At 39.7% G+C, this 72,089-nt stretch overlaps 1 protein-coding gene and 2 long non-coding RNA genes across 3 annotated transcripts; all 3 read left to right on the top strand.

Moving 5' to 3' along the window:
- The first annotated feature begins 20,400 nt into the window (after positions 1 to 20,400).
- On the top strand, positions 20,401 to 29,857 carry LOC149918125 (uncharacterized). Its single transcript, XR_016466399.1, has 3 exons — positions 20,401 to 20,441; positions 24,439 to 24,548; positions 29,541 to 29,857. It is a non-coding gene; the product is annotated as an uncharacterized LOC149918125 (long non-coding RNA).
- Positions 29,858 to 38,080: 8,223 nt separating this feature from the next.
- LOC149918124 (uncharacterized) lies at positions 38,081 to 47,456 on the top strand. The gene is made up of 3 exons (XR_016466398.1): positions 38,081 to 38,105; positions 42,671 to 42,785; positions 46,731 to 47,456. It is a non-coding gene; the product is annotated as an uncharacterized LOC149918124 (long non-coding RNA).
- A 21,832-nt stretch (positions 47,457 to 69,288) lies between these two features.
- Positions 69,289 to 71,495, top strand: HAND2 (heart and neural crest derivatives expressed 2). The gene is made up of 2 exons (XM_031607514.2): positions 69,289 to 70,198; positions 70,698 to 71,495. The coding sequence occupies exons 1-2, from the start codon at positions 69,647 to 69,649 to the stop codon at positions 70,794 to 70,796; spliced, it is 651 nt and encodes a 216-aa protein (XP_031463374.1). The 5' UTR covers positions 69,289 to 69,646; the 3' UTR covers positions 70,797 to 71,495.
- The last annotated feature ends 594 nt before the right edge of the window (positions 71,496 to 72,089 follow it).

The following is a 72,089-nucleotide window of genomic DNA, read 5'->3' as shown; positions in this document are numbered from 1 at the left end:
ATTATGCTGTTTTTGAAAAGAACTACATGTGAGTATCTTCTTCTCAGTATTTATTTTAGAACAGAGGGACTTCTTCTGTCCTGGATGGGAAGTCTGTTTTTAGCTTTGGCATCACATACAACACAAGTTTCACAGAAACTGGTCAGCTAGTGCTTGCAGCTCTCTGCATATCATGTGACTAGTCTTGGCATTGTCTTAATGGCATTAGTAATGTTTTGATATATGATATGTGGCAATATACTTCCTATATAGTAGAAATAATAATGATGATATAATAAAGTGGAGAAAGATCTGTTTGGCAAGTAAAGCTAACTAAAATAATCTTACAGGCACTAAGAAGTCTCTGCAGGGTTACAGTGGAAACATGAATAAAATTAAGACACAATGATATTTTCCTGGATGAGTCACCAAGAATGTGTGTGAATAGTAAGGGACTACGATTATTAGGGAATATCCAACTATTCATTCTGCCATGTCCTAAGACAGTTCACTCAGTGTAAATGAAAGGCATGTTTGCCTCTATGATGGCTAGTTTCTGGGTTGATTGCAGAAGGAGCTATAAATTATGTTGAATAATGCCAAATGTGTAGTTTCCTAATTGTTAATAGTGCATGAGGGGAAAGAAGGGGAATGCAAGTCATTTAATTGCAAAAAAAAAAAAAAAAAAAACCTTTTGTCTGATTTTCAGTTAGGTAAATCTAACAGTTAGGTAAATACATATAGATGTACTATACTCTTGAATTCTGCTTGAAAATGCAAATGGTTTTATACGACTGCCAAAGAAAGTTCCCATTACCTAGTCAGATTGAAAAAATGTCACACTGCCTATTGCGCAATTATTGCTTGCATTTATCCAAAGCCACCTCAGCTGTGCTTGCTGGGTAGTAAAGAAACTTGTCTGTAATTACAAAGGTGTTAATTTCAGCATTGCGTGTACTTTTTCTTTTTACTAGACTGGCATGAACATTTCACACTCTAGTGTGTGCTGTAATTGGAACAAACTGCAACACCTACTACTAAAAACTCAGTTCTTTGTAGCTATTACTTGTCCCTTCCATTTAAAATTCCCTAGCCACACTTCTGCCTCCCAAGCTGCCTTTGAAGGCAGATTTATGTGTTTTAAGTACAATTCAAGCATATTGCAGACACAGCAGGAGATTGTAAACAATCAGAAACTGACCTGGAAGAGTCTTCAACATCACTGTGGTAGGACTTGAAAAATATCTGCAACTTAACAGGTTATGTGTACGTTATAGAAGATACAGCATCACTAGCAAATGCCATTAAGGAACATCAAGTAAAATGCCTAATGATGTAACTATCTTGTATGGATGCTCCCTGGGTACATGAATCTGAAGACTGGGTTTAAATGGCTTCTAGAAGTCTCACTCACTTCAGTATCATCATCTTTATTTTCATGAAGCTTCACAAGAGATTATCTCAAGACTATGTAGGAAATCAAAACAGTTATACTTTACTTTGATCTCAGATGGAGCAATTGCACGCCTATCTTTAATTTCCACTTGTTATTTCTGTATTTTTGCCCATTAGAAAAAATATTGAACTAATATAAGGCTCATTTGCCTTAGTTTCGAAATTAAATGTCAATTAACTAAAGATGGGGAAAAAATGCTATATTATCCTCAACTTTTCTGTGCAAAAAGACTTTTTTCCTTTTGCATATGTCTAGGACTATGAGAATTGGCTCCTACAGGAAGAAAAATCTTGTCCTTACCATGAAGTGTTGAGTAGACTGCACACAGTGGTGTTTGAAAAGCAACAGTTTTAACAGAATACAGAAATAGTGTAATTTCAAAAAATGTCTCAAGTATACTGAGAACATAAAACACTGTCAACAGCCTGCTCCTTCTTCAATAATAAGCAGTGATATTCAGTAATAAGTAAAAGGAGAGTACTTTGGTTTTCTTTCTCACTTACTGGCTATTTGGCACAAATTTTGCAGCAAAACTGTGCAATTTTTTTAACACTACAAGCATGACTTTCTCTTTCTACTGAGGGAAGGAAGTCTAGACACCTTTGTATGGGTAAAGGAGCTGAAATCAAGTCTGTCACTTCCTAGGAAAGTGCTTTAATCACTACTAAGCACTAATCATGCAAACGATTTTTCTAAATTATTCTACTCAGTGAAAGTGGCTCTGCTTTGTACTAAATTTGTTGCTGCCAAGTGTTTTAAGATTACACTGCCAATATTTAAGAAACCAGACACCTGAAGGGACTTCCAGATGTCCTAAACTGCATTAGAAAGAGGCTCAGTTCAATTAAGGATATGATATATGTACAGCAAAATGTAGGATGTGTAACAACATTCTTTTGGATATGGGTACCAAATCTCTGCTTAAAATGCATGTTAATTCTGAAGTTTTCTCATGACTTGTAATGTCAGTGTTTGGCAAACATCTATGACCACTATTTTTTTAATAGGGAAATGCTGTTAAAGAAAGTCTGCTTTTCACTGAAACACCAGAGAGACCTTTGTTCTGGACTTCAGGCAGCTGTTAAAGCCAAGATTAAAGATTTTTAATAAGAAAATTTCATCCAAGGTAGTACCTATCTAAACTCTGACTTTCTTCAGTTGTACCTCTGTCTGATCAACAAGTTCCTCGTACCCATTGTAATTTCATTCCATAGAAGATGACCTTGATGTTGTTTGCACTCTCAAATATGTAAGCAGATGAAATTTTCCCATCTAAAGACTCTGGGCTAAGGAACAGTATCACTGTAACATTAATGCTGCTACAGTTGGATAAATCTAAAGAGATGAGCCCTTAATCTCATACAGCCTGACAAAATAAAGGGTGTTAAGCTCAACCTGATTTATTTTTTCCCTAAGAGTCATACAAGAAATAGATGTGTGAAACTTCTGCTGGAGATTTCTAAAATGAAACAGTGAAATACAATATTGAACTTTTTAAACAGGAATTTGCATAACTCGACTTGTTCTAGTTATCCTTTCAAATGCTTAGTTAATTCCTCTGAATCCTTTTGGAAAGACTATAGAGAAGATCAAGAAATGTTGGCTCTACATGAAACCTTTCCAAAATGTTGTACCATTCCACTAAACAGGACATGTTTATCTGAGGCTGTGAACTTCAGGAAGGATATTGTAAATGGTTAAGAATTTATAGTTTCCATAAAAGAGGAAAAACATCATTTTTCATTCTAGTTATATCTGAGAGCTGAAACTTGCAGAAGATAAGTGGCAGCCTGGTCATTTGCTTAAAAAAAAAAAAAAGAAAGAAAGAAAAAATAGGTTTAAAAAAAAATTAAAAAAAAATTGAATAGAAAAAATTGTCTCACTTAAAAATATTTTTCTATGTCAAGGATGCTAGCAAAAATATATAATTCTTTCCTAATGGAAAAAAATTGCTTTGCTGCTTACAAGTGACCTATATGATGATTCACATGATAAATATGGTAATACGCAGTAACTGGCAGCATTTTGGCTTTGATATATTTGTTCATATCTTAAATTGGTTTTAATTTTTCCTCCTGATTAAAATTTGATTATGTCAAGTTCACAAAGAAGATAAGAAACAAGAAAACGGCTTTGTTTTTCTTCTGTAAACCTATTTAAACCTCATAGGTTAAGTCATGGAAACCTATAAAGCCTCTTTAGAGAAAACACACATACATTGCATGTTGCTGGATTTGCTGAGGTTGTTGGATGTGATCTGTGTTCTGAAATGTGTGAATAAACTTCATACAGAGCATTGAAGCAGTGGGATGAAAAGATTTTTAAAAACCGTTTAGGCATCAGAAGCATGTATCTGCAGAAGCATTTACTATTCTAGATGATGCAAAGAATGGATATTTGAGAAAAAGTTTATTTAAATACTCCATTCAGTAAACTGCCTATGTATTCCGCCTTTATTTTTACCATTGCGCAGAACTTTGTGATAAAATTACAGACAAGCTCCAGTTTGCGATATATGTGAACTAATTAAAAATAAATAATAGACAAAATCAGGAGAAATATTTAGTTACATGAAACTAAAGAAATAGGGTGAATGTGAATGCCTTTTGGTATTAAATTACCCTCCTTCATCGTTTAAAAAACACCTGGATGGGTTCAAGAAGTAGAGCTGAGCAAAATATGAATTAATGAATAACACATTTCCATGATAGAATGTTTTTGACTACTATATAGACCTATAAATAAAACATGCTATGTGCATAGTTGGCACCCACCAATTGACTAATGTTAATGTAAGTAGACACAGATTTTGAGTCTTTATATAAAATGTGACTAGTTTCTGCTTTCTATGCTATGTTAATGAATGCCAGGGTGGCTATAGGCTGTATTTTAACATTTTGTTTACTTCATCAGACTCATGCTGAGAGAGCAGTAAGTGTCATTCCCATAGCATAGGGCTTACCACACGTACTTAAAAGGTCCATACTTACACAATTAATCACATTTTAAAAATGATTTGTGTTCCCACATTGAACACAATAGGCCTTTGTTATATTTAAGAGCTCATGCACAAAAGAAATGCACTAGCTGTTAAAATACTATAATCGCATAGCATTGGCTACAATAACTTGCTGAGTTTTAATATGTCTGGGCTGCAGCAGGCTCTTGATTATTTAAGATGGTGGAAGATAATTGTCCAGTGAAAAGAGAATAGGAAATTAAGCAGCTCTTTCAGTGGGTAAGTAAATAGAATGGGAAGCTTAGCTGAGAGATTATTGAGAAGAAAATTAACTGTTGTCATTGGAGGAACTGGAACTATCCCAAATGATTTGGTATCAGTAGCAAAAACAAAATTCCACCTACAATACTATTACGGAACAATGTTAAAAAGCAAGACTGAATTAAGTTGCACAGTAGGTTATGTATGCCTATAAAAAATGCATAGTAAAAGTCCCTATGCTTATTTTGGGTAGCAGTTTAGGAGTGGATCTGGGAAAGAGAATCTGAAGGGATTTCTGGTTTTGCTAATATTTTACTGAAGATATCGAGCTGGAAAAAAGCAGGCTAAACTCTTCTCGTGCTGGGGAGAAAAAGGATCTTCACTACCTCCCTTTTTGAAAAGGTGGAAAAGCAGAAAGAAGCAATAGGGATTTTTCAAATGCAGTGAAAGAGACATAAAGGAGATAACTAGCAGCATAATACAAATAGCGACTGGTAATGCAGTATTCTGCACCTGGCTGCCTTTGCTTAGAGTAGCAATAAGCAAAAAAAAAATTTCCAGCAAAACATCAACTCTCTTAGTGGGCAAGCCTGGGTAAAGTTTGTGTTAGAATAAATCAGTAAAAAAGACTGGTGAGGTGGAGAGAAATTCTTAAGTAAAATCCTGCCACTCATTATAGGAAATAACTTCTTGAAGACTCAACAAATAGTTCAACTATAGATGACAACAAGAAAATAGTCCTGTTTGCATATGAATGGAAAGGAGTATTTTCACTTCCAAGCTACCATGCAAATTCTATCCATAAGTGAAATCTTATGTTAATTCAGTATATGAAAAGCTAAACAGATGACAATGAAGCAAAGCAATTTATTATGTTTACATAATGCCTAGGGAAAAAAAATGAATGGCAATGATCCCAGGTTGATGAGGCTTTTCAACAGCAGTTAGTTTTTCTTGCAGATAAAAAATACTTCAGTGTTTCCTGAAACCTGTTCTAATAGCATTAGGCAAACTTAGATATTAGGTGAGAACAGGGGGAAAATTGTGTTTAGCTTATGGGAAAAGATGAAATAAGCTAAAAGTCAGGAAACTAAATGAAATATTACAAAGATACACAACATGAAGTAGTGTTTTGGTTTGGTTTTTTGTTGTTATTGTTTTTGAGATATTAAGAACCACATCCAATAATATCTTAAGGTGCCTGGCCTCTGAAGTGGAATTCTGAACTCAGCTTGAGCTATGTGATATGCTTGGAGAATAAGCCTCTTCTGAGAACAGGGATGAGTCCTACCTTTCACTTTAGGTTAAGTGGTTAAGTCTGTGTTGGACTTTCACTGCCCAGTATTTTTTGCAAAGATAGAGGCTTTAACTCTAACCTGTTTTATCCAATTGCTAGTTAATGTTATGCAAGAGAGCAGATATTGGAAGTGATCTTCAGTGCAGGTAATTCAGTGGACACTTCCTCATAAGCCCATTATTGCTTCATCTCAGTTCTATTAACTTTACATCATTTTGCTAATAATCAAATAATGTGAGGACATTAATTCCAGTGGTGGAGAATGGATTTGCCTACTTTGCATTAAGTCTCATAGTGAGAAAAGTCTCAATACGTTGTAAGAAGTGTCCGTGTCTTTTCAAACTTGTAAACCTGGGTCGTCCTTATTTTGAGAACCTATTTTTTATACTGAATATTCAATATTATGAATCTCCTGTGGTTCCAACCATCCTCTGTGGGGAGCCATCCACTCCATTCATGGCTGGCATGTGTTCCCAAAATGCCTGCTCAACCAAAACCCCTTAGGAAGCTTTGATCTGGATGCTTCTTCCCTTTGTCAGACCAGCACAACTCGCAGCATGCTGTATTTGCTGCTAAAGACTTGTTACAACCAGGCAGGGTGGTAGTGGGTAACTTGGCACTGTCAGGGTAGGGTGGTACTTGTGCTGGTACTGCAAGGCATTGCTGGGAATGGGACTCTGAAGTACAGCAAATGCACTGCTAAACCCGAGAAATACTGGGGCAGTCAGAATGCATGTTCCTAAGCTGTCCCCTTCATGAAGTGGCAAGCAAGCAGATGCATGTATTTGGAATCCAGTAGAAAAAGACATAGACAGAATTTAGTTTTGGCAGGTTTTCTCTCTTTGTGCTAGCGAGAGGTAATTCTGTGCTGCAAAGCAATATTCTTTGAAAGGTTCCAGTGAATTTACTACAAGAGCACACTCTGAATGGTTATGAGAACTTTGGGATCCATTGCAATACTGTTCACAGTGACCCCTTCCATTATTTTATGGAACATATGGGCCTGGCTGTCAATTTTAATAGGGAAGACAACTTTGTTTAACACAGAAGTGTATCTTTAATAGCCAAACCTGTAGCTGTGAGCGTTCTGTAAAAGTCTCCATCAGAGACATTTGTGCAAATGCATTTGAATTAATTTAAAATCCTGGAAAGGATTGAATGTCAAGCAAAATTTTAGATTTATAAACTATCCATGTGTCCATGGATTATAAGAATTTCTGACATAATACTGCAAATGGATTTTGCCTGTACCTATGAAGAGGGATATTTTTACTTTATTGTACTTTATTGTAGAGTGGGATTAGGAGGTAGGTTTTAGAGAATTCAATTCTCAGCTCTGCTGCTCATTTATTATGCGTCCATACAAGCCTCAACCACATTAGAAAGTTTTGGCTCCCTCCAAACACATGCAGCATAGTCCCCTAGTAGCACACTGAAAAGCCTGAGCTCCATTGTACAGCCCAGCAGGCAAACATGCTGCTCTCTGCAGCTGAGCTGGGAACCGCTCATTCTCCATCCAGCATTCTGTAGTCACCAGGGCATATACTGCTCTTGGAGTCACAAGGAGCTTCACTAGAGTCAGGTCCCAAGAGGTTTTGGTTGGGTTTTTTTGTTTGTTTTTTCATTTAGTGTGGGCTGAGTCAAGCCCTCGGTGATGCAGGGAATAATACTGGACTGATAAAGACCATCATCCAGAATTAACACTCAGTTTATTGATGGTGGTGAACCCCTCACAGAGCAGTAAACACAAAAGCTAGTCTGCTGTTTAGGTTCCCCACCAGCTGCATCAAATAGGCCATCAAATTAGTTTGATTTTTTTCCCCATAATTTTATGATGATTGCTTCCTGGAAGGCATTATCTTCAATGGGATCTACATCAACTATTTTAGATGAGTTTCAATATTTGTTACTTACTGTTCACAAAACTATTTCACTTAACAGTGGGCCATCAGTATGATTTATTAACAGTCCAATAATGTAGGATCAGTATTCTAGCTTGCTTTGTTTGTTGTATGTTTGGTTTCTTTATTACACTTTGGAAATGCTGCAATAAAGAAAGCATCCTGGTGCTTTTTCTATTTGTTTTATTAAACCCCTTTGCTGCAGGGTATTTGACTGTTGTCATGTAGGTTCCCTTTTAATATACCAGCTGTACTTCATGCTTATTCATTTCCTCTGTCCTTAAATGTTCCTCAATAAACTAAGCAATCTATTTATTAGAAGTAACTTAGAATGCAAAATCTGTATGCTTCCTTCAGTGCACCAGAAGCTGGTACATCTTTACTTTCTGATGACAAAATTACAAGTTTTTATAAACATTGAAAATGTGGTTTTCAAAATATTGACATATACTCTGTTATATATGTAAATATTGCAGCTAAATTGTCATTATGGAGCAGAGAGAGTAAGTATTTTGGGATCTTTCCATGGACTGTTCTTTCTGTATTTTCAGACTTGCATGCATTAATTATCAAATATAGCTGCTAGAAGAATAGACATCTGCAAAATAACTTTCAGCAAGCATTAATAAAGTAATCTTTTACTCAAATTTGTTTTCTAGCTGATAGTAGCATCAACTGTATGCAACAATTTGGATCAATATCTATTGCAATAAAACCCCCTATCCTGAAAGGGAGTGCAAAATTCCTGTGATGTGAATTAGTCTGGTTTTCTATTCTTAGGAAGTATATACATATTTCATATGGTATTTCACACAAATGCTACAATTATGAGTAAAAATACACACAAAATTAAGGGAATAATTGTCATTATACTGTTTTGTTAATATCTGACACTCATTCTATGAAAAGTTTGAGCTATAGGCCACAGTAATGTTCACCTGAGCTCACATTTCTCCCGCTGAAGTGCCCTTATGTCTCACTTTGCAGGCCTATGTGGCACCTTTTGACCTTCTCCAAACACACCCACATCAGTGCCATATAAGACTCTATTTATTCTAAAAGTACTTGAAACCCCTTTAAAGGCAGGCCAAACACAAGCCACAGTCAGCTTCTCTGAGGCATGGCTTGTCTTGAGCTATTATTTGCCAGTACCTGTTAACAACAGGATGAGTGTTTCCAAATTTTTTTCTACCATCTGCCAAAGTCACCCTAAGCACTGAACAAGGTAGACCTCAAAGCCAGCTTCTGCATTGCAGTTGCATCCAGAACTGAAGGTCTTCAACCAAGCCAGGACTGTATTTTTTTCTGAAGCTGCCAGCCCTTATGTAATGCAGGGTGAGAAGATCAGAAAATATATTTTTCTCATAATTATGTCAGGAATAAATACATGAAGAAATCCCAGTTAAGCCAATTTCCAATAGAAGACAGACATCTACTGGAGCTGTCTGCAGCCAGGATACCATTTCTGAGTTACACCCTTAGAAGAATCCAATGGAAAAGGCAGGTGAATTAAACATGAGTGAGCATCTGTCTCCAGCTATCTTTCTCTTCTTCTCCAGGGTGACATCCTGAAAGATATTTGGAGCCAAAACAGAAGTTTGTCAAAAGACAGTAGAAATGCCATTTCAGTTGGCACTCTGTTTCCAAGCAGCTTCTGACGAAAACAGCTGCCAGACTTTTCAGTAGCCCAGCTTCTAGATTCACTCTCAAGTGAGTTCCCAAGCGAATGTGGCCGTTCATAAATGCTTAGAGGGAAGATGCCATGAGACAGCATAGGCACAGCACAAGGGAATAAGTCTGCTCATGTTCATATCATTTGTGAGAATGACTGTGATGAAGGTAACTGATTAAGAATAGACAGTTCTAGGAACTCTCCATTAAATGTGGAGTCTAAGTCTGGTCTTTGAAGTGCAGACATAATCTCATTATCTTTTCAAATGGATAGATTTTATATATCACACCCCAATGCCCAAACTTGGTGACACCTTCACCTATTTGGGTCTCAGCTTGGTCAGAAAATATTCTCTTACAATGTTGCTGTGGATGTCTAAATTTGAAATGTAAACTTCAGCTAGAGTCATCTGCATTACTAGATAGCATAATAAATAAAAACAAATTGAAGTTCTATTCTCATACTATATCCATTCTGGTATATTATGAATGGAAAATAATACTCAAATATGTAAACTGATAGCATATGTGTTTTGTGCTTTCTTCCACAGTAACAATTCTTTAAAAAAAAAAAAAAATAGATTGGAAGTAGTCATGTCCATGTTTCACAGCATTATCAGAAGTATCTCATCACGTCTAAGGAAAGTTTTTCCAAGTGGTTCTTGGGCAAGTCTTCCTTTTTCCATACTGAATCCATTACATTTGCTTCTATTGCTGGTGGAATTTGCTTCTGTTGCTGGTGGAATTTTTTTCTTCCCTCTCCAAAATGTTTTCTATATATGAGTACTTTAACTGGACAAAAAAGTTTTCTCAATCATTTTCTGGACATTCTCATGTCCTGTGTTTTGTCCTGCCTCTGCTCTTTAGTTGTTCCTAATTATTTTTATGGTCACTATGCCCCTTCTTCTCAGACATTCTTTGTCTATAAGTCAACAGGACAATAGGGTTTTTGTTTTTTTTTTTCACATCTACACATTTTAGATATGTTCATATACAGCATGAGATCCACTGACTTTCCACACAGAGCTGCTATATTTTTTTCTCTTCATGCAGTTGCATGATTGATTTATTCTCATTCCAGTGTAGTTTGTCATAGTGTACTTTGTGAATTACACACTACCTACTCCAGAACACCTCCGCAGCATGTTGAGATCACCCCAAATACTAACTTATACTCTCCAATTTATTTAATGGCCCATAAGAAATAAGATGTGGACTCCAAAGATTTTCAGCGATGGTAGCCCTCAGTAACTCACTCACAGCTCACTCACCTGGCAAGTTTCAATTCCTCCATATTTTATTCTCTTACTTCTGAGAATGCCATTTTAAGTCACATCAAAAACTTTTCTATAGTCAAACCATAGAATATCTACTGCTCCATCCTATATACGAGGCTATTAGCAGGAGAAATATGATTAATATTTCCTGACATTATTTATTCTTGACAAATCCTTATGAATTATTTCTTATCACCTTGTACTTTTATTTCTGTTCACAGACGTTATTTATTCTGGTATTTTCAGGAAATGGAAGCCGGGTTGAACAGTCTGTAAGTCCATAAAGCCTCCTTTTTTATAATTCTATTTGCCACCAGCCAGTATTCAGAAATGTTACACTTTTCTTTCCATAAGTTCTCAAATACAATAACGAAGTAATATCTGAATTACTACATTATAGATTTTATAATTTATTACAGTTTGATATCTGGAAGGAAGTCAATTTTGTGGTAAAGTGAAGGAAGTGTTTTTACTCACACTTTCTGGAAATGTACAAAACTTTTGTGCTATTTGTAAATATGAAAACAAGAAAAACTGAAGCTAATATGATTTTACCATAAATTCAACTATGCTCCCATTTTCAAAATATTCTTCTTTTGTTCTTTTTAATATGTCTGTTGCCATTGCCTTTCATTACCTCTGTATACAATATTTTAAATATAAAATTATTGTTCATATGCTTTATTGTGCATTTACCATGCACAGCACCTTTCATTTCCTATACACCACTATAGAGGTTAAGGTTGGGATGATTCAGGCTGATAATGGATTATGGACTACTAAGATAGTTTCCCCAAAATAGCTGAAGAGTGAGTACAGTAACCTCTCTTCCCCGATGCTGTTTTTTCTAGTCATGAGAACTGGAACCCACACCCTTGAGAGGTTGTGTGGGAGCTTATCTGTAGCATCTACATTAGCAGTGGAGCGCAGGGATGGTAATTGCAGTGTGAATCTGCCTTGTGTCTTGGTTGCCTTTTGGAGCCTTTTGGTTTGTGCTCAAGTGCTCCGGCACCATGTTCAAATCAGTTTCTGTTCTGGAGGAATCTGAATTAAGTCCTGTTGCTGTGCTTCACTGCTGTGCAGACATAGACAAGGACCCAAGCATGTGTGAACCCAGGTCCAGTTCAAGAAGAGCTGAAGTGGATACACAGTTGTAAAACCATAACTTGTCAGTGAGATCCAACCCTAGCCACCTCTCCTCACATTGCACCAGCCAGCTGTGTAGATATTCCCTTGCATGCCTGCTCCCTTCTCTTTAGGTGTTCTGCCCTGCTCAGGAATTACCCAATATTTTTTGGGGAGAACTCACATGTAAGGTAACCAACTTGATATGAAGTCTCCATCTTCCTTAGAGGAATTGTTTATACTTTCTCTTTATTTCAACAGCTTTTTAAGCTCCTCTTTATTATCCTTTTTTTTTTTTCTTTTTTCTTTTTTCAGGAATATTTTTTCTTCATGGAAAGCCAGAATCAAAGAAAGCACTTTCTATGTCTGACTGTGGGATCTGAAAATAATGTATCCTCATGATGTTTTTCCTTCCTGGAGAAAGGAATTTCATCATCCCAGGCAGGCTGCCAGGAAAGACTAAGCTCCATTCTACTGAAGAAAACAGCAAGGACAGAGGAAGTTCAGTTGCTGGGAAACTGAGAGGGAAACTGCAGCTTTGAGAGGGAAACTGCAGTTTTGAGAGGTAAGATGACATTTCTAGCATTTTGGATCCAGTTCTTCAGGAGTCTTAAATACGAGAAGACTTTAAATGTTCGGTTTTGTGCCAATGGGGATAACTGAAAATGAGGATGGTATCTGTACTACAATCAGTTTTGGTCAGTGGGAAAAGCAAAGATGGAAGCATAAAGTTTCACTACTGTTGGATCACTCACTTCTCATTCTATAGCCTTGTTTGGATCTTTTTTTTATTGTAAAGTATTTTTTATAAAATCTTATGATAAAGAAGTTACATAACAACAGTGAATATTCTTGTGTGCTCACGTTATAATGATCTATGAAGGATGCCCCAAAATGAATGCTTCCTATTTTACGATGTTAGCCCATGACATCAGAGGCAGATGTTGGTGGGATGGCAGTAGAGTTGAATCTTCCCAGCAATATTCTGTAACAGTTTGTCACCATGTGACGTATGGCAGCAGAGGGGAAGTATGACAAAATGGCATCTGACATAGAAGTACATATGAATCAAAACTATGGAATTAATATCCTCCATGCAGAAAAAGATTTCACCTGTTGACATCCATTGATGCTTGCTGAACATTTATGGAAATCAAACAGTGGACAACAGCCCAGTGAGGCAGTAAGTGATGTATTTCAACAGTAGCAACAGCAACAGTGAGTCACCTCCGGCGGCGCAGATTTTTACAATTGCAACATGGAGGCTCTTGGTCATCACTGGTGAAAGTGCACAGGTAATGGTGGTGACTGCGATGAAAAATAGCATTTTGTAGCTGAGAATTTGCTCTATGAAATAATGTTTTTGTGCTCTTTGTATCTGCTGCAGTTCCTGTGGAAATAAACAGGAGATATTACTTTTGGAGCAACCAATGTAGTATAGTTCTTATTTAAAATAACTGCTCTTCAATTGTTTCTAGCTAGAAACATGCAGTGATGATCAATGTGTTACTTCGCTAATCATTTAATAAACATTCTCAACGTAATCTTAAATGAATAAATGACTACTGAAATGGCTAGAGCAAATGTCATCAATCAATCTCATATACCCAATATGTAAGCTGTTTCATTGGAGTAAAACATATGGTTGTAGTTTAAAAAGAAAATCCTTTGTAAAACTTCTTACAGTGTTGCTTAAATAGAAGCTAATCTTTGACATAATCCAATATGAAGAGAGTGAGACAGATTTGTTTCCTTCCTATTCAGTTATAGAGTCTAGCTTTGAAAGTCTTTCCCAAATGTCTTGTAAGTCACAGTGAAGTCCTTTTGTTTAAAACAAAACAAAACAAAACAAAAGGAAGAAAATGAAAAATTAACATTTAACAGTTGGGTAGCATAGATGGTGTGGTTAAAGAATTATTGCCTAGGAAGACTCTCCATGTTATCCTCTATCTGCAGTATTGGGGATCTAAGGAAATCAGTTATCGCTCAGTGTAAGGAGTGACATAAATTTCTTTAACCTTAGCTGCTGTAACTGCAGGAAGACTGGCATCAAGACTTTCCACACACTTGCTGCTGGAGTAGGCATGAGAATGTATAAGAGTGTGTGAGAGTCTTTGTTCTCTTTCCAAAAGTTCTTGTCACTAGAGCAGGTTGGGTGAGCTACAGCGTACAGGTCATGACACCTATTGCTAGAGGCAAGAAAACCAGGTCAAACCCACATTGCCTTGTGAGGCAAAATTGTGGTTGACTTTTCCAGGAACACCACTATTCACTGTTCTCATGCAAGAGTTCTTCATGTTAAGTGGAAGTGTAATCTTTTTTTTCACAGTTATGGGCCAACAGAAAATAACTGAACTCACTTCTACTCTCAAACTTCATAGCACAGTGGAATGAAATACAATAAGTAATTTTAGATGAAAGCATTTTCTTTGTTTAAGAGTGAAAGGAGAGCAAAATTAGACCCAAAACACATTTTAAAAAGCATGAAAACTGCAGTCATGTGATATATGATGTGCTCCAAAAATGATCCGCATTTATATATACTCCACTGAAAGATATGCAGCAAAGTTGATACAGAAATTGTCTTTACTATCAAGGGGAATGCCTTTTATTATACAATCTCATAAACTGCTCCATGCTTTCTTTTTAGACTACTATTCTTATTTTTAAGAAGATAGCATAATATACACCTGGGTATTCCATCTATATATATCCTATAATGATAATCTAAGCAGCTGACAGACTGAAGTAGTTTAGAAAAAACTGCAGTTATAAGAACAAAACATAATAATGAATATATAATTTCAGCATGTTTCTGAAAAGTTTAAGGTAAAATAGTTTCACTAAGAATTCTTCTGGGGTCCTCCTACTCCAAGTTCTGATCTTGCTGTGGATATTTTGAATTACATTGTGAATTACTAGCAAATAGAAAGGTGTCACCAGTTTTAATTCTGCAAGACTTTCTGCTGTAGTGAAACAAATAGCAAAGCTGATTAGACTAAAGCAATCCTAAGTAATAAATAAGGTTATTTTAAAATGTTTAGGATTTAAATCTTAAACATCATCACAGATCAAAATGCATTAATTTCTCTTTGAAAGTATTTTGGTTCCTAAATCAATTGACGTAGGATAGACAAATCTCTAGATAATTCAAGCAACACTGAACAAAATCAGTCAACATTACTTTTAAATGCCTTTAATTTTTTAATCTGGCAGTAACTGTCATTCTATTCTCCCCACCAGCAAACACAAAGAAAAAAAGTAACACTTTTATTTGAAATAAATTAGATATCATTTGGATATTTGGATAGTGGTATACTCATGTCAGCCTGCCCTAGTTCAATATGGACACATGCAAATGTCCTGAGCACCTGAGCTTCTTTGGTGAACTTTAGAAAGCCCTGGAAATGGTGATTAATGTCCAGTCAGAGTTGTGGCAAAGGGAAAAACAAAAACGCACACTCTGTATTCAGATTCTTCTGGCATCCCCCATGTCGAAAATGCCATCGTAATTGTTGCTTTCCTAAGTGAAGAAACTTCTCAGGAGTGTTCAGGAACAGGGCTATCTGCCACAGCTAATAACTCACTCAGTATCTACCCCTCCAGAACCATAATGCTCCGGCCCCAGCCGCGTGCCTGCTCTGCATGACAGAGCAGCTGATGGATGGGAAGAACAAGCAGAAATGGTAATGAGTCCTGGGATTCAGAGGGACACTACCCACCTTATGTGTTGGAAGAATTTATGAAGATAACATGACATACTAATATATTTTTACAGCCCAAACAAGATATTTTATGCCAGCTGTGGGATCCACACGTAGTTCATCAATATAACTTCCAGGACCTTTCCCCTTTTTCCCCTGTGCTTGTACATAGTGTTATTATCAAAGCAGGTAAAGGCAAGTTGCTAAATAGAAAACTCATGAACAAGAAAAGAAACTCCTTTTGCTTCTTTTCTGATTTTCTTAGTGGCATTTTTAATAAAAACAGAGAAGGAACAATAGCTTTTCTACGTAACGCATCTCCCTTGCAGTTAAGAAGCTCTTTAATTTCTCCCCTCGGGCACTGATAGATGTAAAAAATTCTATACAGTGGCATCACTGCATCATCAGAACTGGGTTGTTTTTGCTAACAACTAATGTAACTGACCAAGTTGGAAATGTTATCTGCAAAACTCTAAAGCTGACAAGAACTTTTTGTCAATCATCTTTAACCACAGATGCTATAAAACACAAGCCAATTTTTTTGGAGCTATATTAAATTTAATGTTTTTGATTTATTTAATGTGAATCAATGAGCTTTCTTCAAATAATTGCTGAAATAATAATTTCATTCTACATTAAAGAAGCAAAAATCTCTAGACAATGAAGTACATTATGAGTAACCTGATACTGTTATCAGGATCTTATCTAACACATAAGAAGGGGAAACTATCATTGTATAACAGAAAGGAATTCCAAAATTCAGAATAGTCATCCAGACAGTGCCGTCAAAATCCACTTCACAATGTGGGTTTCCTCCAAAACCACATGAGCGCCAACCTTAGAGCCTTCCTAACTTCTTCTCACCTGATCATTGATCATATCACACCTCTCAAAGTCTAGCATTTCTTTTTGGTGTATTTTTCCTTCTCTCTCTCTCTCTATTTTTTTTTTTTTTTTTTTTTAAGAAAAGAGGTATTAATGGAAAGGGAAAAAAAATTGCTGTGTTGTTTTTCAGGTGAGTGATTGTAAACGTACAGGCTAGTTTTGTTTGAGTTAGATAGAAAGAACCCAAGGTTTTAAATGAAGGAAATGAGTAATTCAGCATGACCAGGAAAATGGATGCTTTGATACATACCTAGTATTGTTTTATGGCGCTTTATAACGCATAATCAAATTCCACAACAGTAAATGTGGATTAAGTCAATGGTGAAAACAGATTGTTAATGAAAATATAATAGGTTTATGCTCATTTCCCAGGAGACTAGTCCTTCACTGTACAACAGCTTATAAATTTATAGTGATCTAAAGTGAAATTACATTTCTTGGAAATTTCAAAGCCAACAATGGTATTCAGCCCCAGATTTAGAGGAAACCATTAGTCTTGGTCTGTCATGTGCATCAAGGTTTAGAAGGCAGTACACTGTTACACCACTGAACCTCTGCCAAATATCCCAAAAGGAAAGCAGAAGAGCCATACATCTGGATTGCAACTTTGCCAGCTACACTGTCATGTCTGTGGCCTCAGCAGATATGGTAAAACGTGCGCACTGAATACCTTCACTAGTACTGCAGAGGTGAGAATGTGATGGCAGAATTATGCCGAGGCCCCTACAAATTTCTTCTGGGAAGAATTTCAATAGTAACTGACCATGACCATGACCCCAATCCCACATCAAGGCTTTACCGGCGCTCAGGAGTGAGGCTACACTTTTCTTAGTGTAGGACTGGAGTCCAAATACAAATTGAAATTTGCTCTGTCTTCCTATGTATCCCGTATGTTTGAACCATATTGTCAGCATCTGTTTAGATGAATCTAGTGAGTCAGGAATTTTCCAATGAAACTGTGTTTTACTAGAAAGATGGCAGTTTATCAAAACTGAATTTTTGTGGCACTGTGCCAAATTTTGTAGAAAAGCTTTCAGGTCCTTTGCAGCTTTCAGTGAAAGAAAGAACCTGCAGCCCTGAATATCTATTTTGAGTCATCACCCCACCTAATACTCATTTGTATGTAAAGATGTATCTACCATAAACTTGCCTGTCATAAATCTTTTATTCTGTGGATACGTTCTGCTTTTCAGTCTTGAAATTTTGTGTGATTGAAGAAGAGTTTGGCTATTTGTTTTTGCTTTCTGGACATCTGGTACCCTGAAAAAAAAAGAAAAAAAAAAAGCTCAACTGGGCTGTTGAACATCTGGATATTGTGAGCGAATGACCATTCTATATAATGAACCCATGTTTTCATCAAGGTTTCCCCATAGAAATTTGGAATCTCCAGTTTCCCAAAGCAACATCTAGTAATCATGCACTAATGAGCTGCCTTGGTATCTCCATGTGTCACCATGTCACCATTTTAAGCTACGTGACTCTTGACAAATAAGAGCTACTCCAGTTGGATGGATTGAGAAACCTATGAGTATATGTACACTCCTGGATGTGAAATGCTTATTTCAAGCTATCTTATCTATTCCACAGTTGTGTGAGCGCTTCCAGAATGCATGACCTGAGGTGCAAATTCCAGGAAACCATATGGGAGATACCTGCTGTGGCCACCACCATGAGACACATCTGTAGATAATCCCAGCCATGCTACAGCTCTCCCCTATTCACACCTTATCAAATATATTAAATTAACCTTGCTATGCTTATGTCAATAAATGCCTTCAAACTTCATGTATTTCCTTGATGTGACAAATGTTTCAAACAGGAAAATATTTTTCAGCTCATTCTGTCTCTGTCCTTGATGTCAACAACACTGTCAACAGCAGCACTCTACAAATTGATTAAAATACACATCATAAGAAAAATAAAGAATATTTCTTTCTATAGTAAACCACTCTGAAATTTAATATAAATCCTTGCAAAAGCTTCTTGTTCCTCACAGGTCTTGATGTGGCTCCTTCTGGATGATGCGTAGTTCAACGTAAGCTTATGGAAAAAAATGTCTCCTGAAAAGGATCATGGGTTTGGTGTAGTCTTTTTATGTCTACTGATCCACAGATACGTGAAGTCCAGTTTGTGCAGGTGCATTATGATCATATTTTTCTGAACTAATTTCCAGAGGGATTTGACTCCATGATCCCATGAGGATATAAGCAGCATCCCTGCATTTACTAGACCAAAAACTGAATTTCTTAGTGCATTAGGCAAGAGAAGATAGATCTGATAGTAATTTGTATTTTCATTCAGTAATCTGTATGATGATGCCACTTCTCAATTGCAGTGAGAGCAGTGTTTTTACATGTGCTTGTGCATGTGTATGCATGCATGTATGTGAAGATATTTTAAGCTTTTTCTACACTAACAGTGACAAAAAGCAAACATTATAAAGAAAATACAGGAGGATAATAAGAGTCAGCCGAAATCAGTTCATAACTGTATGAAAAACCAACAAATCTCTCGCTGTGATGAACAACTTTTAGCAGTAAGGATTGATATGGAGTATTGCCAAAAATGTTTAGATTGATTGACCTTATTTATTAAATAACAGACAGCAATGAAAAACACTGTGTTTCACTGGAGAATGCAGAAGAATAGCAAGGTTTGTGCATGATATGGATTCACAGTCACAATAAACCGTGATGAAGTATAGTCAAATATTTCTTGGAGTGTTTGTTAGAGTCAAACACGGGAGAGAGATTCTGAGAAACACCTAAATTACAAAAAGAATATTTTCAAGATAATATTTTCAACTTCAACTTCCAACTGAAGACGTGAGCTGGTCATGTGGTTGTATTAAAAAGAGCAGATTTTGACTCCTCAAAACCAACTGGGTTTTGTCTTTAACCTTGAGGTGAAAGAGTTATGGGAACCTATATTATCACCTTCAGTGGAAGCATCAATGACTCTGATGATTTTCTCATATTTCTTTCACCCTAACCAATTATTACAATTTTTAGAACCTTTGGGACACCAATGTTCTTCTGTAAAGTTGGATTGTGTGAATCTGTTTTTTTCATGGGCACTTGGTTGCTGCAGTTATGTAACACATTGTCTGTGTGTTGGTGTTTTTTTTTTTTAAGAACAAGGGCTTCTGCAGGATAGTGTTATCACTAGAAATATCACAAAACAGGTGTTTTTCAAAGGGAATGGTCAATTATGTATTTTCAATTTACCAAAAATTAATAACTGTCTATTCAATGAATAAAGAAAACCATTTTTTTTTTTCTAAAGCTATTAAGGTATCCCATTTATACATCTAGGTTTAGCTTATCAAGGGGAAGATGATTAAAAAAATATTTCTATCAAAATTGAATACAAATTCTTTCTCCACATTTCAGTGACAGAAATAAAACAAGTTTCATGAAAAGTCAAATTTGAGACAAAAAATATTTTGATTAGATTATATTTTTTAATTTTAAAAAATGACTGATTTTAGTCACTGTTATCCTTACATCACGCTCAGGCTATTGGATTCATTTAGTTCCAATTGTTGTTTCTGACATATCATGAATTTAGCCTATCATGAACAAAGTCTTAAGATCCCTTCAAGATGATGTATATAAATGATCCCAGCCAATATACTTTTGGTCTTGAGGAATTCATAGCCTTCTCTAGCAACTACAAGTACTTTGATAAAAGTAGTTCTTTAAATTGTGTGAGGATCTGTATGGGAATTGCTAGGTCATGGCCTGAACCAATGATTGAGCACCTGGTGACACAGCCAGTTCTGGGATCACAGGTGAAAGCAATTCATGGAACCTGGATTCACCCCTCCCTAAGCCTCATTTAAGGGCTGACTGCCACAAGAGAAGGTTTTCTGTCTGATTATTTCTCTTTTTGGAGTATTTGGTGAGTCCTGTTCCTTAAAGTGGGTAAGCAATTCTTTCTTTAACTGTGTTGTAACCATTGCCTTTTTTTGGGTAATTTAAAACTGGTTATCTGCTATTGCCTTTCCCAGCAGGATCATAAAACCAATGAAAGCAATTTTTTTTTAATTTTTTTTTTAAATACTGGAGGTACTGTGTTAACACTTTCTGATTGGTGAGGTATCACAGGGTGACTTTAATAAAAGAGCCACTAACATTGAAAATTCAAGAGTAAAGCAATGTTCTGAACTCTTCAGGTCAAGAGTAATGTGGTTGTTGCAGAAGTGCCTACAAAAGGATACAACTCTAAAATCTGTGGGTAAAGGAGTATTGCTTAGCAGAAGTGTAGAGGGCTTCACTGTAAAAGAGTGGCAGATCTGGAAGGGCATCAGGAAACCTGAGGTCCGGCATTAAAAAAATGTGCCGAATTGTATTAAAAATGAAGTTCATAAATAAAACACTTATACAACTTCAAAATGATAGAAAAGCTTCTGGTAAAGATTCAACAGAGATGTTATTTAATTTAGGTTTTTTCTAAAGTCATGAAATTAGAGGCCAATACTGTACCAGCCCTGGTTATTTCTTTTTAACTAATGAATATTAGCATGATGTTACATACCCCATGCAGAAAGAGGTGATTGATCAGACTTGATAATAACAGGATTCTAACAACTTATGTGTACAGCGGGGATAGGCATCAAAAGGAAAACTTGCAAGCATATGTTTACCTACAGTTTTTTGAATTGAAGTACTGTGCACATATATCTGGCAGTTCTTGAAAGATTCTATTTATCAGAAAGTGCTTTGCTCTAGGTAAATAGCAATGAGTCTATTCTATGGTGAAAAAAGTACATTTGTTTAAATGTGAATATCATTGGAAATAAAATTAAAGACACTGACAATGATATAGGAATAAATCACTCTTAATGAGTGATGAGGCTCAGTTTCCTTACTAGCCATATGAGTGAGGCACCTCATGTTTATAAACCCTCCTGTAAGCCCTATCTGCAACCTGAACCCATCAGCTCTCCAACCACTCCCTTCTGCTACCAGGCAGCCTCTTTGTGAGGATGAGAGCAAGAGCTGTGGGTGCAGGATGACACAGCAACAAGAGCAAAAAAAGATGATGCTGGTACTTGTAACAAGTGCTGATTCCTTGTTCATAACTTGTACAAATGAATCCGCACTGAGACATTCAAAGGCCTTGAACTCAGACAAGGTATTTTGGCTTGTAAAGGCATTCTGCCTATACTCGTGCCATCTTATAGTAGTTCTCAATTATTTTCACATGTTAATTTTCAGAAAATAGGTAAAGATTTCCAAAAGATAAAAATAGACATCAGTTATTTAGCATGAAATGTGTGTATTGAAAGTGACGGGCTCCATCCAAATCCTCTGCGAATGAAGAATGCCAAGCTTTATCTGGCACTCAACCGCAATCGCCTGTTTAGAGAAGTGGTCTCAGGGATTCCTAACCACAGTCTGAGGCATGGGTTTTGACACAAATCTCCTTGTACTACATAAATCATAAATTCATTCCTTCAAATACCAAAGTCAATTTTGAAGTCTTATGTTTACAGTGGATCATCAGTATTCATCAGTACTATCATGTTAAAAAAAAAAAAAGGGGGGGGGGGGGGAACTTTTAACAAAATTAGAGTGAGTGCAATTGGGAACAGAAGAGACGAGATTTTTTTTTTAGGTACAAATCTGAAGTGGAAGTGAATGTTAAATGTATGCCTCATACTAAAACTTTATGAAAAATGAAATGTACAAAAAGCTGGATCCTTGCCATGACACCCATTATGGTGAAGTCTGAGACTCTGACCCTTCGTGTTATACTTATTGTGTTTTTGACACATTTAGTCAATTAAAATGGGTGAAGTGTAATTTGTTTTTCTTAAGTTTAATACAGCATGTCAATAGAAGCTAACCAAAATTTATAGTAGGAACACTAAAACTGCCACTTGCACTTAAACAAATGAATACAATTTATCATGGTTGAAATAAAAAGAACATCATGTGCATTTGACTTTATACTTCACATGAGCATGTTGCCAAATATAGGAAAGCATGTTACAGCTGACACTTCCAATGGAAAAGACATTTTACTTCACATTAAATATTGGTGTGAAAAATTTGGACCCTGTCCAATCCTAAGAAGTGTTAACGTTGGCACTTCCACTGTATACTTTTACTGTAAATTGTTGTAACATTTATTTGACATGGAATACCCAAAGGATTGATGAGTAAAGAAAGGAAGACTTTTTATTGTGCCATGTTCCCTTTTTCAGTCATACATACTAAGCCTTTACATCTTCGGAGTTTAAACAAGTCGCCACCTGTACTCAATCGGTGAAAGTTATTTTTCATGCAACTAGAGCTTGCCTTTTTTATAAACCTATAAAAGCACACATTTTCCATTTTATTGGTCAGCAAAGCAATGGCTGATTTAACCATAAAACTCACAAATGTTGTTTCTTTATGGAGATCTATGTTTTTTTAACCCTTTATAATTCCTTGGAATATGAGCCTCCTTCATTTCATTCATTGTCAGAGGCTGAAAACTCAAAACAAGCTGCAGTATTTTTTCTTTCCATTAAAAAAGTTTACCTAACACTACTACCACTTATATTATTACCCATGGACTACTAAAGATTTAGGAGGAACAAAGTACTGGTTCGTAAAAATTTATCCTCTTCAATTAAGTACCTGCACAAGAATTCTGGTTTCGTATTATGTGAACTATAACTACATTTATCTGCAGTAATGAAGCACTGTAAAATTTTGGAAAAGTGCTGAGGGGCACTTCATATGATTTACTGAATTGATCTCTAGGTTAAGAATGCATGCCTATGACAGGAATTTTTAATCCATATTTTTCAAATTAAAAAATTCCACAGCATTTTGAATTATAAAATTAAATTTTAGAGCCATGAACATGAAAATTATTGGGGTATTTTAACACTCTTTTTTGAATACCAGATCCAAGACCTTAGATTTTGATCTGTGTTTTGCACTTTGAGAATTCTGTGTTTGATTATAATTTAAAAGAGTACTATATGCACATAAATACTGGGAAAGAAGTTTTTTTGAAGTAGACAAGCAACACAACTGTTCTATAGCGGGTAGAAATCTCAGCAAATAAGTGACAATCAACTAGGAGAACTTAACCAGCAGCTGAGCTGATGTTTAAGTGTACTTCTGCTTACATCAAGAACACCATGTAGAGATATCTTCAGAACATCTCTGGAAGGAGTGATAGGCATATTTAGAATTTTGAAGGGAAACTTGCTAGAGTGAAAGAAAAAGGAATACTGTCTACTTTGTGTGTGCCTACAACTTACCTAAAACTAACAGTATAAAAACCAGATCTGGGATTCTAAATCTAGGTTCCAGGAGAGGGATTTTGAACAGAGAGTCCACTTATGAGAAAATCACCAAGAACCTCTCTCCATATATTGCAAATATACTTTCTAAGAATAAGACAAAGGACAGAGAGGGCTGTACATTAATATTTTTGGTAGATGTCACAGACCTTAGATGAAGGCTAATGGCAACATCAAAAAAGTAGTGTGGGCAAAAGCAAATTCAACTTAATCATCTCTCAGTCATGCGTGGTCAAGCTTCAACAGCCTCACTACAGGCAGTGCTGTAAAGGGTACTTCTGCATAGTCACATTCTAAGTAAGGATCCCTGCAGTTGTTTTCATGGCTGACCCAAAGTTGTTTCAATGTTATTAGAAATAAGGAGTTCTATATCAGTCTGATTAAAAAAAAAAAAAAAAAAAAGGGAAATGTAGTCTGTTATCAAGATTTCTTCAGCTCTGCATGAAAATTCTATGTCATCATACAGGCCTTCAAAAAATCATCATCCTCAGTATTGTAGAGTCATTAATTCATAGCAACCTGATAGATGGGAAAGGCAAAGAGGATATTCCTATCTTCATGTTTCAAAAATTTAAAAAGCTACTGCCTGTGGGCTATCATTTGCTTTGGAACAGGTTTCCCAAAGAAATACAGCAGGCTCGAGGAATGGACAAAGCTCTCAGAAACCTGATCTGATTTCGTGGTTGACCCTCATCTCAGTAGATCAGACTACAGAACTCATGAGGTAAGCTCTAAAGTGATTTAACCAATGATCATATGATTAAAACCCTTATTTCAGGTTTAATCAGATAAATTCAACCACAATTATTAACCCTCTTGATTGTTAATGATTAATAAACTATAACTACTTCTTTCTCTGTGCTTCTTCCAATGCTTTGGAAGAGCAGGCTCTCCTAGAAAGTAGGTAGATACAGGTGGACATTTTCTTATTTGCAAATGGTGTTGGAGAAAGAAAGCGAGTATTACAAGGCTGCCTGGCTTTTTTCAGAGAAAAAAAAAAAAGCTATCTTTTCCTTTTGTGTGAATGTAATGTCAAAACTGGGCAGAAGAAGGTTGTGTTTGTGTTACTCCAGTTTCAAGCTGGAATTAGTAATGGGTGTGAGGGAGGAACACTCCATTTTAAAGAAGTAGCACTACCTTTCCTCCCATGTCATGCTATCATCTTTAATGGCAACAATAATTCACTTAAGCCAGGAAGACATTTTTTCTGTTTTATTTATAGATCATTAGGAAGGTCTGTCCGCTGCATTAATGCCTGCTAAAACGATATGCCGCTTCCAACTTTATGGCTCTATGTCAAAACTGTCTCTGATAGCTAGTTACTCACTCCACTTTGTCTGTTTTAAACAATCCATTTCTTATTGGATGAACCACACTATCACATGTCAGTTACTTGACTTTTATAATATTCTCTAGCGGCCTCACATCTCTGCAGCACTGTATGTCCTCAATTCCCACTGAAAAGAAAGCTACATAGCACCTTACAGATCAGAAGATACGACTTTCTGAGGAACTGCTTAATATTTTCAGATAAAGCCATACAGCTGTTCAAAATGCGAGCATTATTTTTAGTCATACAATGCATCTCTTCATTTGTGATAATTTATTACTATGCAGAATATGTTGCTATGCTATGGCCCAAGAGATAATAGCAAGGGCAAATCAGTGCAAGTATGAATGTAAAGAGCCAGGGCCAAATACTTGGTGGATACAATCTGGCTTTGTTGCGTTGACTCAGAGATTTGAGAGCTGGATTTTTATATTCTCAAGGTCTTTTCGTCACTGCAGTATAAATAATATTACAAAAAAAAAACATATAAGGTAAGATCAATCTGTTTAGTGAATTGAAGAAATTAGTTTGTACAGTTATAGATGTTGGTCACTCTGAAAGTAATGCGTTTAACTTATTTCCGTGGGAACTACAAGATACAAAGAGCACAAAAACACTATTTAACAGCGAATTCTCAGCTACAAAACTATTTTTCAACAGTCACCACTATTAGCTGTGCATTTTCACCAGTGATGAGCAAGAGCCTGCATGCTATGCTTGTAAAAATCTGCACCAGCAGAGGTGATCTGCTGCGGCCACTGCTGAAACACCACCCACCACCTCCCTCATTCATGGTTTGATCTCCATAAACATTTAGCAGGTATTGATTAATGTCAGTGGGTGCAATTTTTTCTGCACAGATATTTCACATTTTTTGCTCCGCACACACTCCCATGTCAAATGCCATTTTGTTAGACTGCCCCTCTGCTGCCATCTGTCACGTGGCATCAAAATGTAATGGGATATTGGTAGGAAGGTTCAACATCTACTGCTGATGTCATGGGCCAACATCATAAAATAGAAGGTATTACTTTTGGAGCAGCCCTTATGCAAATAGTGTGGGTAGTTTTGCTGCATATATAGAGTTGAAAAACAGTGGAAAATCATTCATCAGTTTGTTTGGAGACTATTTTACTGATTTTGTTAGGGAATATTGTAGCACATAAAGAGAGACCCTATAAGTGACATACATAAATATGTATCTATAAATATTCTTACTGGTCATCTGTGCTCTACATAACTAGTTCATACAATAAGTTGTCTTCACTCTGCATCTAAGACTGAGAAGTCCAGACCATCATAGTTTTCCTTCAATGCAGCCCATCACTGAGGGTGTTTCGAAATTTTTTTAAAACCAACATGATAAATGTTTGTTGTGTTTCTATAATTTTTCTGAGAATCTTAGAGCATGCATGACTTACCTGAGTAGATGACCTGGTTAAAAATTCCAGTTCTTTGTGTGCTAAACACTGCAAACTTAAAACAGAATATGGTCACTACCTTAATTAATATTGTGCGTCAGGACTAATGCATATACTGTTCAGGTTTCCTCTTAGGAAGAGACCTTTCTTGTAGCACTTATTTGATTCTTAAGATAGCAAATCTGGATATAATATATGAAAGATCCTGCATTGCTTTTCCAAAGGTGAAGAAGTTTAGATCCTTTGCAAACCAAAATTTTCTTTTGTTGTTCCTGTGTCAGCATTGTACATCTGTTCATTACCTCCTGCAATCTCCTCAGCCAACAGCTAACATGTTGGTAAGGTATGATATATTATGGATCTTTGAAATTTTGGAGCTAAAGTAAACATAAAGGCCTGAGAAGTACCCCAAAGACTTTCTTCAGAGTTAAAACCACAATGACTCAGGGGCCTCTCATGCCTCATTATTTATTTTTTTCCAGTTAGGTTATAGTCTATTTTATGCCCTACATGAAGAAGGCAGGGTGAAGCTCTGGTGAAAATGCAAAGCTTACATAGACTCGGACTAAGTAGAGTCTGCTTATTAGGCACTTGGAAAAATGGTTTGAGGCTTCTCTTTCCAAGCAAGAGGAAAGACCATTACCTCCCACTTTGGACAGGAATGTCTTGGCTCCATTTTGGTGTTATATCTATTAGGTGCAGAGTGATGAGTCTATCTTACTGCTGATTCACACAGGCTGTTCCAGCAACAACATGTGACTGTGATTCCTCTGTGGCCCAGAGGATATTTTGCATCAGCAGGAACAGATGTTACTAATTCAGAAGGCCAAAAGAAAGTATAAAATTATATGTACATAATATATGTAAACATTTCAGTCGTATTCTTTTGACCATAGGATCAATAAATGTGAGTTAAAACAATGAATGCTGGTGCTCTTGATATTGTTGGAAGTTGTCAGTGGCCAGGGATGATTTCTGCTTATTGAGAGCAAGCAGTAAGTTAAATTACTGATGTAAAATAGAAAATAAATTAGGTGTGATACCAGTTTTCTGAGTGCCACTGTAGGAAAAGATTGAAATCATCAGGAATAATATATGAGGGGTTGTATTATGGTGAGATGGTAACACAGTATATCATCTTAGGTCTCATGTTATACATAGGGATAAAAAAAGAAAAAAATAATTATTTCTGGAACCTGCATTTTAATTGCATTTCTAATAATTTAAGACAAGTCACTTTATTGCAACTAATGCCTGGCCAAGGTTAGAACCAAGATGAGGACAAGCTGGTTGATATTAAACCCAAACAAAATGGTAAACCTAAAGAATTGATAGAAACAAATCTCATCCCATCAGGTACTTTGTCATTTCATGTTTGATCATGCCTTGCCAAAATACGATTTTTTATTAGATGTTTATTACTTAATATTATCTTTCTACAGTAACTATTTTGATTTGTGTCCCATCTGTGTCTACAGTAATTATTTTGATTGGTGCCCACATGATAAAAGAAAAAATATATTTTCATTCAGCTCTAATTCCTAACTCTTCAATAACCAATCACCACTGTGCACCTTTCTTCAGCTGTACTGTGTTGTCTTCTTGATATAATTCTTTTCTGTCTCAGAAGAAAGGAAGGAAGGAAGCAAAGGAAGGAAAGATAGGTTAGTGGGATATGGTTGTTTTTGTTTTGTTATTTTAAAATCTTTCTTTCTGATACAAAGATGAACTCTTTATAAAAATAAACTTTTTTGTAGATTAATCATAGTGAAATAGTAATCCATTTAGGCAGAGGGAACCAATCACTTCCAGTTCATTATATGAGAAGGTCTTTTGTAAATTTTTCAGGACAAGGATCATGTCTTATTCACCGGATAAACTTTGTCATTATGTACACCTATGTTATTTCAAGAAATATGAGTTAAATAAGAAAAAAATGCCATTTGGAACTTGGCCTGAAATTCACTAAAGTCAATGAAAATATTTCCATTAGCTGTGAGCTGGATTACGTTCAAGTGGTCCTGTGAGCAAAACATCCATGATATTATAATAAAGACCATATCATAATTTAATCACTCAAAGGGGGCAAATTAAGATCACACGTGACCTAAACTTTTGTATTTCCTTATGCTTGGGAGCACTTGATTTTGCAACCTTAACATTTTTAACATTGGTGTCTCGTCTGTGGTACTGGCAGTGTCACATTACACTGCAATGCAAATCAGCAGACATCAAGCTTTTAAATTCAGAAAAAAAGAAAAGAAGAGAAACTGTCAGCAGCTTTTTCTGCAAGTTACTATATCTGCAGAGTACTTTTGGGGCAATAAAAGCATTATAGACATGTGAAGCAAAGCTCTTCAAAGTCAGGTCTAATTACACTTACTGTGAGGTACTTCATGGAATATTTATTTCTGTTAATATTGGAATCTAAATGTTTTGTTTATTGACAAAATGAAAGCAATGTCAAATATAGACCTGCACAGGGGAATACAACGGAATTCTGGAAATGTTCTATCTAATTCAACATTTTTGCCATACATGTATTAGGAACAATCCCATGTGCAAAAAACTAATGTCTCTGATGTAAAACTGTCTTCCAAAAGTTTGAAAGTCTGTCATCTTTCTCCATATGCTCACTTCATTAAACAGTTTACAGCTTGCAAGGGCATCACAATGTTGGAGTAACAAAATGACTGTCCTGACAGATTCAGACAATAAAACAACCAGATTGTTATATGAATGTTTTCTCAGAGACTGTTGCTGCAACACGTAATAAATACAAATATTGGAACACCTGCATGATAAACATAATACTTTTAACAGATGTTAATCCCCCCTGAATGCAACCAGTGGATTTAGATCACATAAATGCAACTTGCCCCCCTCAGGTCTCCCTGGAAAATTACCAATCACAATTGCTTTCTGACCAACTGCTGTATGCTATCTGCGTGGTTTTATTTTTCAGCTCTGCTACTATGAGCATCTTAAAAACAATCCACAAACACAGCAACATGTCTGTATGAAGCTGAAGCTTATCAACAAGTTATGTTACTGGCATGAACTTGTAGAGAAGAGATTTCCAAGGAAAAAGCAAGCCTATTTTCTCCAAAGCTTATCCTTCCCTGGGCACAAGTAGAGTGGAATGTTCCTCTCCAACTTATTTGTTCTTCCTCTCTATCCTTCAATCACAAGCAGCTTCTGCCAACTTAGAAAAATAGAATGGATCATCTTTGAAAATTGTCTATTAGTCCTCCACAAACACCACTTGATTTTTCATTGTCATAGGGGAGGAACGCATATAAAATCCATTGACTTAAATTTAACCATCTGCTTATCCACTCTGTTCAAAAAGAGACTGAATCTACATCCATATTTTCATCTTCAGAATGTATTTGAATATCCAGTGTAATTTATGTTGATGCAAATGCTTTCTGCACACATATGGTTGTATCAGTGTTATCAAAGGTGACAGTATACATTTCCATCATAGTAAGTGGCATCATTCGGTGTTTAGCTATCCAATCTGAAAATGAAAAATGGTAAAAGTAGAGAATAACTGGCAAATGACTATTAGAAACAGAATGGCCAAGAAACACCCGTAGACTTGATTTTATACCTTGACTCATAAGTTGCATTAAGTCAGAGAAAGTCTCACAAAGAGAAATAGAGTCAGAACATCATCCAGGTATCAGAACAGAAAAATAGCAATTTCTCATGGAAAGGCAAAACCTTGCTTTTAAAAGTAACTAATGGATTAACATGGGAAACAAGGGTATAAAAATGAACAATATCTTGTTCTAACTGTGATCACAGGGTTGTGAAAGTTGACAGAAATGCAGGATAAGTATAGTATTTCAAAATGTAGAAAGGTTCAACTGGTGAAGAATTGAGTAATTTGTGGATGAAGATCAGGAGAAATAAATGCAGTTGACTAGAATGTAATGAACATATTTGACAAATGGTTCTAGAGAATCTCCAGAGTGTCTCTTGGTGACAAAGGAAGACTAATTTATGTCTTACATGCATATTAGAAAAAAAAATAAACACTATTACTAGAAATTAAGACTCACTTTCTTCAGCTTAAATTATCAAGAAACAACCAAGATGGATTACTTGAGTCATAAAACAGCTGCAGGGAAAGCTGTCTTCAAGCTGAGTGCTTGAAGACAGAGATGCCACAAAAAAAGTTTCCAAGATTTTCCTATTCAGTCATGAACAAATTAATTTACTCAATTAAAGGCAAGGAGGAAGATTTTCTCACTGCATTTAATTAAATCTGCTGTCAATTTCCAAAAGATGAGGGCAGAATGCATTGTAAAAACATTTCTATTTACTATGAAATGAAAAAATTTGCTGATTCTTCCACTTTTTAGAACTAATGGTTATCATAATTAAAACAGGTAAAGGTATAATATTTTGCGTAAAAGTTGTTCCAGCCATGTCAATACAGTCAAAGGAGCAAGTATAGTGTTTGGTTGGATACAAAACAAATTGGAAGGGAAAAAGGAACTTTTCCAAGATAACAGTTACAATTATGGTATTCATGAGTGGATATATCTGTGCAGAAGTGTTCTCACTTTTAAAAGTTATTAGAGAATGAGACCAAATAGTGCTTTTTGAGGAAAACTCTCATATAAAGAGGAACTGGAAAGACTCACTGTGTCATTAAAAGTCTATAGAAAAGTATTGATGAATACACAGGTAGGATTAACTAAATAGATCCTTTCTTCTCATGTTATACAAGATAATAATGGAGAAAGATTGATGAAAGTGAAAAGTAGAAATTCAAATTGAGGGAAGGGATTACTTCTTTATTCAACCCATTTTTAGACTGAAAAGTGATCATAGCTGCAGAAAGAACTATAACAAAATTTCTTCTCTGGTTGGAAAGAGTAGAGAGAATTTTGATGTAGAAAGCCCACTGATTTATTTATTTATTTATAAGGAATGCTACTTTTTTTTTTTTCATTTAAGCATAACTTTTAAAACTGAAGCATGGTGTTTCAAGTAAGAAGGTTAAATCTACTTTGATGCAACTTGTGCTAGGCACTTGAAGAGTTTCTCAGATCCAGTAGCTATTTTCTCAGGATTCAGAAATAAAGTTCTGCCTGCTCTAGCCAAAGCAGGTGTTTTCATCCTTTATCTGTGTCTATCCAAATGATGGTTACACTGAATGACTTCATTGCTCTTGCTGTCAAAATAGAAAGAACGGATAAAAAGCCTGATGTATAGATGTAGATACATCATATTTTTACCAGGATTTTCTCCCTTATTTATTATAATGCCACCAATTTTACCTTTGAAAGTCTGGGTAAACTCCATAAGTGGTTGAATTTTTTTCTATAAATTACAAGAAAAGTTACTGAAGTTACTGATGAAATATTTTCTGGCAACACCTCCCTGACATGGAGCTTTCTCCCCTTGTCAGATTCCAATCAGACATTAGGAGCCTGTCTTTCAGCCCACTCTGATGATGTTCTTGGCAGACCATGCTCAGGGCTGGGTGTATTCCTAACCTGCTTGGGTTCACACAGGCTCAGCCAGGCCTGCCTGCTTCCTCCTCTCCACCTCATAACAGCGTAAACAGTTACCTGAGGAAGATGGGAAGGACAAGCATAACCCAAAACAAACAGGAGCAAGACTCCTCTCCATACTGGTGGAGCCTGCACTGCTTATGCTTTTTTTCCAGTCATTTGTAAGAAGCTCATGTTTACCAGTCCTTCTGGCACTCACTTGCACAAAGCACTGAGATAGCTCAGAGCTCTCACTAACCACAAGTGCTTTAAAAACAATGCCCCAAAGCCTTCTTTGTGCAGCTTCTCACCTCTGGGAGGAGTCACCTGGAAGAGTCTCCAGCTATGGCTGTACTGATGATGACTGAAGCTCTGCCCATCCCAGGATACAGGTGTGCTGGGGTCAAGGTGGGTCCTGTTTGCCAGTGCTGTTTCCCTGCCTCCTCCTGCCTACCCATCTGCAGGTATCTGTTTTCTCTCAGGTCCTGCACAAGTGTTAATGTTCCAGGATTAGCTTTTTGCGCTGTGTTTGCAGAGGTGAATTGTGCAAGGGGATATTGGTATGCAACATTATTATAGTAAACTGTGATTGTGATTAACAACAAACAAATAACCTTCACATGTTAAAAACGACATTCAGGATTTTCATTCTTAAACCCTGTTTTCATGTTACATTTATGTGCAGGGCTTCAGTTGAATTTTTGTTACTTAGGCATTTCTGAAAAGTCTATGCTTTAATGGATTCAAATGACTAAGTTGAAAATGAAACTTCAGTAATTAAAGTGCATGTAAGGGGAGGTGTTTCATTTAGTTTTTTGTTTGTTTGCTTTCATCTAAAGGCCTCCAGTGTTTTTCTATCTAAACAGGATAATATAAAATCATCTAGTTACAGAAGAAATGAAAAGTTGAACTATTGGTTATATTTATATGGCCCTAAAACATGTTGCAGAATTGTATTTATTACTAAAAAAAAAAAAAATCAAAACAATAAAACATTTTATTGAGTAGACGATTATATGGCATTACAAAAATCTGCCTTCCAGTGGAATCCTTTGACCTGCATATGTACAACACTATAAATCTTGCTAAATATTTGTTTCAGAAATTGTCCAGAAGGATGAACAGATTGATTTTCCAGACCTAAATCATTTCAACACCAAATTGTACTCTGGAGAAAACCATGTTTCTCTTCTTGTTTGCAGACACATTAAGATCACACACTGAGCTGCAGCAGTTCAGCTTTCTGGTCCCTTTGCTTCTTTGATAATGACAAGATGGAAAATACACGGGCTGGAGAGACTACCTAAATAAAAGCAGTTGACGAAGGGGGAAGAAAATAACAAAATCAAGGAGCTAATGAGTACACTTCATTAATTCTGAATTTCTACCTTGTGGATTGTTGTGAATTTAAAAACTTGAAGAAGAAAGAAAACAACAAAGAAGAGCTAGGACTTTTTCATAAAATAAAACAGTTTATAAATATCTTTTTATTTTTACAAACTAAAATCATGTTCCCATTTTTTTACAAGAAGTCATCAAATCATATATTTTTCTATTGAACATGTCAAATTTTACAAGGGAAATCTTTTCATCTATAAGAATTCTGATTTGTAAGTTGTTTATAATCCAGAATGATGTTGTGATTGATTTCCCCAAAGCATTTACTGATCTGTTCTGAGATCATGATTTCAGTTTATATCATATAGCTGTGATTTGAAAAGCATTATAATACATATTTCTTCAACTGAAAACAGTATATATTTTTCCAAATGTTCTCAAAGAGTAACCAATGTGATATATCTTCTTATTAAAGACAATACTTACTTACAACCTAGGCACTTAGTACCATGCCTTTAATTCATCAGTGAAAACCCAATGCCATACTTTTCTCATTTGCATTGCTGCTCCCACCCTAACCAACACATTTGCCAAAGACGATATTCACAGACCTCTAAGAGGAACAGAAAGAAAAAGCTACATTACATCAGAGGTCATTAAAAACTGAAAAGTTAGGAGTGGTTTTTCTCACTTCTGTCATTCGTAACATGTATCAAATGCAATTACTTGTGTTCACGCTCAATCAGCAACACTTTACAACAACGAACACTGAAATTTTAAGGTCCAAAAGTACTGGTTCTTTTTAGACTGTTATGAAGGCTGATTAATTTTAACAAATCAACTTCAAAAAGGCCAAGGCCGAATTCTGCTCCATCTTTGGTAAAGATGAGTTATTTCCAGCCTTGTCAAGAATGAATGCATCTCATAGCTGATATGAGATTAGATTTAGAGCCATTATCATTTCTGCAAGATTGAATTCTCCCTGTATGGTTAAATATGTAGAATAAAAGTTCTGTTCATTAATTTGGGGGTTCAATATACATTTTCTAGTGATTTGCATACTTTTAAAACTGATGACCCTCTAGAATTCTATGGAAAGGGACTAATGTCTGTTTATATATATTAATGTTTAGTATAAAGAAAGTTCAGTATGAAAGAAAAAGAAACCTATCCCTTCAGCTGGTAAGTCATTTCTTTGTCTTCCAAGTTATTTTTCTTTTTCTGATAGGCTCAGACTAAGAGAATATCAATAACAAATGCCAGAAGAGAAGTCTTGTTTCTACTATGGAATCTGTAGAAAAGAGAAATTTCCTAACCACAACGTTTGTCATTTGCACTCTAAGCCTCTTTGGATCACAAACAAATAAATAAGCTGCTCCTATTTAGCTCCTACTTCTGAGAGAGAGTATTATATCATTTATAATGGTCCCTAAAGCCCTGAGGAGATGTAAGTTTTATGCATCTTTTAAAAAAAGTTCAACACCTATTTGTCAAAACTCTCATTTCCTATTAAGTAAATGAAATGGAATTGTTGGTGTTACAGTGGTTTAATGGGTTTCTCCTCTTCTAAATGAACACAACCTGCTGGATCCAGCAAATTCATTAAAAATGTGATTTTACAGGGTAGAGAGCTTTAGGAGCTGTACAAACCCATCAGACTTTATGAGTTTTTCAACCAGTTTCATTCGCAGGGTGAGAGTGAATATCTCCCAGTTCCCAGAGAGCCTCCCTTCACAAATAAAAAGAACAGAGATGAGTTGGGAGACATGCAAGGCAAGTATAAAATATAGTTAAAATGTAGTCATATTCTCCGACTATTGTGGCTGTCTTACAGATTGGCTGCTCATCCATTCGTAAATCCTCCCAGAGATCAATTGTGTCTAGTCACAAGGCTTTGTGCCTAATTTCACTCTAGTTTGGAAGCATGTCAGTGAGCAAATATTTAGAAGTGATTTCAAGAAGGCTCAAGACAAGCCTTGTGGTATGAAGTGACAAAAAAAAACCGTGTCTACTTTAAACCTCTGCATAACCCCTGGCGTTAACAGGCTCATTTACATACATGTTGCGTGCATACATTCAGGGGTGGGTGAGCACCAGGACTCTTTTCACATGCAGGAGTTTCAAAAGCAAAGACAAGAAAAGCAGGCAACTAAGCACAGGTTCTCTTCATTTGCTATCTGTAAGATACACTTCATGGCCAGAAAGTGAAAATAAAAACCAGGTAAATTCCACGTTACTGTGCTAATATCAGACACCTGATCATAATTTTCCACTTACATTTCAGTTCACTTAAGTGTTAAGTATCAGTCCTGCTAGCATTTTATGAACTTTACTCATAACGATTACAGATGGTACTAAAATCAAGTCTATTGTTTGGCTGGACTTTGCACTCCTTTCTTGTATGTGGGAGTTGTACATCTGTAAGAAAATCACGCCAAGGTGAAAAACCTAGGGCCAAAAAAAAAAAAAAAAAGGTAGAAAACAGAAATATTCAGATAAAATAGGTTGAACACTCAATACAAGATGCTCCCTAATGCTCGTGTTCCCCTCCCTGCTTTTAGTCCTACATTTCTGTGTTATATGATTCTGTTATCTCACATGAAGTGATCCTATATGCAGCACCTCTCCAGCCAGTGCCAGCAAAATGACTACTGAACGATCAGCCCAGAAGTCTATACCGTGTGCTGGTGGTCTTGATGACTGTTAACGCTTTGCTTCAGGTCCTTTTAAGAACTGTGAATGGAGATGGCAATGAGAGATTTTCCCCTCCAGATCCATAGCTGACATTTCAGGTATTCAATCACCAGTTTCTAAAGCTTCTTACACACTTCATTACACTCCAGAGAAATCACAGTGTACACTCAGAAATATAGGAAGGTTGACTTGCAGTTGCAATTTCATGCTGTTTTGATAATCTGTCTAGGAAAAGTACACCCACGTTGAAGATTTTATGCTGGCTCAGGGTGGTCTCACTGTCCCAGAGCTGTCTTGTCCCACACAATATGCTGCCTGAGGTTGCCACCTTCATGTAGTGATCTTCCAGTCATGTTTCACTCTTGACCAGAAGATAGGCACCTCTCTGGTGGCTCTGCCATGACAGTGACTGGAGCTGAATGCAATCCAGGCACACTCTGACTGATCCCTGTGTGGTTGCAAGAAAGTTCATGCCAAGACTTTTTCACACTGTAAGTATACTTGAGATTTCAGGAATACTTGAGCAGATATTAAAATCCAAACCTTGCAGATAAGGAAATACAGATAGCTGTCAGTGGAGATAGATAAATGCCAAACACACAGAAAAGTTCTCCCAAGCATTTCTGGGTGCGTGGATTTATGCCTTCACACACCTAACAAGGAATGTTTTGCATTCCCAGTTGTGAAAACCATGCCCAGCTATTCGCTTACATATATATAGTAATGGATCTCCTCACAATGTAAACATCTATGTTTACAAGATGGATCTTGGACAGTAAAAAATTTTACAGTTCTGGTCTTCCATGTCCTAAGTTTTAAAAGTTCATTTCTCTTGTTTGTTTTTTTTTTAACTATTATGTGAATGATTTTTACCGCTATAGCAAATGTTTCCAATATTTTTAAACACAAAACCACTAAGCAATCTTTGTATTTACTATGCTTTGCTTTAATACATAAATCAAAAGATAATAACAAGCCTAATGTCAAAGAAAATTTTTGACACTTCATACATTAAATAAAAGCAGCCGATAAAGAGTTTAGATGAAATTATGGTTTGAAAAGTAGTTCCCATGAGGACTGTGGTTCATAAATTGTTTTTATACTGCCTCTGTCATTGTTGATTTGAGATATGCACAAGACACCCATAGTGGTTGCCAGTGCAACCATTATTTAACCTGCCTCTGCTCTGACTGATATTTAGACACATGGAGTCTACCAACCATCTACTTCTGTGAAAAAATGCGTTGTTTGGTTGTCATCACATGTGTAGCATTTTGCCTTCTATTTGAAAGCATGACACTTAATAAAAAAATTGAGGAAAATCTGTCTTTAAATTTTTGCTATGCCTGAATCTCAGAAGCTTCTGTAGCTACTTTGGGTACTCAAGGCAGGGATCTTTCTGATCAATACAAATTCAGTAGTATTTGATTGATAGGAGATAATCTCATTGACTCCCAAAAGTGAATCCACTCAAGCTCATGAGTTCTTGTTGCATCACAGCTTTCAATTCTTTTTGAAATAGGTTTTCTTTTAATTGTATGTTTAATTCCTTTCTATAGCTACAGGTGACAACATAAATCACTGCTTCATGTGTTCTGGTCTGAATAGTAACTTGGAAAGAAGTACACCAATATTCACCTTAAATATTGAAAATGGAACTAATTGTGATATCCAGCAAGGACCAGAGCAAGATCTTTATTTCTCACTCAGTTTTTCTGGTGGAAGAAAGTGCTCTGTAAAAAATATTTGAGATAATGTAATTGTATGGGAACTGCTGAATCACGGCCTGAACCTCTGATTGATCACCTGAGGCAAGCAATGAGTCAGCCATGGGAGCACAGGTGAAGGTAATTCACCTGTGCTACTGGAAGGGGTGGAGCCTGGCTCCACCTCTCCTAGACCCATTTAAGTGCTTAATGCCACTGAGAAAGGGTCTCTTCCTGGAGCTCACTCTTTGTGGGGACTATTGTGAGCCTACAACATTGGTAAGCATTTTCCATTTATTATCATCCTGTTGTAATAATTTTACTTAGCCTAACTTTCCTGGTTGTATTATAACATCTGTATATTCATTGATTATATGTGTAGTATTGCACTATTTACATCAAAGTTCATATCTTGGTTCTTCAAAATTGTACTATGTAAGCACTTCCCTCTCCTAGGAACAGATCAGCTCACCGAGCTGTGCTGTGTTATTTCACCACATCAACATAAAGCTGAGGGAGAGCTACAGCATTCACTGTAAGAATGTTCTAATATCAATGAATTGTAAATAAAGCATCCACAGACAAATCCAGCAAAATGATGAAGTTATTAAGTGTATCGCTTGGGTTTTTCTAAGTCAAGGTAAGTCTCTCTGTAAGCAAAGGTGGTAATCTTCTCAAAGTGCCCTTAATCGCTGCTCTAACTATGTGACAGCACATTTGCTGAAAGCTATACAAAAGGAGCATTGTACCTGAATGCAACTACGTATTTTCACCGCAAACAAAACTAATAGATTCTAAAAGAGTTTTTATGCTTTTCTGAGTAACTGCTCTTTAAAGAGTACACATCCACGGCAGAAATCCTGATGATGAAGTACGTGCACACAGCAATCTTAAAAAGAGTATATGAAAGGAAGTCTCCATGGTACGGCAGATTTCCTATTTGCTGTGCTTTCATTCACCCTTCTAACACCTCTCCACAGAGCTTTTACAGGAATGTGTGCTTATTTGAAGGAACAAGTGGGTCTATCCAAAACAAACTATACGTATATTCCTGCTCCTCTACTCTCAGGGAAGTTGCTGATTTTCTGTAGGCAGACAGCTGATAGGACTATTTTTTTCTATCCTGTAAAAACAATTTATACTAGTAGGTGCCACTGACAGTGCAGGAGAACTGCAGAAGCTGGCTGGCAGCTAGCAAGCTAGATTTGTAAAGTGAGCATTGGGGAAATCCATGTTGTCAAAGTGACATAGGGCCAAACTGTGAAATGCAAAACCTGCACTCATACAAATTAGAATTATTTCAGTGGGGAGATTCACACTAATATACCATTTGTGTACACAAACATAAGAGATGCAACTAAGAAAAAAGGAACTAGAAGTAGAAACCCTGTAACCTGTCCTATTACTTAGTGAATGTTAATTCTTTTTTTAAAAATTTTCTTATTAAGTATAGTGGAAAGGCTACTGCTCTACTTCCAGTAATGTTAAAGCATATAATTCATTCACTAGAAGCCACAGGCTTTCTCTTCGTTCTATTTTATTCTTTATTTTTTTTTTATTTTGGAAGGAATGGTTGTAAAACTAATCATCCAGTGAAGGGTTTATCCTTTTATGATATTAGGAGTTGAGCTCACCTTTGGGCTGTGTCCAAGGAAGAGATCTACAGAGAAGAAATGTATTCCTTGAGAGCCATTATTAAACTTGCACTAGGAGCATATTAACTATAGTATGATAGTATATTCTAGATTCTGTCCTCTCTTTGGCCCTTCTTAAAGTGACTAACAATCTTTCATCAGATCCAGTGGCGTTTTAGCTATTATTTTGTGCTGAAATTCCCATTACCTACAACGTAAGTTCCAAATGCTTCTTAGAACTTTAAATGTTCTTTCCTTCGCGTTTCTCACTCTTAGCCAAGTAACTCTTCTCCTTGATTCCCCTTCTTCTCTTTATTGCTGCAAAAACAAATTCATGTCATTCAGAGTCCTGCTGAACCTTGTTCAGGTTGGGAATGTGAAGGCTAGAGGTGGCCTTGGATGCAGCGTCTATGAGATAATGGACTTCAGGCTCTTACATGGAAGTGAAAATGTAGAAAGTAGGATTACAATCCTGGATTTCAGGAGAACTGACTTTCACCTCTTCAAGGTGAAAGAGCACTGGAGGTAAGGGGGATCAAGAGAGCTGGTTGACATTCAGACAACACTTATCTCCTTTGTGATGGAGTGGCCCCACTGTGCCTCAGAAGAGGTTCAGCTCAGAGCTGAAACCCCCAGCCTGGTTACAGCATCCTTAAAAACTCCGGTGGCAGTGATTGACTTCCCGTGGGAAGGCTGCTCATGAGCATCTCTTACAGGATGGCTTTACTTAAGAGGCTTTATGCTGCCTTGATGGGGAACCTCAGGCCTGCATCCATGTAGCCAAACATCTAGCTGTCCACCTCACTGTTACTGTAGTTCATTATATAAATCAGAGAATCATAGAATTGCTTAGGCTGGAAAAGACCTTCAAGATCAAGTTCAACCGCGACCTAATCATACTTCCTTAACTCTAACAACCCACAGCTAAATCATGTCCCTGAGCACCACATCCAAACAGTTTTTAAAAACATTCAGGCACATTCATCTTCACTTCTTGCTCCAGAAGGAAATTAAATGTGCACACAAATAGACACATTTAATTTCTTCTTTATCCCCCCTCCTTTGTTATTTTTCTATATTATTCTATTTCTTTCCTAGTTATTTACTGTCCCTGTTTTTCTTTGTCCTATGTGTCTTTCTCAAACAAATCCAAACCCAAAGCTCAGATCCAGTTTCTCCATTTTTAATTGTGACTCTCTAAAGTTTTCTCCAAATCTTCTGACTTCATCCCCTCTCACTTATACATGCTATGCTCTGTACCTCACTCAGGAAAAAGATCCAGGTTGTGCTGTAACAAGCTCTTCCAAGTTCTCAGGCCAGGGTCACGTGCATAGTATTTTCTAGATTAGGTTTTCAGCATCAGACACAATATGCAGAGCACACCACTACACTGGAGTGTATCTGAACTCCTGTACCTGACAGCACCCTGCCGAGACTTGCAACACAATTTCTTGTCAACAGGAAAGGGAAAAAAAAAAAAAAAGGCAAAAAAGAGAGCCTGCTGACAGCCCAGTGCAGCTCTTGACTCGAAGTTTAAGGTTCAGTTGTGAAGACTATTTCTCTTTATACTGAAGGACTAATTATTGCCAATGGGTTTAAAAAAAAAAAAAGCCACAGAAGAGGTATACTCTAAATTGTTTTCTTCTTCAGTTAATGATTTAATTCTTTCAAGGGCCTATGAGAAACACACTGCTTGCTCTGGAATGGGTATGTAAAGTGACTTGTCTATCTGTTAAACACATGGACAGAAAAGACACGTTACATAGCTGGCATATAAACATGCCTGACCTGCACTTGGTTCCTCTCTTGCTTGTTATTCCTGTATGAAATGTTAGTGTGACATTACCTACTTCATTTCTAAGGGTTTGTTATTATTATTCAGAAAAACAATTGAGGAATGTGGACACAATCGCAATTAAAGCAACCTCTTTTTATTATTGACTGTTTTAACCCTCTCCTCTTAGAACAGCCCCTTGAGCAAAGGTTTATAGTCAATAGTCACTAAAGAAAAGTGGGGGGTCCATTACCTTCCCCTTTTAATTGTAGGGCAGGGGCCTTTAACTTTCTATGAGGCTTTACCAAGTATTTCTTCTCGGCATAATTTCCTTGAACCTGGTAATCAAGACCACAGGATATGCGTTAATTGTCTTTGACATACAGAATTATCTGCGTTTACCCAAGTTAATAACATCACCCCAGACACACTGTTTTTAAATGCATGATTTCAAATATTTGTAAATTCAATTACTACTTAAATAATATAGAAGTTGACAAATACTATAAAAACCAAGAGAAATGAAGAGAAATATGCTTTGCCTTAATTCACCCTGTTTGAATTATAAGCCCCGAAAGTCTATTGCAGCTTGTGAAATTACTATTGCTTACAGTTCCTGTTGTACTAAGGCATAATTACATTGATTAAAAAGCAAGTCACAGTCTTACTTTGTGAGTGAGCCTACTTCTATAGGCTGAGACAATCACTTTAAGGATATGTACGTTTTCTGTTCTCCAAACATTTATTTCTGAGCATTGAGATGTATAAAATGTTCAAAAGGGAAAAATATGTCTTGTGTAAAAGTAGAAATGGCTGAATATAGTGGTTCTGAACCAAAGCATCTGCAAGTGTTTTTAGAACTTTAGCTTTAAGTGTTTATTTAACTTCTACTTTTAAAGAATATAATAGCTAGTACATGTAACTAGGTTGCAATAAGTAATCCATTACAGAGTTTGACACAACTCAAACTCTTTTTTTCCTTATAATTCATCCACAAGATGAGATTTATTTAAACATTGTTCAAAATGACTTGATTAATGTTTTCTTATAATTCATAATTCATTTGTTTTACCCATTTCCAGGCAGGTTTCCAGCACAGTGCATTTAAAAAAAAAAAAATACAATTGGAAGTTAACTGTGCTTAGCTTACCATGAATTGGTGCCTATATCATTTGGTAAGAATAACTTTATTTGTGTTTCTGAACTGATTCCATTTGCTAAAGACCTCTATTTGTCTTTTCTGCATCTAATTATTAACCAGCTCTCCTGTAACCTTAAACAAAACTTCTGGTGCCCAGACATCAGTATTCCATATTTTATACTACAATGAAGACTTCTTATATGAGTTGTTACTATGTAGTACACATTGTGGTATCTTCTTTTCTACTGTTATTCCATACCTAACCTGCTAAGTTGTATCATTTCCCCATGAATAGGGATAGCTGAAAGCCAACTGAAGAGATATCAAAGACTACTGAAGATGACAGTACAGAGGTGACAGAGCAGTGATCAAGATAATGCTGTGAATTCAAGGAAAAAAAGAAACCAAAGGTAAAATCAGAAAGTACTGTTTATTACCAAAATAAGACATCTCCAAAAGTTGGTCCAGGTCCTGCCTGTGGGAATATCAGCCCCACGGGAGCTGGCTGGAGCCCTGGTGATGATGGGTGTCCTGTCCTCTCCCATGAACTTTCCTTTTGCAACTGAGTTCTGTACTCTGATCCTTCCTATGTTTCATTCCTATCTGAAGAAGTACTGCTCTGATATGCCTGGCAGGGTTTTGGCTGAGCTGGCTGGTAACAGTGATGGCAGCACTGTCCTGAGAACAGGAGGGGTTAGAGAATGGGAATGGAGTCATCCACCTTGCCCCTTTTCCCCTTCTTCCCCCCTTTTTTTTTTTTTTTACTTTCTCATGATGAAGATGCCTGACCTGACAGCTCCTTATATCATTGCCTTCAGATATCTCTGAACTTTCCTTTGAAGCTGTCAAAATCATGCTGTGAATCACAGTGCTGGTGAGACATGGGGGCAGACAGACAGAAGACAGGTTGTCAGTGCCATGTGGCAACAGGCTCACCAGGGTCAGAGAGGCAAGAACACTTTTCAGTGAAGTAAAACTAATGAAGAAAACCTTCAAAAAATAAAAGCAGGGGTAACCCCTAGATGATTGTGCCTAGAGCAGTAATCATCTCTGCCAGTGCTGGCACCACTGCCTTAAAGACTTTAGTCTTTAGTGCACTTTGCATATCAGCAGTGAGTGACTCCAGCAGAAGGTGATGAGCTCTTCACTCCTTGTTAGAAGCCCAGATGTTATTGCTTTTGTTCAACCTACTTTCTATTCAGTCATAATTCTGAGTTTTCATCCTTCCTTAAATCTGATGGATGTGAGTGGGAGGTAATTCTTAAAAGTGATCCCAAATCCATCTCCATCTTGAAGCTTCTGTTACTGCAGCACACATCCTTAAAAGGCACGGAGGGGAACCTATCTGTTTGCCTTTATGTACAGTAGCACTCTGCTTTGCCCCAAGGGCTGTAGTAACTCTACTTATAAATCTAGGACTGAATAGTTTGAAGACAGTGGAAATGTTTTGGAGGCAGGCTGAGTGACATCAGAGAAACAGGCATTTGCAGAAGAGATTTCTATGTGTAAAGAAAGTTGTGCGATCACACTTCAAACTACAACTTTCACTATCAGTTCATTTATATAATCAAAGCTCAAGCACAATGCAATCTAATAAAAGTAAGCAATGTTTAGCTTTTACCAGTGATTTATATCAAATTAAACATCTTTGCTGCTATTTACATAGCTGGATGGCACTACATTTGCACCATTCAATTTTGTATTATTTCTATGTAAATATTTCTTTAAAACCAGATGTAAGTTCAAATTAGCTGTGGAAGAAATGCTAAAATAAAATAAACTTCCATTTGTGGTGATCACAAATTACTCTAAAAGTGAAGAGCAAACTTGTTAAAATTCAGAGTGGAAAGCAAACAATATTAAAGCAAGCTGAAAAAATGAGGGAAAATAATAGACAAGTATGCCTTTAAAAAGGTTTATCTTACTGCAACAGGTTATGAGGATTACAGGTAAACTTAAATTCAATGAGAGCTTTAATCCAAGTAGCAAGAAGCGACATAGTTATTTAAAACAAAAGCTCGTTGCATACATATACAAGGTCTGAAGTTTCTGCAGTGCAACTGAAAGCAGAATTTACTCCTCCTTATAACGCTAGTTGAATTATAAATGGTAATTTCATTCTTCCATCCTGTTTCCTCCTTGAAATCCACTGCCAAAGTACACACTCCCTCAGAAGCCTGCCAAATTCTACATGATTTAAAAGTAAACCTTAGAAGAAAGAATGGAAAAGCATAATCTCAAAACAACTAGTTTATAAGCTTGCTTCACTCTTGTTTGTCTGACATCATGCTTCTCACTCGGATGCAATGCTGCACCTAATTTAGACTGAAAAATCCTGAGTGGAAACCATAGTTTTATTCCTTCACTAAGTGTTTTCCATCTCACAGATGAGGTGATGTATAAATAATATGCTATTTAATGTTGGGCACTTCCACATTCCACACCACCACAGAACTGTAAGGTGTTGAGGAACAAAATCTGAGCATACAAAAAAAATCTTCAAACTGACCTTTAAGGATGTACATTATCAAACCTTGAAGCTTTGTGAATTACATGGTAGTAAATTAGGTGTTCATTTCTGTACATCCCAGATTTTTGGATTTCCAGGGTTTAGGTAATGGCATCAACAGAATAGTAATCAGTGAGAGCGTAAGATGGATCAATTAGGGTTCTGAAGAGATCTGTCCAGGATCTAAACTCTTGTCAGTGTCTGCATGAATGGTCCAAATCATAAAGTATGGAATGCAGGTAAACTTTGTACAAAAAAAACCAATTTGAAGCTAAAAAGAACTGTGAGTATGTGGAAGATCCAGACTGGAATTCCAAATCATCTTGTTAAATTTGAACAGTGATTGGAGAACAAACAGGAAGTTACTCTATTTCTGAGGTAATCAACTGCACAATAATATGGTGAACAGGCAGCTCATAATTTATTTAGAAAAAATTAATGGCTAATAACCATTAAATATGTACTGAACATTAAGCATCAGCATCAAGTTATCATGTAGAAATAAAATTAAGGGGAAAAAAAGCAAGCAGACCATAGGTGATGTTAACAGATGTACAGGTTCTGCTCAATATGGAGGAGGTCTACATGGCCTACTGCATTCAATCTCTGTCACACAACTTCAGGAATAGTACAGCCTATTTAAAGAGCCAGCAAAATGCATTTAAGAATTGTAATACTAAGAAGAATAGTTTAAGATAAATGCTACATGGAGAAAAAAGTGCTAAAGGGAAATACGGTGATCGTTATAAAGAAGAAGCTTCTACCTGCACTGACAGCAGCTAGGAGATGCAATGATCTCCACTAGCTGCATAATAGCATTCAGCTAAGATTCAGAAACAACTTTTGTCAGAAAGACAAGTATATTTAAATAAATCACCTTGGAGACAAAAGGAATCTCTTCCAGACATCTTGGAGAACACTATCCTCTGCCATGTATGCTGTTCTTGACAGACAGTCACACTGTGCAGCAACAGTGAAATATATACCTCCTTATATGCCATCCTATCTTTTGTTTTGTCTGACTTCTTTTAGTCTTTACAGGGAAAGCTGAGATTTCCTTACATGTTAACGCTGATAGCCTTGTAGCCAAGTGTTTCTTTCTGGAAAAAAAAAAAAAGCCACACATTTTGGTTCTGTTTACTTGAAAAATAGAGGAGCTCTTTTGCACTTTCAGAACCTGGCAAGAATATCAATGCTGAAGAAAAATAAATTCATGGTCATTTTCTGAATATGGCACCATGCATCTAACACACGTCTTTAGCTTCTTTTTACTTTCATTATCAGGATGAATTTTTACTGGGCACTCTGCACAGGGTCAGCCCCTGCTCAGATGTATGTTCTCCAACAAAGGAAGTCACTTGATTTCATTTTATTATTAAGGTGCTCACTCCCAAAGGTGAAGGGTTAATGACACGCACCAAATTATACAGAAATTTCTTTAAGGAAAAGATTCATCTTAGGCCCATGGCTACAGAAAAGAATGACAATGATTGATCTTTTCACCACTCAGCAGCGTCGGCAAAGCTACAAACATATATTGTTTTTACTCCTCTGGGAGTTATTTATTGAGCAAAGGGAGGGTGGATAGTACTTCCTTTGAAGTCAAACATCTTGCTTGGATAAGGAGATATGTTGCATGAAATGAAAGTAATAAAAGGACAAAATGCTTTATTAAATCTTCTTTATCACAATATTGTGTTCCAATAACATGATCTAATTAAAGACGTATATGAACCTCTTTTCATCTGAGGACTAGTTCAGAGGCCTTCATTTGTTCTGAAGCAAATACGCTGCTGAAAAGTTTCCAAGATTTCCAGTGATGTATTCTTTCCATTTTCTCTAATAGGTGTTGAAGCTTTAACTACATCTTCAAGATTTGTTGTTCAAGGGGGAAAAGACAGCAGGTTTTGAAAGGAAGAGACAAATTTCTTTATTATCAGAGCAGTCACTTAATATAGCAAAACTTCCTTAGTTGCAAACGTAGTGGATGGTGCTCAGTTTATTTCATTGCTTAGAAGTAGTTCATATCAGCTCTTTCCTTCTTATGTAAGAGATGTAAATCAGATGTTTTAAAGTCAAGTTGGCCCAAAAGTGTTTAGGAAATTTGGGCTCCTATGCAGCCTGACTCCCAGATAATGGATGTGATGGGTGTGGAGGGCATTTATAATTTTCCTTTGATGGTTCCAGAGTGCACATGCACAAAAAAAAAAAAAGTGGGCTGTAGCTATTGCCTTTCTTCTGGAACACCCCGCTGACTTTCTTCCCAGTACTTGCATTTGGTTTAGCTCAGCAATAGTATGTACAATGAAAATATTTTGTTTTGCTCACAAAACATTTTTTCAACAAATTCTGTTTCCATTTCATTTTTCTGTCATGTTCAGTATAGAGCAAACAGATAAATCTGGTATCTCATATTCAATGAAATTAACTGTATAAACACTATAAATTAGTTTTTGTGTACTATATTTCAAATTTCAATAGCAATAACTGAATGACAATTCCACACATTGCTACTTGCATGTTGGTACATTTTGTGAATGAAACTGTAAACTTGTATCTTGAATTTCTCAAATTAAACATCAGGCAAAAGACAATGTGTGTATTTTGTAGTGACAGATTTAAAGCATTTCTTTGAAAATCTTTTGTATTGCTCACAATTTCATTGCCCTAGATAAATGGGAGTCAAATACTTAATAGATCTGCCCCTTTTCTTCTACTAGACCACTCTCTTCCATATTGTGCTCATAGTGCTTTTGTCTTGATATGCACTCACTCTTGTTTTGGTAGCTGTGTAGCTGTGTTCCTCTGCATTCATCAGTCATCCTAGTTTATATATATGAAGTTTCATCATTAAGAAAATCATCTGTGTGCACTTTTTAAAATTATGCTCACAAGTACATTCCCAATTCCCCTTGTAGCCTTTACCAACTACCATCGACCCTTCCATAAGAACTTTGCTCTTTTGTAATTGTGTATAAAATGACTCTAGTTAAAAAAAACCTGCCATACACAAGTACTCCCACTAAGCCCTCTCAGTGGATTCCTCATGACTGTACATTGTACTCCCTATAGTCAAACAGAGCTCAGATTTGAAAAACTTAGGGCCTCATCCAAGACCATCTGTTTTATCAGGCATTTTATCAAACCCTTTTTAAGCCATTATTTTGAAAGAGAGAATGCAGATGCATTATTAACTTCTGCAGTCTGAGGGGAGAGAAAAACATTTTCTTCTTGACGTGATATAATATACCTATGTGCTTACGCAAGTCGAGCTATTACAAACAGCTTTTAAATATTGTAAATTAAAACTTATCTACAGAATGTGTGAAGCTAAATAAGTTTGAAGAAAAAAAGATGAAACAGTCTTTGTAAGTCAAAGGAAGGTAAGTATTTTTGGGACAGGGCATTGTATATATGTATTTAAAAATATTTTTCTTTACTGCTAATAAAAATTCAGGTTATAAGTTAACATTTTGAGAGAAATGATCTTCAAATAATATATATAAAGCCAGGTACAATCAAAGCCCTACTTATATAGTATGTACTACTTTAGATTGTATAAAGCCAGGAATATATACATATATATACACAGATATACACATATAAAGCCAGGTGTGTGTGTGTGTATATATATATATATCACTTCAAAAAACAAAGTTCAGCAATATTTAGATAAATACTGAAATGAAATGGCAAATGTAATTGACTAAAGAGCAGAAAGTCATAGCAATAGCAGTTCCATACTGTTAAAATTTAAGGAGGTGGAATTTCAGTGTGATATGATAAGAACTAGAAGATTGTTGTTCCATTATGTAAGTTCACTTCCACCTTTGACAAACAGCTGGAAACTTCAGTATCTCGGTTTAGACACAGAACTATATCTTATGTCCAAATTTAACTTGAAATTCTATTTTTCCTTTAGTTTATGTCTCAAATGTGTTTCAGCACAACTGGACCTGAAGCAAAGCTTATAGAAAAGTGGGAAAACGCCTTTTAAGGGGGAAGAGGAACAGAAACTGATACAAGCCTAAGTGACAGTATAACAAAAGACACAAAAGTGGTAACAGATGGCCCTGTGTTAAGATTAAAGATCAAGATTAGACCAAGAAGAGGTTCTTTCGAGGACATTAAGGACCTCAACAGAATCTACAAGAAACGAAGGTAAATAAGGCAGTGATTAAAGCTGAGGAAAAGAAAATAACAAATGTTTCTAGTTCTTGGTATGCTGGCATTAGATCTTCATCACTAGGTGTACAGTAGGCGAAGGGGAGAACTTTTGTGTTCATAGCTAGATGAATAGAGAGGTAAACATAGGTATGTGCACATGTCCCTATGTACTTAGTTCTCACTATGTACCTGGAATACTCTATATACATGTGGCAAAAATTGGAAATCAAGGTAGATGTAACTGCATCATATTTCTAAAACCTGAAGGAGGGAAGGCTTTTTCACCAGGCCACCTGAAAAAGACAGCATAGTTTCTAAGATGTTAAAGTATTTTGAAAGAAATATTTCCTCTCAACTATCTAAACAGTGTTCATCTCTCTCTCAAAGAGATTGTCATCTTCCCCAGAAACAGACTAATCCTGTAGTATGCCGTTCTGAATGTCTTTTCTTCCTCCCTTGATGCTGTTTCTGCAGCCAAAAATGCTGGTTATTCTGGCACTACCGAACTTTCAGATTGCCTTCACTCTCATTTGTATGCTCCCCTTACAAGGAACCAGCAGCCACAGCAGTGAAAACACAGGGCAGCTCCCTAGCTTTTAGCAAAGCAAAGGGGAAACGGCTCTGAATTTACAGAGGCCCCATTCAAGTTGCTTGATGCAAGTCATTAGGGTATCCATTGCTCTTGGAGCAAATTCACAGTTCGCTACTAAGAAATTGAGTAGATGGGGTATGCTTTTGTTTTGAACAAGCAGAATCCTACTCTACAAATACAAATACAAGTTTAATTTAGAACATCCTTTACGGAAAAAAAAATATATATATATAAAAGTCTTATTACAAACAACGTCTCTTCCCACTCTAATATCAACCTTCATATTAACAAATGAGTTTTTACTTCACAGAGATTTTCCTTTTTACATTGTTGTTTCCTGTACCATTTATTGCATTCTTTGATCTTGGCTGTACCTTTAAATCTGTGTCATCTTTCCTAGGCTGTTTAGATAAATGTACTCCAATAACTCTGCAGTTTTTATCTTTTGTAACACAGATAACTATCACACATTCAGCTTGCTGTTCAGTTGTGAACAACCACAAGATTCTATTTTTAAAACTTCATAAAGCCCCAGAGAATAGCTGAAATAACTTAAAGGACATTACTAGTGACTGTCACTAATTGGAAAGGAGGCCTATAAACTTATGTGAACCATCTCTTATGTTTTGCTATTTCAAAAAACAGATTTCAAAGAAAATATCTTTATTTCATAAGGTCTCAGCCATTCAATTATTCTGCACTTCTTGTGCATTTGAATCTCAGTTTGTATTAGCCAGAGTTTTAGTGAAAAATTTGATCTGCCCTGTATTTATACATATTAATTTAAGAGCATTTTGAATTGTAATAATCACTTTGTAGACAGTAATAAAATCTGAGAAAGAGAACTGGTGTACAGCAAGGTAATTTTAAAATAATGAATTATCTGTTAATTTTGATACTTAATGTTATAGAAACCAAAAACCACTGAGGGGGTCAGGATTTTACACCAAGACAAAGCATTGTTGGCTTTACTACCTAAGGTTTTCTAATGTTAGTGCATTTACTGAGTTGTTAAGAATTCAGAAGGAAAACTGAAACAAACCCTAGGTGCTAAGTTATAATTTGGATGATTGTTCTGAATGCAGTTTCCACAGATTCAGAACTTTACACTGAAAATTTATATTCAATATACATTTCCATATATTAAAAAGAATTCAGTGGTTCACAGAAAATCAGTTTATTATTTAATCAATTATGAGCTTTTCTTCTGAGCCTTTTCGAAATATCTCCAGTGAAAGAACAAGTTCAGTAAACTCAAATTATACATAGTTAAGCTCATTTTTTTTCCCCAGTATCATTAACCACACTTTCTTTAGCAAGTGAACAAAAACATGGTGTGAATAGATAAGAGATCACCACTTCCAGTAATTGTTTCTTTTAATAGGGCCAAATATATCAATTTTGATGTAGGTTGTCCTAGATGACTTCTTAGTTTGGAGAATATATCTATGGAAAACCATCAGAAGTATGAGACAGTGCAGGAAGGAAGAAATGCCTCTCATTAGATGAGCCCAATCAATATGCTCAAGATACCTCATAAAGCTACTTTAGTCAGAAATGAATGGAAGAAAGCAGTGAACTGGTTCAGAACACAGCTAGTTAAATAGAGTGAGTCCATTGTAAGGCCAACAAGAATATGGAGGGACACAAGACCTATGAAGAGAGGATGAATATCTTGTTTACTAAAGGTGAGCATCCTCCACTTAGGTACTGATGGACTGCTGCTAGGATCCTGACAAAGTCTTCTCTTTTGAAGGTCAATCAGGCTACTCCCAGCCTGTACCACTGCAGTCACAGCAAGAGAGCAAGATGGTCTTAAACTGAAACATGATTTTACAAAACAGGGGAGGGAAAAGGCATAATTAATGTCAGGACAATTCAGCTCTGGGGCATGGTGGGCAAAGAAACTGTGCAATCTTTGTTCTCGGGGATTTTAATGACTCAGCTAGACAAAGCCCTGAGCAGCCTTGTCTGACTCCATAGCTTATCCTGCTTTGAGACAGAGGTTGGGTTAGAGACCTCCAAAAGTCTCTACAAACTTAATTATTCAGTGTTTCCATGGTTGCAAACACTAGCAATTAATGGTATCTCATATTTAGAGTGATTATAATGAAATTTCATGTTGTTTCTGACAATTTTGAAAGTAAAAGTTTGTACTACTCGCTTCCTTGGAAAGCTGTAAGATTGATCAGCTGTTCCACAGATTTTCCACCTCCTGTCAGCAATTCACTTTTCTGTGCAAGAAGCTGGAAAGCTCTGGAAAAAAAATAGCCTTCCAAGTATCTATCTGTCTGTCCATCTGTTTGATGTACTATGACTTGTCGCTCAGCAATCTACTCTTCACACCATAGTAAGACTCTGAAGTTCCCCTTTTTCTGAGAGTTAATGGGGCTTGAGTGTTTGACACTCTCAAGATCTTCTGAGAACTTCACTCTACCCTTGCTTAAATATACAGAAAGACAATTGGACTAGCAGGTAAAATTACCCTCTTGCCTTGCAGTTTTTCAACTCTGAATCTGTATTTAAGCTTTTTTACACATGCATACACACATACAAAAATGAATTAAATAGGAATTATGTATTTGAATAGACATGTTTTCTTCACTCACCTTGAAATGCCACTGTGGTAATTTGACAGCTTTCAAGAAAGTAACTTGTATCTGGTGTCTACATACTAATTAATACATTTGCCTTTCCCTCCCGTGTTACTGTTTGTTCCTTGGGTTTAACCTTAGACAGTGACTTAGTTAAATGCTATATTGAATTTCACCATTTCCATTTGAACTACCTTTTTGGTAGTTCACTGAAGGGTTTATAGTTATCATGAGTGACCAAAGTACTTGGATGTGTGTACTTAGGTCAGCGTATAGGCCGATACATGTGGAATGTGGGTGAAATCTTTTAAAATAAAACAGCTGCACAAGAAATGGTCAAGCCATTCAAGGCAATATGATAGCTGCTATTAAATCCCACTTTGAGAAACTTCCTTTAGCTTTGATGATTTTTTTTCATCTCAAAAGTTGCTATCAATTTTTCACTGACCTCAGCTCAACCTCAAAAAATCAACCTACCCTCTCGTCTGATCACATTTTTTGTATGTAGTGACAAAAGGAATAAAATAAAAATAATGAATTACATTGAAACTGAAAGTGACAGCAAATTGGGATGATTTGTGTTTTTAAAAACTCCATTAATTTTATTTTTGCAAAACCAGTACCCTGAGGTGGCTCAGATCAGGTTCTCTTTTTGTCTAAAGTTGAGGGAGGTTTGGAAACAGTGTTTGAGTCTTTGTCTATAATGGTAACCAAATGCCCTATCTTAACAAGTGACTGAGAATTAGCATAAAGGTGTTCTCAGGGATTCAGGGCCTGTTGCTGTTGGAATAAAAATTATTTATATGGTGCTCACTCAGTATAGCATCTGAATGATTTGTAATCTTTATTTATGTTAATACTATCTTTATAAGGCATCTTTGTTGTTGTAAGCTCGTATGTTCCCATTCAGATGTGAAATGCAATGAGCAACATGATCTCTGCATCACCTAGAGCTGTCTGCCTCATAGTGGAACCCAGCAGCGCAAGCAAGGAGTAAAGCATCCTTTTCTCTGTGTATGAGGCATCTTGCAATGTGCACAGAGTCACTGTGCCAAACAGAAGATTCTTCCTGGCCCTCACACTAAATGCATCTTGAAATATTGCTTCTCCTCAAAACTTAAGCAACTTGGCCAGTAGAGAGTTCCTATATTTCAGCTTGGGAAATCTGTGCAGCGTATGTGCACTCCACCCCACACTTCAGGAAGCAACACTCCCTGCTGCACATGCAACATTTCATTGCTCTGCATATTCACAGTAAATCTGACTTACAGAGCCTTAAATGTGCGTGCTCCCCATGACTGGGCAGCACATGGGCAGTAGGTCCACTAGCCAACCCCCAGAAGTGTCAGCCTTACTGTGCAAGCATGAAGTGACTTTGTCACACAAGCATAATAAATATGATGCTCTATGAAAGTGTCAGGCTGACTATGAGGGTTCATGCAGTCTTGTGGTTACCACCAGGCTGTGTACAACCCACTCATAGAACAGCGTGAGCAAAGCATCTGACCTGCTACAGAAACCAAACAGTTTGAAATCCTAACAAATGTATAAATGATTCAACAGCTGCCCAAGCTATGTTTCTGAGCTGAAAAAGAGAATTTGCTCAGTAAACCCAGCTGTTTGGCAGTCTTAAATTAGTAGTATAAGAAGGTGCCTCTGGAGCTCTTGGTCTTCTCTCAAACACTGGAAACTGCACCTCTGTCTTCACTCTGGAATAAGCAACTCTACCTCCATCTGCATGGCCCAAACCCTACCACTGGCAGTGAAGGAGTCTGTTTCTTTCATAGCCTGGCTGATATTTTAAGAAAATCTGTGCTTTTATAAAGTTAGTGGAAGGATTGGCAACCAGACCTATGAATACTTACAAACCAAGAATGGCTTTCAGTTTAATAAATACATGGAATACCCAGCGAGGATATATAAGTACCTGTGTTTAGACTTGCCCGGAATGAGACACCTTGCTCAAAATGAAAAAGAATATCTGCAGCAGGACTGGGGCATCTCAAGCTACTAATTTTGCTGTCACATCATGGAAGCAGTAAATGACACATAATTTCCTAACCAAGCTTATCAGCACAGGCAGATGCTTAATGTCCTCCATCTCCAAGGCAGCTGTATGAACACTTTTGGGCCCTGGAGGTACCCTTTCCTGTGACAATTTGTACCAAGGATACACAAAGACTCTGAACCAGTCACAATGGTGTGCTTTTGCCTCTCATTTCTGATTAGGCTCATTTCTGATTAGGCTCATACAGTTAACTCTTGGGATCCTTCTGTCACTCTGTGTTTTGCCCCTTTGATAGCATTAGAGTACATTGTGCACCAGTTGCCCACTGGAGCCTCTATGGTTCTGATGTGTCAGACCATCAAATCCACACAGTCCAATAAATGCAATTGTCCCTTTCCTCCACCTGCTGGAAGCAGGACACCCCTAGTTCTGGTTATTGTATTCATTACTCATCTCACATATATGAAAATTAGAAGGCTCATTGTCAACTTCAGAGATAGGATCAGACCATCTTCTCTGTCTGGAGAACTGCCCACTGGTACCTGGAGCAGCTATTTTCCTGGAAGGACTCTCTCTTGTGATTGTTTTCCCTTGCAACTCACGTACTGGTGCCAGTAGGGCCAAGGTGGGTTTTCAATTCCACTTCCTCATAGACTCTCCATGGTCATGTAGGTAAAGCCACAGGATGGAACGTACTGTGTGCCCACTATATCCTCTCTCTCTAGTGGAGTATCTGAGATACTGGTTTGTACAGGTGGGGAGCAAGACATCTTGTCTTTGAATTGCTGGATCTCTTGGGACAGTTTCTCCACAGCTGAGATACAGGCCTGTAGGGAGGAAGAGGTACTCTCTTCATATTGTCAGAACAGCCACTTCATTCACCACTGGTCTTTTGTTACTTTTCCAGTTCATTCCTGCCAGGGTGCTGGCAGATGATACGGTGCATTTTGTACAGCCCTCCGTGTTGCACACATACATATCACATCATCTGGATCTTGGGAGTGGGTATTATCATCCAAATTAATTCCATGTATCATTTCTACCACAGCTAGTTCCCTCACGTACTGGATATCTTTCTCCATGATAGTCCATTTGTCTGAGTTAAACATCAGGTATTCCTTGAAGGGACATCTTTCCCTCACGGCTGACAAGAGTCACTGCCATAGTGTGAAAGGCTGTGTCCCTTTTAGAATTGCTCTGTCAGTGTCCTTTTCCCTAGAAAGAGATCCCAGATGCTTAGTTTCACTGCCCTCTAAGTCCAGACTACCAGCTCCACTGTCCAAGCACCAGAGCAGCTGTGGCAATGTGCTTGCCTGGGCGATGGCCATAATCTTCGCAAAGCTCACAGCTCACTCAGCATTAGGAGTCAGGCAGTTTCTATCTCTTCTTCTACCTCCTGCCTTTGTGATGGCTCCACTCCATCTTCATCTTCTTCTTCTCTGAATTTATAAGCTTTCCTCTTTGCTAAATGTTCTGACTTTTGTAGACATTTCTCCATCTTGCTTTAAGGGACAACAGATACTGGCATTGGTTGGTTCTCTATTTGAAATGTGGGGCTTGTCACAGGGATTGGAGTGACCACAGGGCTGGTTGTGAGAATTGTGTCACCTGCAGAGCCTATAACAAGGGCTAGAGTAACTGCAGGATCTGTCAAAAAGATCCAAGCAATGGCAGGGCTCATCACAGGAGTTAGAGCCCATTGCAGGTGTTGGAGCAACTGCAAAGATAGTTGCAGGAGCAACCGCAGAGCCCATTGCAATGCTCAAAACAAGTGCATGGCCTGTTGCAGGGACTTGAACTGATGCAGGGTCTATCATAAGAACTGGAGGGTACATTGCATTGTCATCAGATCCAGAAGTATTTTCTTTCCCTTGAAGATGCTGAATAGCATTGAACAGAGCTCATTAGGCATAGACCAGGCCCCAGCATTCTGCAGTGATTTGTGCCCCTTTAGGATTGCCTGCATGGCAGTAGAACTTTTCCAAATATTCTACTAGTTTTCCAGGATTCTGTAGTTGTTTAGAGGTGAAATTCCAAACCACTGGGGGAGCTCATTTCTCTAGGCACCTGCTCACACCACCCCATACCCCCTGCCATTCAGAGCCATCCCACCCCGGGGCAGATCTCTGGGTGATACTATTAATGTTTTTATAATCTTAAACATAACGTGAAAACATTCGCAGCACATAGCAATAGCATCCCACGGATATTCAAAATTCTCAAGCTCTCAAGCCCTGTGGAAAGAAGGAAAGAGAAAGGGAAGCTGAGGAGCCAGGTTCACCAAGATAAAGCAACCACAAGAAATGTTAGATGCTGTTACATGGTTACATCTATAGGAAGTGTCAAGGAAAAGACAGTGCTGCTACTAATGTTTTACTACATTGTATTATTTCTACTGTATTGATTTTCATTTCAGTTCTTAAACAAAATTTTCCAGAAGTTTTCCAGAAACGTGTCATCCCTAACTTTATCACAGTGCTGTGAGCTTTCTGTTACAGGCATCCTCTTGACAAACTTTCTTCTAAGTGTGATGTATATCTGCCACCTCTTTATAAAATCTCTACCAGAGACCTGGAGATGTGGGTTAACTGGAGACAGATTCTGTTCTCAGATACATTCTGTCTCTCTCTGATTTTGGTGGCAGAGCAAAACAAAATGCCTAAAAGCTTTCTGATTAGCATTATTAGTTAATGAGGCACTAGCAGGTGTCTGGAGAGCACCACTCTGATTTGTATGACACTTTCTTTTTCTGATGATCTTCAGTAGAAAGACATCTTATTTGAGATTGTTCTTGTAGCCCTGGAATCCCTCTGAGCCACAAGCAGAAAGAGGACTGGACTCAGTGCCATAGGTTTTGTTTCACATGCTGCTGCAGTGAACCCACCAAGCAGACTTCATTCAGGTTGGCAGGGACTTGAACTGGCAACACAGAAATGAAAGGCTCCATTTTCTATTCATGGTCTCATAAACTTCTAACTCCCACTTGAATTGCTCCACTGGATTCTCACTTTAAGTTCTTCAGCCTTTCTTTTGGTCTTTTCCCTTCACTTTATCCCACTGATTTTGCAGGAGAACATTTTAAATTTCAAGGTCTCCTCCACTGGCAACTTAAGTAGATCAGGCAGTATGAAAATGTTTTACAGCATGCACGTGTTGCGTGCTACAAGGGAGTGCAATTTCTGCCTGAGTCCAAGCTATTAATAATGATTTGTATGGAGACTAACTAACGGAAAAAATATTTAGGAAAAGACTTCTTAGTTCCTATAAGATTGATTCTTTGGTAGGCAACTTTCTTAGCTTATGAAGTAATTTAGAAAGTGCTGTGTTGTAAATTACAAAGTATAGTACATAGCACTCAGGCTAAGGGCAGTTTTGTTATTATGACTGCCTGAGATCTGATAAACTATTATATCTGCCTTTATAAACACTTTATTAAATATCACACTATCACAAACCCAAGAATGTTGTATAAAAGCAACTTGAGCTATTCAACATCCACTTTTTGTCATAAAAAAAGAAATATTCTCTTGATTAGTTTCTATGAAGCATAATAACTGTAAAATAAACAAGATAATCCTTGTGTAAACAGCTCAGGGTACGTGGAGAGCAGAAATGGACAGAGGCACAAAGAACATTCTTGGCTTTAAAGCTTGAAAACAAATATCCGCTTCATTTAATCTAGTTTAATAATAATTTTAATTGTGGTATTTTTAAGTCACTGGAATAAATTAATTAATTAATTAAAAGGATTTCTAGGGATGCTTTGTTTGGTAGTTTGCTTTTACAGCATCTATCCTTCTAGGAAGGATCCCCTGGACAGCAATGAATCTTCATGTTCATGCCTCTCAGATCTATCTCTAGATTTCAACAGGGGAGTTCTGTCTGGCATCTATTGTTCTCTTCTTCATATATCAAAGAGAAAAAGTTTGTCTTCCCTGCCCTCAGAGTAAGAGTCTAACCTCGTGTTCACTGACAACATGCCTCACTTCACATTAGAAAAACAACCAATGTTTCACAGCAATAACTATAGGACTCGTCATTAGCTGTTTCGCTTCTTTAAGTGTTTGCTTGATGTCAGACATAATGAGTGAATTTTACTTTATTTTTCTCATCATTTTAATCCCCAATTTTTAAGACTGTAATGCTTAACATTCCCACAGGAACTCAGTGAAATTTCACCTGGCCAACTGAGAAGGAGACACCTGCCTTCACAAATGCCATCATCCATGAGGATCCCAAAGAAAGCAGAATCAGAAATTTTTCAATAGCTGGGTATGTATATGTACATGTATATGTATCAGAAGAAAGGATGTAAACAATATTAAAACTTAAAGCCTTCTTTTGGTTTATTTATAACTTCATAGCATCCATCCTACAGATAGTAGATCTTCTGTTGACAGCTATGCTGGGAATGTGTAGTGGCAATCAGTATTTAAATGGCTGAAGTCCAAACTAAAGAGTGGGGTATCTTGAAAACACCCCAATGTTTTTATGGGAGAGGGTGGGGGAAGAAAGAGCTGTTAGCTTCTGGTGTAAAAACACTGGATATTTTGAAAGAGTCGGGAAAAAAAGATCTTGTTTAAAATTCTTCTTACAAAATAGTGACATAATTCTGGAATAATATTTAAATCATTCTAATTGCTGGATGTCATAGCTTTTCAGAAAAAAAATACTGTGCAGTTTCAAATTATATCACACATTTTATCACTTCTGATGCTAAACAATTACAGTTGCTGTATTCTTGGAGCTATGTAATATATGATTACGGTAGTCATTTGATAGAAGACGCCACTGATATTATGACAAAACTGAAAACTGTGTGGGGGCCTTTCTTTACCATTTGCTTTACGCCATCGTCAGTGGTTCCTATTATGTCCTGGAATGGGAAACGTAAAGGTAGTTGTAGGAAAAATGTCAGAAAGAGGGAAAACAGTCAGAGAAAAGGCCTGCACCAGTCAAGCCTAGAGGTCTTCCAGCCTACTGGAAAATAACCTGACTTGAGGCTCTTACCTGTAGTCCAAGGGAGGGACCAGTTCCTCCTCACATAGAAAAGTATTTGAACATCTTATGCTTTTTTTTTTTTTTTTCCTAAAACGTGCATAGGAATCAAGGTTTTTTACTTAGTTTACACTAATGCTATCTTTCATCTAAGTTTCCATTTAAACACCATTTCTGAAACCCTCAAATTTAGCCAGTGGCAGATTTACGAGGAGTCAGTGTGAGAAAAGAATGTCCATTATTCACTTCTGGGTAGCACCATACGCACTCCTATGAACATTGTGCTTTCTTAGTCATGCACCACATCTGCATGGATTAGGGCAGTGTCCTCCCATGGATTATCTCCTTTTTTTTTTTTTTTTTTTTTCAGTTCCCTTACCAGTAGGATTGATGCAATGTTTGCAACTTTTATTTATTATTATTTTTTAGAGATATCCCAACAGGCAAAGGTAACAAAATGTTTCGTGGACATACCACAGCATTCAGTGCAACTCCACAGTCTGCACTTATTATTAGCCAAGAGTGTAGAGGCATACCTATAGCACAGCAATAAATGTGTTATTGTGGTAGTTAGTAAATTTATCTGCTCATTCTTTAACAGGAATACAGAGTTTATCCTCAGCACAAGGGAAGCTAACAAAAATATTCAAGTTTTTCCAAATGATTTTAACAGGAAAGCAAAAGGGAGGAAATTTCTCTCTGATTTTGCTGAGGAGTTTCTAGCCCAGGGTGCCTCTAATTGGGATGAGATGAGAGCATTTGAAATGCAGACTGCCAGGGCTCTGCTCAGCACTCTCCCCAGTCACAAAGCTGCATTGGAGAGCTGATAACAGACAAAGATCTAAAAGCCTATCCCAAGCACAAGCACATCGCTCTGGGAGCTGTCCTGGAGATACCAGGGTGAAACTTTGCCCAGTATGCATGGCCAAATGGTCACAGAGCAGCAACAAGATAGGAACTCCATTACCTACAAAGGGATTAGGAACGTGCTCCCAGATGAAAGCTTTCATCCTTTGTTGTTGTTGTTGTTGTTTGTTTGAACAACAAAAACGGTAAGGGAAGCATTGTTCCCTTTGCTACTGTGCAAAATCTTGCGATGGCTGCTTAGAATCACACTTTGTTTCATGAGTAGTTGAATTTACCGTGGGAGTAGAGAAGCATTTAGATCCAGAAAATCTGCATTCCTCAAAGCAGATGTTTTTAATTTTAATAACATCAGCCTGTAGAAATGAAGATCTGAAATATTCTGGTTGCTGTGTGCATGTTGCCATTTAGGAGCAACACTTTCTTGTTGGGTTAGCAGAAAGATCCAGGAGTCACCAGGAGAAATAATCTACTGATAACTCAGCTACCAAGAATTGTGCTGTTTTTTTTTTTTTTCCCCCCTTTGAAAGCCACTTAAAAATGCTCTCCTGTGCAGAAGAATGTCATTTTATGCACTGTAGATATGCTGTGCTGTAGACCCATAGATCCCTACTTTGAAAATTGCACATGTAAAATTGTTTGCGGTGTGTGCCTTTACTTTTTCCACACATGCAGCCCAGATGTGAGCATGCACATATCACATGAAATGGGCATGCACAGTTTTTACAAGTTAGGACATATCTTTAGGAACAGTATGCTCATGGAGTCAGCGGGCTCCACTGCACACAGGGCAGAGCCCCTGGCCTCCAGCTCACTGAGCATAACCGTGCATACAGGGCTCAGTCTTCCCTCTATTCTGCCAGTGCTGCCAGTGTTGTGCAGACTAGCACAGAGGTCCTTGAAGTGGCTGTAAAACAGCGCTTGCAGTGCACCGGTGCAATAGAGATCAGCCCAGGACAGCTTCCCAGTAGGAAACGGAGCACAATCGGTCTGTGTTGTGCTCTGCCCTCCTATATGAGTCTGGTGAACATATTGGAGCGAGCTCAAGAACATCCCGACCATTTCCTTTAGCAGTAGGCACGTGCAAAAGTTGAATTCGTGCAAATAGGTTCCCCTCTCCCAAACAATCCTGCAGCCTTAATCAGGACAATTCACTCTGACGAGAAGGACTGTGTCTGTCAGTGTGGGTCATCTTTCTTTTTTCCACCATTACATTTTGTAGGTGTTATTCCACACATGGTTAGGATTGATGTATCAGATCCATAGATTGTTCCACAACATTTCTCAAGAAAACTAAGGTTCTGAAATCGTTTGCCTGATCCACTGAAAAGAAGTTTGTGAAACTGTGAGACAATACGTGAAGATATTTTATTTGAGCCCACACTTCTAAGTCACAACCAGGCAACAAACCACCAGACCTAGCAGCTATTCCTTGCTCTCTGGGTGACCTAAATTGGGGTTTGGGTGACAAGAGTAAGCCTGACAATAGAATTCGATAGTAAGAAAGAACCAAAACAAGCCATGAGGACAGAGAAAAATATTCCTACTGCCTGAGAAGCTGACTTGCTAGCATTTAATAAAACGGCTTTAGGGCATATAAATGCCATTTTACAGTGGAACACGACTCTGAAAAAATATATTCTCTGTAAGGCAGATTTTTAAAGGTACTGAGAGCAGAGAGCTGTGTATTTTGGTTTCCAAACATATCCAGGGTTTAAATCATCAAAGAGGTTTCCGTGCTGAACCTGCACATATTTCAAGGAGCTTTGGACTCCTCGCCACTCTGAAATCCTCCCCCTGATCTAGCCATCCTTATTTTAGCACGTGAATCTCTCTATAAACCTGGCCCTGTGAAACTAGAGCTGTGTTTTAGCTCCACGGGTGGATAAACGATCTCAAACGTTTACCGTTTGGGAGCAACCAGACAGAAAGTAACTGTATGTGTTCAGCAGGAGAGGGACGGCAGAGCGTTCACTTCTGCCTTAAAGTTCTGCATGTCAGTAAAGCAGGGAAGGGCACCGCAGTGGCACCGTAAATGATCAGATTGTGTCCTCGCAGCGCTCACACGGAGCTCTTGTGCCTGTGGAAGTCGAGGGGGGCTGACTCTGGGCTGGGGACACACAGTCGGGTGTCCCCGTTTTGAAGCCGGGTGGCGGAAACGGGGTTCTTCTCTGCGTAAGCATCTGTAGATGTACCTGTAAAACGGCTGAGCGGTAAAACCGTGGAATCCTTGTGGTTTTGCTGCTAGATAGGATCCATAAAAAGAGATTTATTGTCATATTTCCCTTTTGTGTTGTACGGTTCTCCTCCGCCATAAAATATTCTCGTCAGTTTATAGCCAAGCGAATATAGCAGCTTAGTTCCTAAGCGCCAAAGTTCCCCTCTGCTACACGCGGGCTTCAGCCGTAATTGAATTAGCGCCGATTTTTGTTGTCGCTGCGAGCGGGCGGCTGCCCCAGGCTGCGGGAGGGGCTTCTCGGGGCCCGCGGCTTTGCTCAGGGACCGCCACGGACCCGGACTCGCCCATGAGTCTGCAGGAACCCGTCCAAGAGCGGTTTTAACTTTTATTCTTCCTGCAGCAGATTTAAAGCGGCTTTGTACAACAGTCAAACAAGAATAAGCAGCTGTGGAAAATATAACAAATCATAACAGCGGTTTAGCAGAGAGCGGGAGAGAGAAGCCCACAAAGCAAAAGCGACGGCCCTCAGAGCCGGGCGGGGGCAGCCCTCGAGACGGGGCTGCGGGGGGAATCCCGCGGGCTGGGAGCTGCAGATCTCGGGCAGAGCTGGGCGCGGGGCGATGCTGCTCTCTGGTTTTTGTTTATTCCCCTCCAGCCGCCCTCGGGACCGCTCGCTGGGTGGGAGAGGTGTCGGCAGCGGGGGGCAATGGAAGCCGGCCCCAGCGGGCAGGTAGCCACCGGCCCGGCCGTAATTACAAAGCAAACAAGGGTGAAATATTGGAGCGGCCTCTCCCCTGACAAGATCTGCGCTTTTTGCCGCCAATTTGTTTGTGGAGCTCTATTTAAAGGCGCTTGATTGAGGAAATGTTGAAAATAGCAGTTAGGGTTTCCCTAATGAGACCTCTAGAGGAAAGCAGTGGCATTCAGGGGGCTCGAGGAGGAGGAGGAGGGGGCAGCGCTTAACACTTTCCAGCCACCCCCAGGCCTCGGGGCTCCTCCGTGCTGGGGGAGCCGCGAGAAGACGAGGGGACAGCGGTGCCGGTCTCCTGCCCGGCCTCTCGCACCCCCTCGACTATCCTCGGGCAGCGGAGGAGCCGGAGCAGGGCCGGTGCCGGTCTCCAGCGTGCGCCCCGTCGGGGCTCTGCCTCCCTGAGCCCCTCTCGTTACCGAGCCAGGTCCTTGCCGCGGCACCGCGTTTCGTGGCAGCCGATCGCGGGCGGGCAGACGGAGAAACGGAGGTCTTTGGAAATGTTGAAACGGCAGAGAATGTAGTGAGCCAGCAACGAGGTTTGTCACTGATATGCTCCGCGCTGGGGCCTTGTGGCACTCTTTTCCATGTATTCATTGCTTCCTTTTTCCTCTCTGGACGAGCCTGCCCCGGCACTGATACTCGCAGCCTCACGTACACTTACATGCTCAATTAGCGCTGTCTGAACGCCATATTAAATACAAACGAGATCTTTGGTAAAAAGCACGTCGATAGTATTTTGAAAGGTGCTAATGCCCTAAGGGAACGTGGATTTCAGCCCATGTTCAGGCTTCTTCCTCGAGTACTAACATTTGAGCGACATTGAAACCCGCTCTCGCCCCATTTTATAATGGAGCTCCGGTTCCGAAACCGGGGGATCGTTACAGACCCTCCCCTCCCGTAGCCCCCAGCCGTTGCCCGGGCCCGCCCGGCTCCGTCCAACGCTCCGCGCTCTATGCGCACCGCAGCGCGGTGTTCCCCGCAGAGAGACGGACCTGGAGCGAGATCAAAATAACCTCCTAAGGAGCACCTAATAAAAAGGGGGCATTGTCTTTTCCGAAAGGGGAAAAAAAAAAAAAAAAGGCAGAAAAACAAAGTGTTGACTTCGTAAAATATGTTCTGCGCGGTGATGTCAAATATTTATTTTTGTTGTCGCATTTACACCCAAGGCTTTGGCCGCGGCTCGGTTTCCCTGCAGGTCTCGGGAGGTAAATGACACGCGGCTCTTTCCGTTACTTTCCCGAAGAGAAAAGGCTTTTTTTTTTTTTATTTTTCCCTTTTTTTTTTTTTTTTTTTTGCCGGCTAACGCGAAGCAAAGGGGCGTTTTACACACCCGCGGATCGGCCGTAGTGTCGTCAGAGCGCGTTACAGCGCGGTCGCGCGTTTCCAGTAAAGCCTCCTGCCCTCTGTTTATAATATGCCATTTCTGTTTGTAATTATTTTTATTTTAATTTTATGTCATTTTTAACAGAAGCCAGACCGATTTCCCCCATGCTTTGTACACAATGCTCTCTTTCTCGATAAGATGTTCCTTCCTATCTTTTCGATTTTTCTTTTTAAAATGTTTATAATTCCCCACGAGCAATTCTCCGTTATTTCTCTCTTGCGTTTTAAGGACTTGTTCCTGTCTTGCTTTATTTGTTTGTATGAAATTTAGTTTGAAAGGAGATCAGAGAGAGCAGGAGGAGTTTGTAATAAGAGAATGACCAAGTGACCTAAAGGCTGATTATATGTCATTATCTGGAGACTCGGTGTATCCAAATTATCCAAAAAGACCTCACTCGGGCAGATCAATTACACCGAGATACGCGCCGAGGCCCCGCGCTCCGCTGCCCCCGACAAGTGCGGGGCCGACGCTGCAGCCGCACCTCCCGCAGCCCGAACGCTGCCCGCCGTTGCCATGAAGGCACACGATAACGGGGCACCGGGCACACAGCTCGGGCTGCGGGGAGGGGGACGCTGAGGGGATTTCCCACCCTCCGGAGGGACTTATTTTAAACCAGACTTGGTTGCCTTTGATGTGTTGAACGCTACTTAAAGCCCTGCCTTGTCCGGTGGGGTCTTTCCTCGATAACAATAGGAGCGTTGAGCTTTGTTAAACCACAAAAGATGCCAACCCAACCCCTCCAGTGTGTGAACTTCGGATGCTGAAGGAGAAATCAGTAATAAAAAATTGGCACCCGCGAGCGAGTTCACCAGCGCCGGGCTCAGGAGCGGCTTCAGGATGCTCTTTCCCAGGAATGCAAACAACATTACATGGAAAAATGTGTGCGTGTCTGTAGGCATCCGTGTGCGTGATAATACACGGGGGTGTTCAGGAGACTGGCAACCAAGGAACAGAGAAACACAGTGTGCGCTCACAGCAGCATTTCATACAGCCTTTATTATCGTCCTTCTGACAAAGAAGGGCTCTTGGTTTGAGTTCATTGCATTTTTCTTTTCTTTCTGTGATTTCTTTCTGAATGCAACTCTGGATCCTCAGTCACAAATATCAGCAACCCTCGAATAATTGCTCACACATGCAGTAGGAAAATGCACACGGTCCCGTGCTTACCGCCAATCATTGCAACCTGCACAGTGCTCACTGTCCTCGTTCCTGCTTTTTTGTTTTGTGTATGTCCTTTCCTTTTCTTTTCTTTTTTTTTTTTCTTTTTCTTTTCTTTTTTTTTTTTTTTTTTTTTTTTTAATACACTGAGTAGGTCATCATGTCTGAAATATGTGGACGTTTGTTTCCCATAGCAGTAACGTAAAGCAGGGTTCTTCCACTTTCAAGGGCAACAATTAGTTCGGGCCTGGTGGGCCCAATTCTGCCCTCTGCCCCAGACGCTGAAATCGAGGTTGCCTGAGTGTAACTGCGGGCATAAGTAGGCCCATTAGGCACAAGTCCTTTTCATTAACCCACGCTGACAGGTTGACCTTCAAATGATATTTCTCCGGTGCCTCTTTATAGAAGTCCACTTTCCTGAGGCTTTGTGGTCTTTCACGAACTCCTGAGTGGAGTCTCGGAGGAAGGAAGTGCCGCTGGGGCGCGGGGCACCGCAGTGTCCCCAAACCCATCCAAGGATTACACCCTTCTCCCATTCCCTCACTGCCGGTCAGTGACATCACGCATGCTATAAATCCAAAACCTACTTCGAGCCGTGCAGCAGGCGGCCGAGAGATGTGGTAGGCAGAAAACCAGAGGAAAAGAGAGCCGGGGGTGGAGACGGCAGAGCCAGGGTGCCCTTGGGGTGCTGGGGGGTTCCTTGGGTTAGTGAAGCTGCAAAGTGAATGAAGGAGGGGCCATTCGCTGCCGCCTGGAGCGGGACGGGACACTGCACCCAGTAACGCTGCGGGGCCCCAGGCATCTCCGCATCCCCCGAAACGGGGGATTGTTCTGCTGTCCTCGGAGAGTCACCCCCAGATAAGTGCGTAAAGACAGAAAAAGCCCGAGGTGAAGAGGAGGGAAAAGCAGCATCGGCGCGGTCGCCACCAAAAGTTCTTAATTGTGGCGAGCTCAGAAAGTGTTGTCTGGCAGCAGAGATCTCCGCCTGACGTGCAACCTTTTTTTTTCCCCTGGCGGGGAAAAAAATGGCATATGTGGAGAGCCTTTTCTTTTCTTTTTTTTTTTTTTTTAACTTTTTTTTTTAAAAACTTTTTTTTTTCCTTTTCTAAGAGACTGATTTGTAAGTGGGGGGAAAAAAAAAAATCAAATCAATAAATGGGAGATGGGAAAAACTTGTCAGCTGCCCCTGAGCCTTGTCCTGTGAACGTTATGTAGAGCTGTGGCGGCTTCAGCCGAAGAGCAAAGCACAGCCCGAGCGGCGAGGAGTTGGGGGAGGACACAGAGGAGGCATTCGCACTAAAACTCACTTTATAAAATGCATAAGCAATCTCTGGGGGATAGGAGGAAAATTATATGTATGGTCCTGCTGGGTGCTTTAGCGAGAGAGCCCCACTCTCCAAAGCTAATTAAGCAATAACGATTCGAGCTTCGAGACCGGTGTTCTGAGCCATATATCCCGGATCCTTTTTCTCTGTCTCACGATCTCCCTTCCCTTCATCGCAGGGGATGTTATCGAATTCACCGCAGTGCCGCGGACGCTGCCGCAGTTTCGGTCCAGCCCGTGGTGTGTCAGAAAGCTCCTACACGAATGAGAAGAGTGCAAAGGAGCATGTCTCCATCCTCAGCCCATGCATTCTCCCAGCCTCCGCACCGAGGAAAGGGAAAGCACCGCGGCCGAACGCAGCCGGAGGAGCGCCATGTGCCAGCCGTCGCTGCAGGCGCTGTGCCGGTGGCCTCCGCGGGGCTCTACGGGCACGGGGTGCCCGCGGCCTCGCTGCAGTCTAAAAATTTGCACCGGAGATACGTTATTTCCTTAGGACAGTACAACATATGTGCGCATACATAGAGATTTATCAGTCGTTTTAGTGCAAGCATGCGTTCGTATGACCGAACGTGTATTTACATACGTTCTACGTCTGGACTGGCTTTGCCTTTTCGTGGCGTACAGCAGACGCACACACGGATATACACTCACACGCACGCACGGTGTGAGTGCCCCGTCGCACTGTCCCGTTGCACTGTCCCCAGAGACTGCACACCACTCTCCCCTTCCCTCTGGAGCCTGGCATCACCCGCTCTGCTCCCCAGCTGTGCCCGCCGAGCCCACCACTCCTGCAGCCCCGCAGCCCCCCTGCGCGGCCGAGTTGAACCCCGGGCTCAGCGCTGCTCCTTCCCTCCGGCGCCGGGCCCGCTCCCCCCTGCTCTTCCCCAGTGCTTTCCTCAGGCATCCCCGCAGCCTCCGCCCCGAGAGCTCCGAGTTCCCGCAGAAGAAGGACCCGCCGCTCCGCCGCCGCCTCTGCAACTCTTCCGTCTCTATCTTTCTCTTTCTTTAATTTACGACCTCTCGGCTCCTGTTGACACACTTTTCCACACTGCCTACAGTGCGGGGTCGCATTGTAATATACGCCGAATGAGCTCAGCCGTCGGGCAGTGCGCAGGAGGGTGGGGATTTGGTATTTCCCCACAGTTGAGCGATGCTCGGCTCCGTCTGAGGATAACAGCAGTCGGCCTCATCTCTCAGCTCTCCGCGGGTCGCAGCCTGGGGTCCGCTTTCCTTCCCTCAAAGTCAAACACCTGGAACTGTGCTTCCCACGGGCTCTGTTCTTTTTTGCCGCAGAGCGGGAATGCGGAGAAAAGTGTCTGTATTTGTCGCTAAAGGAGAGGAGGCAGGCTCTGAATACGCTGTAAGGAAGATTCTGTGACTTACCGCCGAGCCCAGTTAAACAAATACGGAGCTGACGTCTGGAACCGCATCGCGCCAGGACCGCTGCTCGAGGTGCCGGCGCAGTCGCGGGCCGGGGGACACCGCTCGGAGCCTGGTTCAGTGACGGTGCCTCGGAGCCGCTCTGGCTGAAAGCCCCATCCCGACTGAGCCCGAGACCCGCGCTCCGTTCTCCCGGTTCGCGATGCGGTCCTCCCTCATTCCCTTTGTGCGCGTTACGCGGCGCTAAGCGCACGGGCGCGGTGTTGCCCATCGCGGTCGGGCCGTCCGCAGTGCCCTCGGAAGCCGCTTCTACGTGATCCTCTATGGAGCGGCACGAAGCGCTCCGTGAACGCCACGATCGCAACGATTTTTGCAAAGAAACCTCCCGCATCCATACTGTACCTGGCTCGGGACTGTCCGATATTTAAGTTTTAATGATTTTGTTGCTATTTTTTTTTTTAAACGAAGATTTTACAGTAAGGCATCTGCTAAACACTTGCATTAACCTCTGCCTCCATGATAATTCCCCCCACACCCCCCCTCGTTTTAATTACGCTCTGGATGCGGAGGAGCAGCCAATCCCGGCCGAGGAGCGGGGCAATTAGCAGGGCCGACATCAAAAAGTTTTATTGCGGAGCCCCGCGGACTCCGCCCCCGCCGCCAGCCATTGGCGGTCGCCGCCTCTGACGCCATATATTAACCCGAGCGGCCCTAAACATGTAGCTGTCCATGGAGGTCGGCCCGGGGAGCCCTGCCAGTGCCCCGGGCCGCGCCGAGCCCCGCCGCCACCGCCCCCCCCGATGTCCCAGCGGAGCGCTGAGCGTTGAGCTGCGCGGCGCGGAGAGGCGTCGACCGCGGCCCCCGAGCGCAGGGGAGAGGGCAGCGGCGAGCGGCCGCGGGCCGGGGCGTATGGAAGGGGGCCGCGTGTAAGTACCACCCGGCCGGGCCGCCGCGGACTTGAGAGCGAGAGCACAGGGAAGCAAGAGGCGAGGAAGAGCCCGGGCTGGGAAGCCGAGCCCATTTGTTTGGTCGACTGCTCTCCGCAGCGCTTTTTTTTCTTTTTTTTTTTCTTTTTTTTTTTTTTTCTTTTTCCTCTCTCTCGCGCGTGTGTGCGCGCTTCCTCGAAGACCCAGCCCCGGGCGAGGAGGAGGAGGAGGAGAAGGAGGTGGAGGCACAACGCATGAGCGGCGGCGGCGGCGCCTGGGGAGGGGGGATCGCTCGGGCACCCGTGGGGACTCCGCAGCAGCGCCCCATGGAGCGGCACTGAGGGCCGAGCGGTGCCGCCGGCGCGGCGGGCTGGGGCGGGCGGCGGGAGAGCTTCGTTCGGGGCCGGGGGCGGGCCGGGGCGCGCGAGGCAGCGGCGATGAGTCTGGTGGGAGGTTTCCCCCACCACCCGGTGGTGCACCATGAGGGTTACCCCTTCGCCGCCGCCGCTGCCGCCGCCGCCGCCGCCACCCGCTGCGGCCACGAGGAGAACCCCTACTTCCACGGCTGGCTTATCAGCAGCCACCCGGAGATGTCCCCCCCCGACTACAGCATGGCTCTGTCCTACAGCCCCGAGTACGCCAACGGGGCGCCGGGCATGGACCACTCCCATTACGGGGGGGTGCCGCCCGGGAGCGGCCCGCCCGGGCTCGGGGGGCCCCGGCCGGTGAAGCGCAGGGGCACGGCGAACCGCAAGGAGCGGCGCAGGACTCAGAGCATCAACAGCGCCTTCGCGGAGCTGCGCGAGTGCATCCCCAACGTGCCCGCCGACACCAAGCTCTCCAAGATCAAAACTCTCCGCCTGGCCACCAGCTACATCGCCTACCTCATGGACCTGCTGGCCAAGGACGACCAGAACGGGGAGGCGGAGGCTTTCAAGGCAGAGATCAAGAAGACGGACGTGAAGGAGGAGAAGAGGAAGAAGGAGCTGGTCAGTGCCGCGGGACGGGGCGGGAGGGGTTCGTTGTAGGCAGCGGCGGGAGCCGGGGTTCGCCGAGGGGACGGGGACGCGGTGACCGCGGAGCCGTTCGGCCCGGCCGCGCCTTCGCGCCGGAGCTGCCCCGCGACCTTCAGCGGGAGGCCCCGCTTCTCCCAGCCCCGCTTCGCGCAGGGCCTCACGGAGCGCTCGGGCCGCGTTTCGGCAGCTGCCGTTGCGTCGCAGGCCCGCGGCTCCGCCCGTGCGGCGCGGTCCCGGAGCCCCGAGGGCCCCCGAGCGGCGCGCCCCGAGCTCTCATCCCGCAGAGAGGCCGCCCCGCGAGCAGTGCTCCGTCCCCGCGACGCGGAGGCCCCGGGCCGAGCGGCGTTTGCTCGCGGCTTTCCTCTAGGGCCGCGGTCGGGGCGAGCCAGGAAGTCAGGAATCTGCCTAACCTCGTTTCTCCTCTCTCCGCTTTGTTTCTCTCTCTCTTTCCCTTCGCATCCTGTCTCCTCAGAATGAAATCTTGAAAAGCACAGTTAGCAGCAGCGATAAGAAAACCAAAGGGCGGACAGGCTGGCCGCAGCACGTCTGGGCGCTGGAGCTCAAGCAGTGAGCGCGGCGGGGGCCCCGCTCGGCGCTCCCCGAGGACTCTCGCGTTCGGAACCATCCCGCTTATTTATGTGCAATTTCTCCCCCACCCCCCTAAAATGTGGATATTTGAAGGAGAGGGAAAAAGCATTCCATAGATGGCTATGAAGAGGAAACTCCGTCTTGGTAAGGGATAATAACGTCTCTAATAGTTCCGTGAATGTTATTTGCTCTGTATAAAACCCACGGGGAAAGCAGAACCGTAGAGAAGGAAAAAAAAAAAAAAATATCCCTCCCTGGCATTAGTGTGTATGTGAAGTGTATCTTTAATACTTGGCCGTTTGGATATAAATATTCCTGGGATTATAAAGTTCTATTTCAACAGAAGCAGTTGCACCCGCGTTCGGTCGGCTCCGTATTTCGTGTCGTGATTTTGTTGTGGTTGTTCGGTATTCTGAGATGTTTTCAGCAGTTATTGGTTATGTGCACTTCCGTCCGTAAGGGAAAAAGTGGAATCTAATTAATATTGAAGGTGTAAGCGTTGTAAGTACTCAATAAACCACTGTGTGTGTTTTTTTACAAAAAAAAAAAAAAAGAAGGGGGGGGGAAAGAAACCCAAATCTTTTTATGTTTTATACCTCAAAATGTTTTGAATAACAGCGTTGTTTATGGCTTTTTTTCATAATATTTAAAATATTCGGAAGTAAACTAAATTATAAAGATGGCTCCGAGGTTCGTTTTTAACCCAGTGCCCGAGTGAGAGGAGGGGATGAGGGACGGCTCCCCCCGCCTTGTGCCTGCAGTGTTCTCCGGGCGAGGGCTGCGGGGCGGGGGTTTTTGGCTCTGCTTTGGGCTCTGCTGGCCCAGGTAGTTCCATACCGAACAGGGAAGAGGGAATGGGGCCGGAGGTCTGTGCGGATGGGGAGCAGGACGGCAGGTTTACAGTTTACTGCGGTGAGCTTAGTATTATTTAACTTAGTGGTTCCCAAAGCTTTCACGAATTACATAGTTTTGTTTTGTTTTTTTTTTTTTTTCCAGCCCCTTCCACCTCTTCCGTGATAAACCTCGGCTCGGTATCGCCGCGCCCTCTAAACCCGTGCTGGCTCTCTCTGCAGGTCCGTGGCCGTGTGCCCGCCCGCCCCGCGCCCGAGGAAGTGGCTCCCGCCGCCCCCCGACCGTGAGCGGAGGTAGAGGTGCGATTGCCCGAGCCAAGATCAGGGCGTCCCGCGCCGGCGCTGGGAAGGTTGCAGGGTTACGACAACGGGACCAAAGGGCCGTGCCCTCTTCCCGGCGGGTCAGGCGGCCCGGCCTTGCGCTC

Source organism: Phasianus colchicus, chromosome 4 (assembly GCF_987193195.1).
Source record: "Phasianus colchicus chromosome 4, bPhaCol1.hap1.1, whole genome shotgun sequence".
Lineage (NCBI taxonomy): Eukaryota > Metazoa > Chordata > Aves > Galliformes > Phasianidae > Phasianus > Phasianus colchicus.
Note: the sequence above shows the minus strand (reverse complement) of the source record. Positions and strands in the feature narration are given on the sequence as shown.

Coding starts and splice junctions, on each gene's coding strand:
- HAND2 (XM_031607514.2), top strand. CDS start 69,647: ATGAGTCTGGTGGGAGGTTTCCCCCACCACCCGGTGGTGCACCATGAG. Junction 70,199..70,697: donor AGAAGAGGAAGAAGGAGCTG/GTCAGTGCCGCG, acceptor CTGTCTCCTCAG/AATGAAATCTTGAAAAGCAC.